The 72089-nt window shown below is 41.2% G+C and overlaps 2 pseudogenes; both read right to left on the bottom strand.

Annotated features, from left to right (window-relative positions):
- Nucleotides 1-7529: 7529 nt before the first annotated feature.
- On the bottom strand, nt 7530-8144 carry LOC148031657 (uncharacterized; annotated as a pseudogene).
- An 18665-nt stretch (nt 8145-26809) lies between these two features.
- Nucleotides 26810-47752, bottom strand: LOC148031656 (uncharacterized; annotated as a pseudogene).
- Between the last annotated feature and the right edge of the window lie 24337 nt (nt 47753-72089).

The raw sequence follows: 72089 nt of genomic DNA, 5'->3' as shown, positions 1-72089 counted from the left end.
GCGTGTCTCTCACCTTTGACTGTCCCTAATCATTTGAGAATCATGAATTCTTGGGATTAGGATACCTTCTATGTATTGCCCGTAGCACCTCTTGCCACAAACCACTTTTTTGGTGCTTGAAGGGAATCATAAAATCTTTGTATGTGGTATGCACGACACTCCTCAAGTAGGCTATCACTTCTCTTCCCTGAGGGTTATGCAAGATACCACCAACATCTGTGAGGACATAGTAGTACATTTGTGGAGGCTCACCTCTCTCATTTATGAGGGTGATCGAGAGCCACCTCCTAGGCAACCCCCACAAAGCCCTCGACCTCCTCGTCCTCCCGCACGACTCTTCCTTCTCCCTCGACGCGGGCACTACCCTCTACCTCACTCGATACACATGCTTTTGCAGATGCACGTGCTTCGGCCGATCCATGTACTTTAGTTGATCCCTGTGCATCAGGTGATCTATGTGTTTGCATAGTGCATGGAGTACCTGTTAGTAGAGGTGTACCAAGGTTTGGTATTTGTGCGACAGTGCTAGGCAAAGATGTGATAGGTGTCCTAGACATGACACTAAAATCCTCCTCTGTAGTGGGAGGGTGACCAAGATAACTGGTCATCTCCCCCATGAATTGCTCCTTGTTCGGAAAACCTCTAAAAAAACTACTAACACCTCTTGAAAACTCCGCTAATGTGTTATTCATGTGTTCCAACTTAGGATCAATGCTGGAAGATCCAGGATTCCACGTCTACACAAGCAAAAATCCATTACTACCCTGTGCAGATAAAACATATTACACGATGCGTGTATACCAGCGTGTATAACCGCGTTTGTTAGTGTGTCTATATACACGTCTAAAAATGCGTCTAGACTGTCAGCTAGACGCGCAAAGTCGGACCATATTTTCCAAATTTGTTATAAAAAACGTGCAAAAAACCTCCATAGATTATCTGAAGCATGTAAAGAGAGAGAAAGAGAGAGAGAGAGAAAGAGAGAGAATCAGACAAAGAGGAAGCAAAGAAGATTGAGAGAGAGAAGAAGAACTCACCTTCTTTGCTAGTTCTGATGGGTGGCGGCTAGGTTGCAAGCTCCTTGTCCTCCTTTTCCCTTCCCTTGATAGGTTGCTTGATTCTTCTTCTCTTCCTTGCTGTTTGGCTCTTGTTCTTTACTCTCTGGCTCTTCCTTCCTCCTATCCTCTTTTTACTCTTATTTCCTTCCCTCATTGTCTTCATGAAGTGATAGATAGACATGATTAGTGATGTTGAGCTCAAACTGCAGAAAATGCGCAAAAAATGTAGGAAAGCACTGGTTTGAAAAGAAAGCCACAATTTTTTTTAAAAAAAAATTATATTCGCATGGCATTCTGTAAGCACGTGTAATTGTGCGTCTATATGCACAGATAAAACATATTACACGCCCTGATAAATGCGCAATTATAATTAAACTTATTAAAATGCTAGTTTATGGTTGTTTTTGGATCAATATGAATTTCCTAGTCTTTCAATATCAAAATATTTGTCTCCATGTTGTAAGTATCAAAATATTTAGGGAATATGACATATATACCAAATGAAATCATATATGTCCTTATGATTCCCTGCTACCTGATCCATATTGCGACGATCCCATGGTTGCTATCTAGATACGTCGTGCCTCTGCAGGCTGGCGACTTGTCCTTTTCTCTGGTGCTCTCTTCTTGGCCTCTTTCCACTCCCTGTGGTGGCAACTGGGTGGTTGTCCGTATCTAGGGTGCCCTGCTCTTGTCTTCACAGTGACTCCTTGGCACGTGTCATAAGGTGAGACCTCTTGTTATGAAGCGCGTTTCTCAGCTTTGACCGTCCCCAATCATTTGAGAATCGTGAATTCTCGGGATTAGGATACCTTCTATGTATTGCCCGTAGCACGTCTTGCCACAAACCACTTTTTTGGTGCTTGAAGGGAATCATAAAATCTTTGTATGTGGTATGCACGACATTCCTCAAGTAGGCTATCACTTCTCTTCCCTGAGGGTTATGCAAGATACCATCAACATCTGTGAGGACAGAGTAGTACATTTGTGGAGGCTCACCTCTCTCATTTATGAGGGTGATCGAGAGCCACCTCCTAGGCAACCCCCACAAAGCCCTCGACCTCCTCGTCCTCCCGCACGACTCTCCCTTCTCCCTCGACGCGGGCACTACCCTCTACCTCACTCGATGCACATGCTTCTGCAGGTGCACGTGCTTCGGTCGATCCATATACTTTAGTTGATCCCTGTGCATTAGCTGATCTATGTGTATGCATAGTGCATGGAGTACCTGTTAGTAGAGGTGTACCAAGGTTTGGTGTTTGTGCGGCAGTGCTAGGCAAAGATGTGATAGGTGTCCTAGACATGACACTAAAATCCTCCTCTGCAGTGGGAGGGCGACCAAGATAACTGGTCATCTCCCCCATGAATTGCTCCTTGTTCGGAAAACCTCTAAAAAAACTACTAACACCTCTTGAAAACTCCGCTAATGTGTTATTCATGTGTTCCAACTTAGGATCAATGCTGGAAGATCCAGGATTCCACGTCTACACAAGCAAAAATCCATTACTACCCTGTGCAGATAAAACATATTACACGATGCGTGTATACCAATGTGTATAACCGCGTATGCTAGCGTGTCTATATACACGTTTAAAAATGCGTCTAGACTGTTAGCTAGACGTGCAAAGTCGGACCATATTTTTCAAATTTGTTATAAAAAACGTACAAAAAACCTCCATAGATTATCTGAAGCATGTAAAGAGAGAGAGAGAGAGAGAGAGAGAGAGAGAGAGAGAAACAGACAAAGAGGAAGCAAAGAAGATTGAGAGAGAGAAGAAGAACTCACCTTCTTTGCTTGTTCCAATGGGTGGCGGCTAGGTTGCAAGCTCCTTGTCCTCCTTCTCCCTTCCCTTGATAGGTTGCTTGATTCTTCTTCTCTTCCTTGCTATTTGGCTCTTGTTCTTTACTCTCTGGCTCTTCCTTCCTCCTATCCTCTTTTTACTCTTATTTCCTTCCCTCATTGTCTTCATGAAGTGATAGATAGACATGATTAGTGATGTTGAGCTCGAACTGCAGAAAATGCGCAAAAAATGTAGGAAAGCACTGGTTTGAAAAGAAAGCCACAAATTTTTTTAAAAAAAAAATTATATTCGCATGGCATTCTATAAGCACGTGTAATTGTGCGTCTATATGCACAGATAAAACATATTACACGCCCTGATAAATGCGCAATTATAATTAAACTTATTAAAATGCTAGTTTATGGTTGTTTTTGGATCAATATGAATTTCCTAGTCTTTCAATATCAAAATATTTGTCTCCATGTTGTAAGTATCAAAATATTTAGGGAATATGACATATATACCAAATGAAATCATATATGTCCTTATGATTCAAGTGTAATTATGTCGTCATCTTCTACTAGTATGGGACATGCTGAGTCAACAAACAGTACATCCTCCAGTGAGGATGAGACATTGCGTCTTCATAATCAAGATGCTTGGCTACGACAAAAAATCAAATGCATGTGTGATCATTGTCGAAGATGTTTTTTTCGAGCACGTCGAATCACAATGTCACACCTCAGCATGTACGGAGAGTGGGACCAAGAAAAAGACCCAATAAATTTTACTACTTTATTTGCACAAATATTATTGGTCTATGTTGCGTCTTCACCATTAAACAAAACCACATTTTTTTAATTGATCAGGATGCAGTACCATATCCTCAAATGGTCCCTCCAGGGCATCGAGAGGTTGCGAAGCGTCGACGCGAGGAGGCAGAGTCCTCAAGAAGAGTAGAGACTGATGACGACGATAGCAACCCTCTTCAAATGCCCTATCAAGTTTTGGAGGAAGAGATTTTGGACAACATGGTGCACGATTTATTTTTTCATGAGGTTCAGAGGGAGGGTGCGACTAGAGAGATAGATGACCCGCTACACATAGCATTGAGAATTCCATTGTACGAAGGTTGCACATATTCCATTCTACGTGCATCGCTCGAGATACTGAACTTACAAACCATTTATGGATGGAGCTAGCTTGAATGCATTATTGAAGTATGTATAATTTGATATTAATTCATAAATGCTTCTAGACAATATTCGCGGTTTGTTAACTCTGTTTGTCCAAGATTATTCCCGTAGACTAGTATGCGGGCCTTGAGATCAAATCCCGAGTCACGTTGGCCTCTTGTGTAGGGCTCGAAAGGCAAGGGATTTACGACCAGAGCCCCCCTGGCACCCAATCGTCCTCTTGCTCCAATTAGCATTCAACGGAGAGACCTCTTGTGGCGGGTTCGGTCCACATTCCCGGCGTGGTTAACAACCCGCTTGGTTAGGGTCAGGCAGGCAGTCGCGGGTAAGTGAGGCTGCCTCTCCCTTCAGGCCTTCAACCTGAAGCATTAGATATCTTTTCAACCTTCAGTTCCTTGAGCAAACAAAGCAAACAGTGCTCTTTAAAGTGTTACAAGCACAATCATTTCCAGTGCTCGTTATTTGGCCAACTGCTAAGGAGTGAATCCTTCTCTCCGAATGTGTCTAGCACTCGATCCAAGATCAATTGCGACTTGGCAAGATCCCCAAGGGTTTGTTTGTTAACCCTTATGTCCTTGGGTTAGGGTCGTACCCTATTAACCCAACTTAACCAATACCTTAAGTTCTATTAGTAGTAATTATGTTATTCCAAATTAGTGATTGGCCTTTTGCTTCCAAGAAATTTATCTAATCCCCTTATCTTGGTCACTTTTCCCAAGAAAGGTACTATATCAGAACGACTACTCATCCTCTTGTAAGACAAACTTGCGCAAGAATCTGCCAATCTCATTCCGAGGAATTGGCCATTCCCTTGTGATCAAATCACAAGATCATGCGACTCTGCAATTTGTTGTACAGGTGTCGCACCTAATCCATGGGACTATTTTACCCATCGAACGGCGTCTTCTAATCATGGAATCATGATTAGATAGGAAAGAGGGTTAGGGTGTCTTCATATCCATTCCTGATTGCACTAGGCCAACATTGTCGGTCCTAGGGTTCCAATTCAAACCGAGTTTCATCCTTTTAGCGAGCGATCCTTAAGGTAAAAGCCCTAGATCATCTCTCGCAAGTATCTCCTATTGTCCTTACATTTCGTGAATGTGGACAAGTCTTTAGGGTATGAGAGTTTCAGCTTGGAAATAAGAGCGACTAGGTCACATCCTCAATGTGCGAAACCCTAGTTAGCACTTGGGATATGTTGCATCCATTTAATCATTTCTAAGTGAATCCTTTGTGGTTTAGGTGTTTAGGGTAAAACCATTATGATACCATTCTCATAAGCACACGATTCATTGGCTATGAATGATTAGATTTACAAACCCTTGCTTTATCGGCTAAGCTCCAAGCACATGTTAAGTTATGATACAATTACTATTGATCCTTCTAGAACATGCATTCAAGATTCCAACTACTAAGCTTTAGGGTTTTATGTTAAAACGAACCATGCAACCTTTTCCTAATTTTCATTTATGAATGAATTATTCGTATGCTGAATGAGCATTACAAAACCTTTCGTAACTACTTATGTAATTGATTTGAGTTTTATGCCAACTGACTAAAGTTTAATCTACTTCATGCCGCCCTAGAATCATTTCCATGCCTTGCAAATTCCTACGATTGTTAGCAATATTCTTTAATGAATTTTTTTGCAAAGAAAGAGATGTCTAATAATGCAACATGCGATTTTATCTTTCCATGCATAATCTAAGTGTACAACAATAAATTCGGCTTTGTAAAGATGATCATTAGTTGATCTAATTTCGTTACTTTGCAATACATAAAAACAACTTGCTAAGAATGCATAGACGTCTTATGTCCTTCTTTCGCTTGTTTCTTTGAGAAATACAAATGACTGATTTATCAATTTGTGAGTTATTTCCCTGTAGATAGCCAATGTTTTTCAATCATAAAAGTGCATCTTACTTTCGTGAATTAACCATGCATAATTACAATATTACGACGTAAATCAAAAATAGGAAAAAAACCTGGACTTGTGGTGAAATGTCCACATGGATATTAGGAGATGATCCTCCTACGGTTGCGCCTTGTACCTTTTTAGGGGCCATCATGAATTCAACCTTCTTGCATTGGCCGTAGACTTATGATCTTGGCCCGTCTCCCTCGCACATGCAATTCCTTTTTGAGATTCGACTTTCTTGAGCAATACCACCGTCTTTCAGAACCAGGCTTTAGAAATGGAAACTTATGAACTCCCCTTCTTTTTGTAGAAGTTCCGGGAATACAATTGATCTTCACGGAAAGGGGCTTAACCGTCTAGTGTGGGAATCCATAGAAAGGAGAAAAATAGCTTTGTAATATGCAAGGGGGGAAAGGTTGCCTAAATTCTAGGAGTTATAAAGACCCCTTGGAAAGGGTTTATAAAAGTCCCCAGGAAGGGCTTTAAAAGAGCTTATGAGGGGGAAATCCACGGGAATGGCTTTGTGGAAATGCTAAGGGGAGGCTTTGAAAAACCCCGCTATGGTGTCTTTTGGGGAAACCAAGGGGGGGAAAAGGGTTTAATTTCCAGAGTAAGGTGAACTTTAAGGGACTTGGGTGGAACCCCATGGGAAGGGGTGCTTAAATCCTAGGGGTTGGGGGGGGGGGGGGAGGGTTATAAAAACCCGCTTGAGAGGGCAATAGGAAAGGGGGCTTAGAGAGGCCCCCCCCCTTAGAAGTTTCCAAGAAGCTTCTTGGAAGCTTCTGAACTTCTATAACATGGCGTGGGCTTGAGGATGGCGGCCAAACGAAGCAGGCGGTGGCGTTAAATGGCTTCGGACGTTGGCAGCGGCGTAGCACATCAATGCTCTTCAGCTCCTCACCTCCACGGCCTAGTGCAATCTATGATCAAGGAGAGAGAGAGGCGGCGCTCTGACTGGCAACGCCAGCTCTATGCGACAAATCCTCCCTGCTCACGACAGTTCGCAGCTCTCCTCTCTCAAGGTCTGTCACAATCAACACATGACTCTCTCCTTCAGCCCTCTCACTCTCCTTCCTCCACATGGGTTTATATAGGATAGAGACAGGATACCTCTCTCCCCTACGCGGCCAGTTGCATTGCCATTCTTCCTTGCATGAGTCTCACGCGAGTTAGTAATATTTTTCAATGGAAAAATTACATTCTCTCCCCCTTGGAGGAATTGAGATGTCCTCATCTTGAGATAAACTGGGGATATTGATGGTTGAGAGTGCTTTCATCCATCTAAATGGCATCCTCCTCAGGATAATCTTTCCACTGGATGAGGCATTCTCTCAAGCTTCGGGATCTACATATTTGAAGGTAAACAAGATTGTATCAATAGCATGCTTCTATATAAAAGGAAAGAGATATGTGCAGGGATTTCAATAATTATCACATATATAAAACATTTAGAGACAATAAAATATGATTATCAAATGAAATTAGAGACAGTAGAGAACGTGGTGCAAATTAAAGTGTAGAATTAGGGTACAAGAGGCCAAAATAACATCAGGAATCATAGACAATGAAGCTCTCAACCCTCATTTGTTAAGGGTGCTCGTGGAGGTCTACGTCATCCATAATTTACTAGCAATTCATCACCAGCCTGTAATGATCTAATACCATTGACAACTATGTATCTTTGTGCATCCCTACTCATATGTCCTGGTTCATGACTATTCTCACACTCCACAAATGTGCAATTGGTTCTTGCACTCATCCCTCAACTACTAATTAAACCTTGTATGTTTCCTTGAGAGTAAGCTCTTTCATCAACATAGAGTCATTGTCCTTCTGCATGTGTAATCCCTCTATCAGAAAGAGAGGCTGCACTGAGACATAGCCCATAAGTACTCATGCTCTAAATGTTGTGAGTAAGCTGATGCCATGGACCCCATCTATATATAGGTCCACAAAAAGACATAAGGGTGACCTCAGAATGAGGGGGCACATGCAAATCTTGTGCAATAAAGAATCCTCGTCCTGCTCCACTAATGGTAGATGAAGCAATCATGTAGCGATTGCCATAGAAGCTAAAAACCACTCCATCCAAAGGAAGTGATCCTCTCTGCCATCCTTCGTATCGTCTTCGATCATATGTCTGTACTAGAGAATGCAAACCAGTAGGCAACGGATGATCTCCATCCATCTTAGCCTCCAAAGCAAGAAGTAGAGGATGTTAAGAAACCTCGAGCTGCAACAACTGACAAATGACTTGTCTGTGCCATGTGTGAGGGACATGTACACCACTGATAGTGAATTCACCCTTGTCATAAAGTGAATATACCTACATATATAATATGGTTGCATTACATATGGACCTTTGATTTATAGAATAACCAATAATAAAACTAAGGGAGAATAGTCACATACCTTAGGTTGATGTCACTCCTCTGGTGGTGGAGCTTGCTCAAAAATACCATGGGTCATCTCATGTGAAAAGCAATCCCATTGTGGCCTCGGATATGTGCTACGACAATGAGTGCTCTATCATATAATAGACTCATCATGGTAGAAATAATCATAAACAGGTTCATGTGTAGTATTGGAACTTTGTGCACCCCAACCATCACCAATAGGAGGTGGTGGTGCACCCTCTTATTGGTCTGAATCTGATTTTCAAGTACCATAAAAACATGAGACATTTATCAAATGATCAAAGTTAAAAAATCAATTAAAGTTTCAAAACTTTGAAATCTAACAAGTTGTTTGGTATATTCTAACACTTATTGTAATATGAAAAATAAACAGATACTACTGTATGGTAGAGACAAATAAGAGGAGGACAAATACATGCATGGAGACATGGGAATACTTCCACAAGAAGAGACGCATATGCATCAAGTTTCCTTAGCAAAAGTGTGTGCCTTTGCTAACGTATATTAGTATTAATAAAAAACTTTGCTGGATTGATTCTAACTATTCTCTAATCTATGTTATTTTGTTTAGTCAAATTTACATAGGAGGTAGCACGAAAGAGAGTGCAAGCTGGTCAAACATCTAGACTAGGCATGATTAATTATAACTATTCTATAATCTATGTTATTTTTTTAAATCAAATTTACATAGGAGGCAACAGGAAAGAGAGTGATAGCTAGTCACACATCTAGACTAGGCCGGATGGGATGGGATAGATTTATGGCCACATTTGTAAGTATAGGTAGTTTAAATTTTAATTTTCAAAGGTAATACTATTGAATGAAGGAATCAATAAGTGTTTGGATTTATCTTGATGCAGACCAAAGACTATGGTTGTGCACCTACGATGCAGGAGAAGGAGTACGCTGCATACTACGACTACCGCGCTTTGGAGGGGACACTTATTGAATGGAAGAGCAGTATGGCAAGGAAGACATGACAAAGGTAGCTTGATAGGAGGCCTAGGGGTGATTCCGAGAGGCAAAGAGGGGCGGTGGCCAGATCAATGGCCATGGTGGTGACGATCTTGGAGATGGGGGCAATGGTGATGTTCTGAGTGGGGGCAAGGTTGGTGACACTGGTGATGGTGATCATGAGTCTGATACTAGTGACTCGTACAATGATGACTCATATAGTGATCATGCCTAGGGATTTGTTATGTATATTTGAGAATGGGACTTATATATTTGAGGATGTAAGGATGACACTTGTTTTGTATGCTAGCTGTATATAGTCTGTCTATATATAGCGCCCCAAGTCCCCTCTATATATTCCTATCATGTGTGCTCTGTTGACACACTTCTGGGGTTTCACTTCCGGTGTCTCATGTCTCTCTTCCTCCGTTCCTTGTCTCCCTCATGCACTGTTCAACATGGTATCAGAGCTGAAGCCCTGGGCTGCTGCCACTGCTATTGGAGGACGAGCTTTTTAAAGTGGCAAGAAGGTGTGAATCCACTCAAGCAACAGGAGTGTACGAGCCCCCCATGCCAGAAAGGATGCAGAATTTGCTGTTGAAACTGTGAGTCTCTATCTAGGGCTCACTATGCTGAGTAGTAAATCTAGCCAAGCCGCTGTTCAATCTGTGTCTGCAGCTCACTGTGCAGAACAACAAATCTGGCCAAGTTTTTGTTCAATCTGTGTCTATGGCTCACTGTGACAAATAGGAAGTCAGGCGAGTCTTCTAAAACTGACTCAACAGAATTGATTCTAGATCGAATCCTATGGGTAGGACAACCATGTGATGCCCCAAATCATGTGGACAGGGCAGAACACAGTTGCATGATGCCTTGGGCAAGAGCATGAAGTGGCCTAGGAGAGGCAAATGTCATCCAGAAGCTTCACAGTCAAACCATCTCCTCCTCTTTCTCCTGTTGCTGCTGCTTCCTGATGCTTCTTTCTCTTGGGCCAGTCGATGGGTTACCACTTCTGCATCGAGTTCTCAAAGGACCTTGCACGCTGCGCCGTGGCTTTCCTACGGCTCTGCGACCTCATCCATGTCAATGGCACCCTCAGCCTCTCCACTTCAAACATCCAAGCTCCTCGTTTGTCATTGATGACTTCAAATAAGCTTCACAGTCGAACCATCTCCTCCTCTTTCTCTTGGTGTTGTTACTTCCTGATGTTTCTTCCTCTTCGGCCATTCGATGGGTTAGCACATCTACGTCGAGTTCTCAAAGGACCTCGCACGCTCCGCCGTGGCTTTCCTGTGGCTCCGCGACCTCATCCATGTCAACGGCACCCTAAGCCTCTCCTCAGCCTCTCCACTTCAAACATCCCGGGCTCCTGTTTCAACTCCAACATCAAGGCACATGACTTCCACTTTGTGTGTGTCCACCACCGAGACAGAACATGATGATGACTGCTTTGCTAACCGGGAGGCTTGGCCCATAATGCCTGGCCTGTAGACCCTTCACAGAATGGGAGTAAATACGAGCGATGGGAGCAGTATTTCAAAGACCCTTCACAGTGGCTGGACTTGTGGCACCGCAAACGATGCTCCACGTCACCTGATTTTAAGCATAAGACAGAGGGCTATGGGTTGTGGCTAAGTCCAAGGATGTGCTCAGAGTGGGTAACAAAGAGGCTCCATGAAGTGGATGCAAGGAAGGCAGCCTCCATATCTAGTGATACCGATAAAAGAAGGGCCATAGGGCTATGGGTTGTGGCTGAGTCCAAGGATTTTGTTAGATTCAGGGTCAACATATCGTACGAGCATAAGCTCTATTATTACCCTACCTAATCCACTGCACAGGGATGCAGGTCCATGCTTATTTTGACAGCATCCTTATAGCCTTTGGTGGTAAAGGTTGCTAGAATTCTCATAACCAAACGTGGCATTGTAGCAAATGGTCGTGATGCTATAATGGATAGCGATGAGCTTAAAGATTTGGAAACTCTGGATAATACTCATCGGTCGTGAGATGGAGTAGAAAGATTTTGGCAATACCTTCATCTATAACAAATGGAAATTAGGAGGCACCATAAGGCCAACTACGGTTGTGTTAATCTTGAATGAAAGGAGCATATTGCAGCATTGTGGCATTCGGTTTTCAAAGCTCCATGGGAGTGGTGGGATCACACAGAGAGCAAGAAACATTGCAACTATCCAGATTACAAGCAGAAGATAACTGGAGAAGGTCTTTGGATTCATTCTTTCTTGCACCCACCATGGGTAGGAGGTCAGCTTGCAAACATGAGGGTCAAGCCTACACAAGCTGGGAAGTCTTTGAATAAAGGTACTTATAATTTGAACTTGAGTGAGGTGGTTAGCTATATATAGTCTGTCTATATATAGCGCCCCAGTTCCCCTCTATATATTACTATCATGTGTGCTCCGTTGACACACTTTTGGGGTTTCACTTTCGGTGTCTCGTGTCTCTCTTCGTCCGTTCCTTGTCTTCCTAACGCACTGTTCAACATTGTATATGTGAGAATTGATCACCACACACTCTAGACACATGTACATATTTTACTGATGATATATATTGAGGTATGTTCATTGCATCATTGAAGTTTTCTATTGTCAAACAATTAATGATTTGTCTATTGTCTATTTTCTATTGTCTTTTGGAAAGCTAGATAGAGACAAATCAAAATTTTTATCACAATTTAGTGTTTTTCTATGTTACGATCTAATATTAACAAGATTTTCATTTCCATAGTTTCTACAGACACTACAACAAAAAGGCTCCATAGACGCGCTTGTAGATGCAATATTTGAATTGTATTTAAAAATGTCATGTATATTTATTACCGCGTCTACTAGAGCATCTAAAATTTCACATCTACAAGTGCGCTTATAGTGAAAACTACATGCGGATATAGATGCAAAAACAGACACAAATATAGAGGCACCTATTGACACTCTCCGTAAATATATAATCATATTTATAAAAAAGTAGATATATTCATATTCTGTGTCTATAGGGGCGTGTAACTGGGCGTCTAAAAAGGCATGTACTCTGCAATTTTTTGACGATTATAGGCACACATTTTTCCTGCAATTTAGACGCCAAATTGTATGCTTAGGGAAAACAGAGAAAGATTATTATACTGAAAGCAAAAGAAAGTGGAGAGCCAAAGTCCATATATTGATAATAACACATGCTGAAACATTTGTACATATTTTGAAGATTTTTGTACTGAAAACAAAACAATGTAGAACGAAATTTCATATATAAAGATGAAACGTTTTTACATGACGAGTTCTAGTGCTTGTGACCTCAAGCATGGTCATGGTCGCAAGCACTAGTTGAAAGTAATACATATAAAAAATGAAAACTATAAGGCCAAGGGGAGGCATGCATGCATGGTGCTCCTCTACATCTCCTCAAAAGAGGCATCATGGTCGCTACCACCACCGCTGCCAGTGCCGGTGCCGGTGCCACCACCGCTACTGCTAGTCCCCCCTTTGCTATCCTTGACTGCATCAGGGTTCGCCTACACAAAGGATTAAGGTATATAAATACCATTATAAACATTAAATTAGAGTTATCTATACTTTTCATGGCACGATTATATTTCTCATCCGTGATTAGTCCCTCCTCGTAGATATGCTGCCAAGTGGATGCCCGGTTATGACATCGATGGTAGCCTACCTCTCTAGGAGTAGGCATCCTACCAACGATATGATACTACAAAACAATTTTAACATATAACGTATTAGAACACACTACATAATGAATTGAAATAAATTACAAAATTAAATTTAAAAAAATAAATCAAATAATACTTACAAACTCAGTCTCCCATGACTCCCTGCCACCCGATCCATAATGCGACGATCCCATGGTTGCTATCTAGATACGTCGTGCCTCTGCAGGCTGGCGACTTGTCCTTTTCTCTGGTTCTCTCTTCTTGGCCTCTTTCCACTCCCTGTGGTGGCAACTGGATGGTTGTCCGTATCCAGGGTGCCATGCTCTTGTCGTGAGATGGAGTAGAAAGATTTTGGCAATACCTTCATCTATAACAAATGGAAATTAGGAGGCACCATAAGGCCAACTACGGTTGTTTTAATCCTGAATGAAAGGAGCATATTGCAGCATTGTGGCATTCGGTTTTCAAAGCTCCATGGGAGTGGTGGAATCACACACAGAGCAAGAAACATTGCAACTATCCAGATTACAAGCACAAGATAACTGGAGAAGGTCTTTGGATTCATTCTTTCTTGCACCCACCATGGGTAGGAGGTCAGCTTGCAAACATGAGGGTCAAGCCTACACAAGCTGGGAAGTCTTTGAATAAAGGTACTTATAATTTGAACTTGAGCGAGGTGGTTAGCTATATATAGTATGTCTATATATAGCGCCCCAGTTCCCCTCTATATATTACTATCATGTGTGCTCCATTGACACACTTTTGGGGTTTCACTTTCGGTGTCTCGTGTCTCTCTTCCTCCGTTCCTTGTCTCCCTCACGCACTGTTCAACATTGTATATGTGAGAATTGATCACCACACACTCTAGACACATGTACATATTTTACTGATGATATATATTGACATATGTTCATTGCATCATTGAAGTTTTCTATTGTCAAACAATTAATGATTTGTCTATTGTCTATTTTCTATTGTCTTTTGGAAAGCTAGATAGAGACAAATCAAAATTTTTATCACAGTTTAGTGTTTTTCTATGTTAGGATCTAATATTAACAAGATTTTCATTTCCATAGTTTCTACAGACACTACAACAAAAAGGCTCCATAGACGCGCTTGTAGACGCAATATTTGAATTGTATTTAAAAATGTCATGTATATTTATTACCGCGTCTACTAGCGCATCTAAAATTTCACATCTACAAGCGCGCTTATAGTGAAAACTACATGCGGATATAGATGCGAAAACAGACACAAATATAGATGCACCTATTGACACGCTCCGTAAATATATAATCATATTTATAAAAAAGTAGATATATTCATATTCTGTGTCTATAGGGGCGTGTAACTGGGCGTCTAAAAAGGCGTGTACTCTGCAAATTTTTGACGATTATAGACACACATTTTTCTTGCAATTTAGACGCCAAATTGTATGCTTAGGGAAAACAGAGAAAGATTATTATACTGAAAGCAAAAGAAAGTGGAGAGCCAAAGTCCATATATTGATAATAACACATACTGAAACATTTGTACATATTTTGAAGATTTTTGTACTGAAAACAAAACAATGTAGAACGAAATTTCATATATAAAGATGAAACGTTTTTACATGACGAGTTCTAGTGCTTGTGACCTCAAGCATGGTCATGGTCGCAAGCACTAGTTGAAAGTAATACATATCAAAAATGAAAACTATAAGGCCAAGGGGAGGCATGCATGCATGGGGCTCCTCTACATCTCCTCAAAAGAGGCATCATGGTCGCTACCACCACCGCTACCAGTGCCGGTGCCGGTGCCGCCACCGCTACTGCTAGTCCCCCCTTTGCTATCCTTGACTGCATCAAGGTTCGCCTACACAAAGGATTAAGGTATATAAATACCATTATAAACATTAAATTAGAGTTACCTATACTTTTCATGGCACAATTATATTTCTCCTCCGTGATTAGTCCCTCCTCGTAGATATGCTGCCAAGTGGACGCCCGGTTATAACATCGATGGTAGCCTACCTCTCTAGGAGTAGGCATCCTACCAACGATATGATACTACAAAACAATTTTAACATATAACGTATTAGAACACACTACATAATGAATTGAAATAAATTACAAATTTTAATTTAAAAAAATAAATCAAATAATACTTACAAACTCAGTCTCCCATGACTCCCTGCTACCTGATCCATAATGCGACGATCCTATGGTTGCTATCTAGATACGTCGTGCCTCTGCAGGCTGGCGACTTGTCCTTTTCTCTGGTGCTCTCTTCTTGGCCTCTTTCCACTCCCTATGGTGGCAATTGGGTGGTTGTCCGTATCTAGGGTGCCCTGCTCTTGTCTTCACAGTGACTCCTTGGCACGTGTCATAAGGTGAGACCTCTTGTTATGAAGCGCGTTTCTCAGCTTTGACCGTCCCCAATCATTTGAGAATCGTGAATTCTCGGGATTAGGATACCTTCTATGTATTGCCCGTAGCACGTCTTGCCACAAACCACTTTTTTGGTGCTTGAAGGGAATCATAAAATCTTTGTATGTGGTATGCACGACATTCCTCAAGTAGGCTATCACTTCTCTTCCCTGAGGGTTATGCAAGATACCATCAACATCTGTGAGGACAGAGTAGTACATTTGTGGAGGCTCACCTCTCTCATTTATGAGGGTGATCGAGAGCCACCTCCTAGGCAACCCCCACAAAGCCCTCGACCTCCTCGTCCTCCCGCACGACTCTCCCTTCTCCCTCGACGCGGGCACTACTCTCTACCTCACTCGATGCACATGCTTCTGCAGGTGCACGTGCTTCAGTCGATCCATATACTTTAGTTGATCCCTGTGCATTAGCTGATCTATGTGTATGCATAGTGCATGGAGTACCTGTTAGTAGAGGTGTACCAAGGTTTGGTGTTTGTGCGGCAGTGCTAGGCAAAGATGTGATAGGTGTCCTAGACATGACACTAAAATCCTCCTCTGCAGTGGGAGGGCGACCAAGATAACTGGTCATCTCCCCCATGAATTGCTCCTTGTTCGGAAAACCTCTAAAAAAACTACTAACACCTCTTGAAAACTCCGCTAATGTGTTATTCATGTGTTCCAACTTAGGATCAATGCTGGAAGATCCAGGATTCCACGTCTACACAAGCAAAAATCCATTACTACCCTGTGCAGATAAAACATATTACACGATGCGTGTATACCAATGTGTATAACCGCGTATGTTAGCGTGTCTATATACACGTTTAAAAATGCGTCTAGACTGTTAGCTAGACGTGCAAAGTCGGACCATATTTTTCAAATTTGTTATAAAAAACGTGCAAAAAACCTCCATAGATTATCTGAAGCATGTAAAGAGAGAGAGAGAGAGAGAGAGAGAGAGAGAGAGAGAGAGAGAAACAGACAAAGAGGAAGCAAAGAAGATTGAGAGAGAGAAGAAGAACTCACCTTCTTTGCTTGTTCCGATGGGTGGCGGCTAGGTTGCAAGCTCCTTGTCCTCCTTCTCCCTTCCCTTGATAGGTTGCTTGATTCTTCTTCTCTTCCTTGCTGTTTGGCTCTTGTTCTTTACTCTCTGTCTCTTCCTTCCTCCTATCCTCTTTTTACTCTTATTTCCTTCCCTCATTGTCTTCATGAAGTGATAGATAGACATGATTAGTGATGTTGAGCTCGAATTGCAGAAAATGCGCAAAAAATGTAGGAAAGCACTGGTTTGAAAAGAAAGTCACAAAATTTTTTTAAAAAAATTATATTCACATGGCGTTCTGTAAGCACGTGTAATTGTGTGTCTATATGCACAGATAAAACATATTACACGCCCTGATAAATGTGCAATTATAATTAAATTTATTAAAATGCTAGCTTATGGTTGTTTTTGGATCAATATGACTTTCCTAGTCTTTCAATATCAAAATGTTTGTCTCCATGTTGTAAGTATCAAAATATTTAGGGAATATGACATATATACCAAATGAAATCATATATGTCCTTATGATTCAGGTGTAATTATGTCATCATCTTCTACTAGTATGGGACGTGCTGAGTCAACAAACAGTACATCCTCCAGTGAGGATGAGACATTGCGTCTTCATAATCAAGATACTTGGCTACGACAAAAAATCAAATGCATGTGTGATCATTGTCGAAGATGTTTTTTTCGAGCACGTCGAATCACAATGTCACACCTCAGCATGTATGGAGAGTGGGACCAAGAAAAAGACCCAATAAATTTTACTACTTTATTTGCACAAATATTATTGGTCTATATTGCGTCTTCACCATTAAACAAAACCACATTTTTTTAATTGAGCAGGATGCGGTACCACATCCTCAAATGGTCCCTCCAGGGCATCAAGAGGTTGCGAAGCGTCGACGCGAGGAGACAGAGTCCTCAAGTAGAGTAGATACTGATGACGACGATAGCAACCCTCTTCAAATGCCCCATCAAGTTTTGGAGGAAGAGATTTTGGACAACATGGTGCACGATTTATTTTTTCATGAGGTTCGAAGGGAGGGTGCGACTAGAGAGATAGATGACCCGCTACACATAGCATTGAGAATTCCATTGTACGAAGGTTGCACATATTCCATTCTACGTGCATCGCTCGAGATACTAAACTTACAAACCATTTATGGATGGAGCTAGCTTAAATGCATTATTGAAGTATGTATCATTTGATATTAATTCATAAATGCTTCTAGACAATATTCGCGGTTTGTTAACTCTGTTTGTACAATATATGCAGGTTATTGTCACAAATGCTTCCAAATGTAAATAAATCACCAACTAGAAGGAAGCAAGCAAGGCATTTCTTGACATCTCTTGGAGGTCTCGATTACGTTAAAATCCATACATGTGTTAATGATTGCATCTTATTTCATGGGGATCATGCATCTGCATGATAGTGCCCTTTTTGTGGTGAACCAAGATATAACCAGGACATAAAATCAATGGATGTGCCTCATAAGGTTTTGTGATATTTTCCTATTATTCTACGTATTCAACTTATGTTTAAGTGTGAATCTATTGTGAAACTCATGTCATGGCATGCTAGTCACCATTCAAGTGATGAAAAGTGGAGAATTCCTTCAGACACACCACCTTGGCAACACATAGACAATCTGTGGCCTACTTTCAAAGAAGAGCCCAGAAATTTGAGATTTGATCTAAGATTAGATGAAATAAATCCATTTGGCATCAAAAGCACCTCATATAGCGTATGGTCAGTGGTATTGGTGAACTATAATATCCCTCCGTCCATGGCAATAAAAAAAGGACATGTAATGTTGTCCCTTTTGATTCCTGGAAAACACAAAGTAAAAAACATGGACGTTTACTTAGAGCCTTTGATTGAGGAGCTAGAAATGCTATGGAGAGGTGTTGATGTGCAAGATGTGAGTGCATCATTGTTCTCTAGAGATTTCACTTTAAAGGGCATGTTGTTGTGGACCATGCATGACTTTCCAGGCTATGGAGAGTGTTCAGGTAGTTGCGTACTCTATTTTATTCATTCTTACCCTTAATCAAATATATGTCATCATTAACCCACTTGTTTCTACAAGTATAACTACATCACGATATCATGCATATCCAATTTGCGGTTCCTCTCTAGTTTTTTCTAAACCGACACGCTTGAACAAGGTTATCTATGACAATCATCATCATTTTCTTCCTATTGACCACCCCAAATATGCACCCCCCACTAATGGAAAAACTACACAATCTCTGACCATTCAAGATTAGAAGGACACTTGGACACATTCCAATGATCATCCTCCACTCGGCATGAGTCGATAACTAGTTTACTTCTTTTATTTGTCTTTAAAGTACACTCCATTATAAGAACGAGAAATAATATATTGTTTGTGCCTTAGATTCTCTATATTTTTTCGTCTCCCATATTGGACTGAACTCAAGATCAATCACCTGTTGGACCCCATGCATATATTCAAGAATGTTGCCTCTACATTATGGAATCACTTAATCGGGGCTCATGATTTTGTCAATGTAAGGGAGGATTTACGTAGCATTGGACGTATGAGATGAGCTTGGCCATGCATCAAACCCAGAGTAAAGATCGAGTTACCGTGTGCACCTTGGATGTTGTCGAAGACCGAAGAAAAGATGGTGAAGCAGCAGATATGTGGCTTTCGAACTCCCATAGGATATATGAGATGCCTCTGTCAAGATTGTGGGAGAGAAGGAAGGAGTCTCACTTGTAGCTTTCTCACTTACACAATGGGGGAATACACACAAAGCTGGAGGCTGAAAACAATTTTCCTCTTCTTAATGTGTAAGCCAAAAAGAACTCTAGTACAAAGAAATAGAAGAACCCTATATATGGGTCTCAAACCAGACTCAACTAACTAAGGTGGCATACTAACTGAGCCATGAACTAGAATAGATAAGGATAGTTGTCATCCAGCTATTATTCATGGCCGATGTACCAATCGCATCTGTAGCTAACAAGTCAGTGACATAAATGCACAACGGTCTCCCTGGCATATCACGAGTGGAGCTCGATATCTCAACACTCCCCCTCGAGCTCAATCCCAATTCGTGCACACCAAGCACGTCTCTAAACTTGCGCAGCTTCTCTGCGCCCAATGTCTTCGTAAATATGTCAGCTACCTGATCCTCTGTGCTAACATAAACTAGATCAATAAGACCTAGTAAAACCCTCTCCCGCACATAGTGATAATGCACCTCAATGTGCTTTGTTCTAGCATGATAGATTGGGTTATTTTCCAAGTGTATACTACTCATGTTGTCACAATAAATGACAACTGGCCCATTTGTAGGCTGATGCATATCATAAAGTAGCTTATGCAACCAAGCTACCTCACATGTAGCCATTGCTGCGCCCTTGTACTCGGCCTTTGTGCTCGACAAGGCAATTGTAGGCTATTTCTTGCTGCTCCAAGTGACTGCAGCACTCCCAAAAGAGAACACATATCCACTGGTTGAACCTCTATCAGAAATACTACTAGCCCAATCAGCATCAATGTATCCATGCAACTGTATCTGAACCCCAGTCTCATAAAGTAGTCCATACTGCAATGTGGACTTCACATACCTGAGTATGCGTCTAGCCGCATCCAAATGCGGTTTCCTTGGAGCCTGCATAAGCTGACTTACCAATCCAACAGCATAGCTCAAATCTGACCTGGTAATAGTTATATAAATCAAACTTCCTACTATGCGTCTGTACATAGTAGGGTCTTCCAGAAGCTCAGCTGCATCTGTGCTTAGCTTCACATTCTACTCCAAAGGAATTGAAATAGGCTTACAGCCTGTCATCCCATATTTGGATAGCATGTCCAATCCATACTGCCTCTGCAAAATCCGCATCCCACTTGGTGATCTAATCACCTCAATGCCCAAGAAATAATGCAGCTCTTCCAAATCCTTCATCTCAAACTTCTGCTTCAATAGCATTTTCACATGAAGGATATCTTCATCACTGTCACCTGTCATAATCAAATCATCAACATAAATGACAAGTAGCATAATACCTTTCTCTGTTTTTCTCACATAAAGTGAGAAATCTGCCTTGGAAATATGAAAGCCAATAGTGACAAGATACTGCCCTATCTTGTCACACCATGCTCTAGGTGCTTGCTTTAAGCCATACAAGGCTTTCTTCAACCTGCAAACAAACTCAGGATGAACATCATGCACATAATGTGGTGGCTGCTCCCTATAGACCTCTTCTTGCAAATCACCATGCAAGAAGGCATTATTTACATCCATCTGATGTAAAGACCATCCCTTTGATGCAGCCATAGCAATGCCTGCTCTTACAGTTGCCATCCTTGCAACCGAACTGAATGTTTCTTCATAATCAATGCCATATGTTTGTGCATACCCCTTGACTACTAATCTTGCCTTGTATCTATTCACAGAACCATCTGCATTGTGTTTCACCTTATAAACCCACTTACAACTAATTGCATTCTTATATTTAGGCAAAGGTGCCAATTCCCATGTATCATTTGCTTCCAAGGAATCCATTTCTTCATCCATGGCTTTCTCCCATTTTTCTTTTCCCATGGCTTGCTCAAAAGAAGTGGGTTCTAGTTCTTGTATCTCTTTGACCATATAGGCATAGTGAATGGCTGAAAATCCATCATATTTCAGCCTATCCATAGGATACCTAGCTCTGGTAGACCTGCGCAAAGTAGGTTCACTCCCAGGTGCTCTCAAAACATCCCTGGTCATCCTTACTCCAGGTGTAACAATAGAAGGAATACCCAACTCATCATCAATGCTCTGTTCTGAGCCACTGGATTCACCATCCACATAAGAGTGACCTGCATTCACATCAAACATGGGCTGATCTACCTTCTCTTTTCCTTTTCATGATACCTACATACCACTATCTGCATTGCTTTGAGAAGATTCTCCTGATCTCAATCTGCCTGTCCATGGCGAAGAATGTGAACCACTGCTAGAGAACACTCCAGGTCCACTAATATCTTGTGACTGCTGCTGTGAATTCTATGTAGCATTACCATTTTGTGCATCTACATTATCAATCACATTTACTGGTTTATACCAGCTACTCATCTCATCAAAAAAACATCTCTGCTCATTGTAAACTTATGAGTAGAAGGGTTATAGCATCTATACCCTTTTTGTTGCAGAGAGTAACTAATAAAGATGCACTTCTCAGCTTTTGGATCCAACTTGGATCTCAACTCATCTGGCACATGAACATAGGCAATGCAACAAAAAATTTTCAAATGAGAAATATCTGGTTTCCTACCAGTATACCTCTCCTCTGGAGTCATGCCATGTATTGCTGTAGTGGGAGTCCTGTTCATTATGTAGACTGCTGTAGCAACTGCCTCAGCCCAGTAAAAATCTGGCATGTATTTTTTATTGACAATGGCATGAGATACCTCTCTAATATGCATGTTTTTTCTTTCTGCAATTCTATTTTGCTATGGGGTATGACTACATGAATATTGTTGCTTTATGTCATGCTCCTGCAAGAACCTTGCAAACTCATTTGAGAGGTACTCTTCCCCTCCATCTGACCTTAGGCATTTTATTTGCAAGCCTCTTTCTTTTTCAACGATAGCTTTAAGAGTTTTGAAATGCCCAAAAGCTTCACTTTTCTTTTTCATAAAATACACCCAAACTTTTCTGCTATAGTCATCAATAAAAGTGACAAAATAATGATAGCCTCCAATAGATGTAGCTTTAGTAGTCCAGACATCAGAGTGGATTAATTCCAATGGCTTCTTACTCTCTTGAACATGTCTAGGAAATGGTTTCCTTGCCTGTTTTCCAAATTGACAGGCTTCACATACCTTATGCATTTCTGCAACCTTGAATTTAGGCAATCTTGCAACAATATTTTGGGCTTGTATTGATTTAAGTCGTTGTACATTAACATGACCAATGCGTTTATGCCAGATATCAATATCTGCAACTACACCGGTCCCATGTGCAAACATTGCTGCACTCAATTCAGGCATGTCTGCATCCAACGTAAACATTCTGCCCTTCTTCTTTCCTTTTGCTATCAAGCGACCTTTATTTTTCATATCCTCAACAAAGCATCCATGAGAATTAAATTTGACCTACAAGCCCTGCTCAACCATTTGACCAAACAAAAACCAGGTTCTTGGCGATATTCGGGATATGAAATACATCCGACAGGTATTTCTTTTTCCCATCCTGCACAGACAAAGGAATTTTTCCAATCTGCACAATAGGATGTGCAGTATCATCACCAGTCTCCACAAATCTTGGTTTTTCCATTTTCCTTGCATCCTGCATCCATTCTGTATGACCTGTCATGTGGTTTGATGCACCTGAGTCAACATACTACACATCGTTGGTTTCTTCTACACTTGTCACAGAATTGGTCAAATGCTGCATCATAAACAAATGCTCATTTCTATCATCACCTTGTCTACTAGAAGATGCATAATTACCTTGTTGCAATTTTCCATTCATGATGTCATTCTGCTTTTTATAGCAGTCTTTAGCCATATGACCCAATTTACCATAGTGATAGCATTCAACATTGCTGTTTGTATTTTGGCCTCTTTGCCATCCACCACGACCTCTTTGGCTCCCCCTACCTCTAGAGTTACTACATCCTCCTCCATAGGACTGGTATTCTTGAGTTTGCTGCATATTCTGATTTCTACCATGGCCCCCAGATCGGCCTCCTCTACCTCTGTCTCTACCTCTTCTAGCATTTGAGTAGAAGACAGCTTCTTTTGAAGTTCCACTTGAAGAAGATGCACCACCATTTCTCTGCTCCTCAGAAATTAGAAGAGCAATCAACTCCTCAAAATCAGGAAATCTTTCACGCACGAAAATGGATGTTCGGAACTTTGCATAATCCTTTCCTAGACCATTCAAGGTCACACAAACTAAATCATCATCTTCCACTGGCGACCCAATGGAAGCAAGTGCATCTGCAATCTTCTTCACCTTCATGTGGTAGTCATTGATGCTCATACTTTCTCTTTGCACATTGTGCAACTCTTGCTTGAGCTACATTTTCCTAGCTTGTGTATTTGTGCTATACATTTTTGACAAAGTATCCCATGCCTCTTTTGGTGTACTTACATCCTGAATATGCACAATCATAGAGTCTGAAATGCTGATAGACAGCCAGTACATAACTTTCTTGGCTCTCTCATGCCATCCTTTAAATTCCTGCATTTGCTGTTGATTAAGAACATCAGGAAGAACTGGTTCTTCTTCATTTTCTGCAGCGAATTCCCAATATCCTTTTCCATAAGGAAATTCGTCATTATAAACTTCCATGCTTGGAAGTTGTTCTTGTCAAGCTTTTCAGTGACAATCTGTAAAAGATAATCAGACGCCATTACAGAACACTGCAAAAAATTCTGTCACTGCAAAAAACACAACTTCAGCCTCACAAGGGCAAATCTGCAAAACTGACAGAAAGTGGTATTTGACCACACAGTCACTTCCTAGTGATGATTTTGGATCAACAGGCAACAAGGATGATTCTGTAACTCCCAATGTCTCTATGCACATGCATACTATGCAATTTCTACAATAACTTTTCACCGATCTGTAGAACAGGGGTCGCACAACAAAAAACAAGGCCTTTTCTTGAGTGCATGCGGAGAACTTCCGCCTCCAAAATAGGCATCGAAATGGCCTCGAATAAAAAAAAAATAGAGAATGCACTCTTGCACTTTCTGGCTGTGCTATCTGCAGAGACACAGAAAAATGAAAGCAACACTGGTCCTCTTACCAGAACACCGCGAACTTGGTTTGCTTTCTTAAGCTCCTTATCACAAACAAGGCTCTAATACCATGTCAAGATTGTGGGAGAGAAGGAAGGAGACTCACTTGTAGCTTTCTCACTTATACAATGGGGGAATACACACAAAGCTGGAGGCTGAAAACAGTTTTTCTCTTCTTAGTGTGTAAGCCAAAAAGAAATCTAGTACAAAGAAATAGAAGAACCCTATATATGGGTCTCAAACCAAACTCAACTAACTAAGGTGGCATACTAACTGAGCCACGAACTAGAGTAGATAAGGATAGCTGTCATCTAGCTATTATTCATGGCCGGTATACCAACCGCATCTGCAGCTAACAAGTCGGTGACATAAATGCACAACGATCACCCTGGCATATCACGAGTGGAGCTTGATATCTAAACAACCTCAAGGGAGCCTTCATAAAGAAAAAGAAAAGAGGTGTGGAGAAACTATTCGGCTTGACGTCTCACGATTGGCACAAAATGATTCAGGTAAGGATTTTCATAGCAATAAATATATTAATTAGTGGAGTAACTATGTAGACTAATTAACAATGTATGAGTATTTACATATAGTTCATCCTTCCTACTAGCGTATCCCATTGTGTTTCAAAAGATGTGCGTGATATCATTTACAAGATGGGTGATCTCGTGAGGTATGTATACATTATACTTATTTTTTAGTTTACATATTACGTACATCACGTAGTAAACCCACTTGAATTTATGGACAAAACTAATCATCGTTCTCAATTGCATGTTGGTAGATTTGTGACTTTGAAGGAAATCGATCCAAATACGTTGCAAGAGGATCGAGTATTATCCATTAAGGTGGTTTGTTTGGTGGAGGAAACTTTTCCTTGCTCCATTTTGACTGCTCAAGTACACTTACTCATACATCTGATTGATGAGATCGAAATTTTTGGGGTAGTTCATGCAAGGTGGATGTTTTGTCTAGAGTGCTTTATGAAAACCCTAAAAGATTTTGTAAGGCAAAATGTACGGCCCGAGGGAAGCATGGCTGAGGGTTGGTTAGTGCAATCATCCCTTGTACAAATCTTTGAATATATTACTAAAGTGGACCCCTCTTTACTACCGCTATAGAAAGATGATGAAGATTTGAGGATGACCTCTATAATACCTCAAGAAAAAGGAAGGAGCAAAGTGCTAATGAAAGAGGAACTTTGTAAGTTAAATGTATTTTGTGTACTTAACAACAAAGTAATGAGCAAATGGGGATGACACTATATAAAGAAGCAAGGGCAAGAAGAGTAAGCGAAAGGCAAGCATTTCGCGCTAGACATGGATGTAATGTCTCATATCCAAAACATTTAAGTGTGCTTCTATGTCATATTGATATAGATTGGCTACATGAAGAAATGGAGAAGATGGAAAAAGAGGAGGCGATGGATATATCCCAAGAGGAGTGGGAATACACATGAGGTTATGTATCAAAGATGAGACATACTTATAATTAAATTATCTTTAGTTATATATGATATAATAATTTCACATGTTTCATCTTTAACTAAATCATTAATATGATCTCAATAATGTACTACTAGTGCACATTGTTTAATGCTATTTGGTGTGAAGGAAAACATTTTCAAACTTAATGTATAGATGATAAGAGAAATATCTAGGATTGTGGTATCCTTGCAAACTTCCAGGATACCAATGACACCATGGAAGGTTATTGTGGCTTGATCCAAGATATTTTGAAGCTTGACTTTAGGCGATTTTTTATGTATGTACTAGATGTGAAGTGGTTTAAAGAAGTAGTAGCAACATGTGAGCATTGCACAATTAGATGTCATCCAAGTGGTTTTGTAGTGATTGAATCTACAAAATTTCACCAAGGCAAGAATAACACATTCGTACTACCTCAACAATGCGAGCAGGTATATTAGAAGCTATTTATTTTCATATATATTACTTCTTAATACATTGTCAAAATACAATAAATATATAAGTTACTTACTTTTTGTTTTTTAAATGGAGGTTGTGTATCACCCAATGGTAAACACTACAATATATAGGCCTTATACCGACATTTAAAGCGACGAAAATGCAAACAACAAAATTTGCCTCCGTTGTCACAAAAAGTGTCATTATTTCGACGCTAATAGCGACTCCAATACCGACGCTTATAGCGACGGTTTGCGACGTGCATAACGATGCTAATAGTGACGCGTGCAGTAAAATTTGCGATGTTAATAGCTACGATAACAGGGAAAAAAAAATTTGTGGCAGGGCAGATATAGCACTGTGTGCTTTATGAGAGCCATACAAAATAGTTTCTGCACTACTGTGTACAATGTGCTTGCAAACAAAAACAATGTATACTGAAATCATAAAACTGATACATAAAATAAATACATGATTGCATAAAAAGCGATTGGTACAATCATGACAGGATATCACTAATACATACAAAATGTCTACATAGATCAGGTGACTCAAAAATAAAGGTGTGTGAGCTCCGGGGATCCAAGGGCGAGCTATGCATCCTCATCCCCCGAAAGCTCGTCCCGCCGCAAAGGAGTATCAAACAAACTCTGCAGAAAAAGAAACAACACATCAGTCCATCATATAATAATGCATTCAAATATATCATGGTAACTATAGACAAGAAAGATGGGTGACTTACAGGGCCACCGCGTCTATACAATCGGTCGATCAATGCAGTGAGACCGTGCCTCTCTGCATATCGAGTCTCAAGGCTAGTTGGATCGTGATTTGTAATGGAGTGTTGCAAAGAAAACAAAATGCTAACTGTTAGAAACATGATTGTCAGTACAAAGAATATTTCAAAAAAGTAAACAAGCAAAACAAAAGAAAAACTTACAAAGTCCTCCAAATATGTCCTGCGGCCGCCACTCCCAAGATGATGGACCACTCCGGCCTCGAGTCGTGCCCTCGCTACCTCGCGTTGCTAACTCCAACGTCCTGGAGAATCTGTAGCCTCCTCCCTCAGTTGGCACCAGTCATCTGCATCTAACCATGCGGGCTTTACAGCCCCACTCTTGATTGCCTTGTGTGCGTCGGATCGTCTATGTGACATGTATGCATGCATGCAATCCATCATCTAGCTCGTAGAGAATCTATCTACTACGGCTGCCACCGGAAACTCCTCGTGCAAGGATGGTACTATGTAGTCCTTGCTCCCCTCCGGTATGTTCTTCCAATTATCCAAGATGTTGTGCCGAAAAACTTGTTGGCACAACTCTCTCATGCGAGCCATCACCCTCCTCCCCTCATCATTCATGATGATGGCTCCTGACCTACTATCGACCAGATATCCATAACTCCTAGGAGTCTGCCTAAGATGGGTCCTCTCCCATCTGCGTCTACGCTCATGGGCATATCCAAGAGACCCCTCTCTATCCGGTGTACCGACGGGGGTAATCTCTCTCGAAGTAGCACCCAAAGGGGGGCCACCTGCTCTGACGGCTGTGCAAAAGCCGGAGTAACTGGAGTAGACGTCCCCACAGATGTGACAAATCTTGGAGGTGACATAGCTCAGCTGAATGACGAGACGGAGACACTGCGTCCGTGTCTCCACAGCATCTATCTAAGCCACGAGAGTGAGGAGTTGCACCTATATCCCATGTCAACCGCGGGCTCACTGCCTCTGTATCTCTGCAGTATCCCCTTGATCCCGATGCACTTCCTCCCTCTGGCCCAAGTCGTGAGCGTCGAGATCGTCTACTCAAAGCCGAAGCATCTGATCGCACTGAAGCAAATCTAGTAGAGCGCCCTAGACCGAGACAGCTCCTGGTCTGCCATCTCTCTGAATCTGGCGATCTGGTCTGGAGACATGCGTGCGAAGATGTCCTGTAACTCCTCATCGCTCATCCCTCGACTCATCCTGAAAATGTCACCTGCACAGACAAAAAATGATATTAGAATAATCAATTTAAATCATACAAAGCACAGTAATATAAATCATTTAAAAAAAATCTCACTTAAAATGCATATCTTATGTACCCTTCTAAGCGATTGGTCAACGAATTGAGTAAGTGGATGCTCCAAGTATGAAGTATCCTATGGTCCCATGTTAATCTCCTAACACAACTCTGCATACACTCGAAGGTCGATAGACAAGTCACCACAAAAGAATGAGTCCGCCTCATTCTCAAAGAATTCTTGGACTCTTGTATTTCCATCATTGTTAGCGGATGCTGGCTCCAAGCTTTTGATGGCCTCACCCCTTGCAATATCGACCCCTCTATTTGCATATTATCTTCATCTATGCTCAAAACATCACTTTGATCATATACTCTCGCACTTCGGGGAGTTGAATGTATAACATACCACCATCGAGGTTGTCAGGGGTTTGGATAGAAGATTACCTATTCACAAACAAGTACAAGAGAGTTCAAACCATTGTGACATAAACCATGTGGTAATACAATTAGCAAACAAATGAGTCCATGCACCTGTTCACAATGAACCGGCAACACAAAGGTGTCGTGCAAATCCGTCCATTTTTTTTGGAATCTATTTCGAGAAATCCAGATGGACCTCGTCAAACTGTTGCTCCAGCTCCTCCAAGTACCACTTTGAACCACTACACATCGAATAGTATCATGGAGTAGCTACGGTGATCCACCATAATAATACTTTGCAAGTTCCCAAAATACTCCATCTCATCCACAATCATGTTTGGATCCGTTGCTCATCATCAGCTCTCTTGCTCGAACATTGTCATGATACCATAGTCCATTGTGGAGCGCATTTTGTCAATACGCTCCACGCGAAAATGCCATCCGCGCGACCACGCTGCACTGTATATTTTGTACTGTACATTGAAACACTCAAATTAGATGACGCATATAAAATCTAGATATGACAAATTTTAAACCCCTCATCACCTTTGGACTACATCCCCTCGAGAATTCCCACTCCTCCATTGAGATCTCTGTCCCTTCGCGAGACGTTGTGGTCAAGGATCCACGTAACCATCGTGTTGACATAAACCGCGGCATCTCCTCCATGCCTTCCGGATATCGAATCGGTCGATGACGCGTACTATGTCGGAATTCAGCTCGCGCTTTCTCTCGATCTTGCCTAGCGATCTCACTACAACATATACATGCTATAGCGACATTTATAACGACGTTTTCTTCATATATAAAAAATGTCCCCATCGTCGGTATTAGCCTCGGTAGTAGCATCGCTAGAAAACCGTCGGTATGTGCGTCGCTATTTAGCAACGCACATACCGATGCTAATACCGACGAAAATAGCGACGGTTATAGTAAATTTTCGACGCTAATACCAACGATTGCAGAATACTTTTCAGATGCTGATACCGACGGTTACAGAGAATAATTTTTTTTTGTGGCAAAGCTGCAGATGCAGCCTTGCCATAGTTAGAGCCACATAGGGCTAAGAGACAATTCCTGCTGTCAAAGAAGTTAGACAATCGATCCCAAATAATTACAAGACTTTGCAAAAAAGTACTTTCATGACATTAATTAACAGAAATGTGCACTGGATTGATAAAGAAAATAACAGAACTTAAATTGAGAAGTGCTACTGCGACAAAGCAAATATGGAGTCATGCTACAAGATAGAAGTCAAAATCATATATAATTTGCTATTACATATGGAGGATAGAGGCCATAATGCCATACATAATACAAGATGGAGAGTAATCCTATGTAGCCTAATCTGCTCTCTACGACTCATCCGCATCAGAAAACTCGTATCGCTGTAGTGGCATATCGAAGGGAGTTTGCAACAGCAAATGCATATATAATTGTGAGTACCAAATACAAACTGACATATAATGACAGATTTCTCAAATTAGGAATGATATTTATTACTACTTACCGGTCCTCCGCGAGCATAGAGCTTCTCGATTAGGGCACTCAAACCATGCTTCTTCCCATATGTCACCTCCAGTGCAGTCAGGTTGCGATTCGTAAAACCTTGCTATGGCACACAAACATTGAAAAAAAACGTACTTGAGATTCATGTTCGAAATACATACATCAACATGGATGTCATTAAATTAGATACTCTACCCTATTAATACTTACAAAATCTGCCACGAATGTTGTGTGGCCGTTGCTACCAAGGTGATGCACCGAACCTGCATCCAAGCACGCCTTTGCTGCGTCCTTCTACTGCTTCCACTTGTTTGGAGTGGATGTCACCTCATCCTGGAGATTACTCCAGTCCTCTGTATCCAGCCACTCCGGCTTCGATTTGCCCTGCTTGACTGCTTCGCGTGCATCAGATCGCCTATGCGACTGATAGTCACGCATGCGCGTCACCATCCACCCTCTCGAAAATCTATCATTGCTAGAGGGTTGAGGGAACTCTCGATACAATGTATCGATTATGTACTCCTTGCTGGCATCTGGGATCTCCTTCCACTTGTCTGTAATGGTGTGCCAAAATACTTGTTGGCACAACTCATGCATCCTAGAGATGACAGCTTTTCCATCATCATTCATGTATAAATGGCCAGAGGCCTTATCTATGAGATATGAGTAACCTGCAAGATTTTGCAAACGGGTACTTTCAGGACATTAATACAAATGTGTCAAACACAATTTGAATTGATAAGTGCTACTGCGAAAATCTTCATGTGAAAATACATACCTGGAGGAGTGGGTTTCGTGTACTTCTTGTCAGCCCTGGGAGTGATCAGTGGGGTGCGTGAAGGAGTGGGAGTGATCGGTGGGATGCTTGAAGGAGTGGGAGCAGTAGACGTCTGCCCACCACCGCCAGTGAAAGACGGTGTCGACTCCCTGGTGGCAGTGCGAGTGGGGGAGACTGCATCCGCGTCCCCACAATAGGAGCTACTTCCTCCTCCACCACGTGACTCTGAAGCAAAGCGAGACCTGCGAGTGCGTCTATTGGAGACCGACACATCGGACCATCTAGAGTCTGCCGATCGTACTGAGGTGTAACGGGAAAGCTGTGCATTGGCTCTATCTTTGACCCGTGCTAGCTGGTCCGGTGAGAAATGTGCTAGCATCGCGTCGATGTCGTCATCTGTAAAATCCCGGCTCATCCTGCCGTGCGTGCCCAAATCCTAAACCTGCACATACAAGGAAAAATAATTCAATCTGATAATGAATTGCAAGACATAATAAAACTAAGACTTAATTTGCAAGATTTCATTTTAAAATAATAATAAAAATTAGATAATACAAAATATGATACTCCAAAAATATACAAACTATCCTAATGGATTTGCAAAAAGTGGACATGATGTAGTGGGAGGAACGTTTTGATCGAGTCACTTTTGTTTAGGGTTCCACAATCTCATCTTGACATAGCTCAGTATACACCGGAAGGTCTATACAAAATTCTCCACAAAATGAGGACTCTGCTTCATTTTCAAAAAACCCCTCCTCTATCTCCTCTATCTCCATAGGTGAGATGTCTTGGTCCTCTAGGCATTTCATCCTGGTTTCTTGTATGCCTTCTGTCATTGCCGCTATTAAAGGTGTCTCTTCTACGATCGGTACGGGGGTTCTGGCAAACACTGGGATACTCCTAGATGTCATGGGAATGACATATCACCATTGAGGTTGTTGCGGATTAGGGAAAAAAACGACCTGATCCATATTACGATTAGTATAAAAGCCCACTTTGAGATTGCTAAAGTGCATCAAGTATTAGGGACTCTTACCTACTCACAATGATTTGGAAAAACAAATGTATCACTCAAATCAGTCCACTTCTTCGTTGAGTCAATCTCAACAAAGCCACTCGGCCCTCACCGAACAGTTGCACCTGCTCCTTCGAGAGTAACCTTGAACCATTGCACATCAAATATGGTAACGGAGAAACTTCGATAGTCCACTGCAAGGATACTCTGTAAACATCCAAAATACTCCATCTTTGCAACTACATGGTTTGGATATGTGGCACGTCGTTGGCTTTCCTGCTCAAACATTGCCATCACTCCACAGTCCATTGTCGAGCGTAACTTGTCGATGTGCTCTACTCTGAAATGTCGTCCACGTGACCATGCTGCACTATGGACCTTATATTGGGAGAAGAACAAATATATTAGTTGCGATTTGCAGTATGGATTGTAATTTCTTGGGATTGCATACCTTGGGATTGCATCCATACCTTGGGATTGCATCCACGTGAGAAGTCCCGCTCTTCTTCAGTAACTGTTTCTCCATCTTGATATGCTTTGGTTAGGGCCTCATGTAGCCATCTAGTGGACATGAGTAGAGGCATCTCCTCTAAGCCCTTCGGATATCGAATGGGCCATTGCCGTGTACTCCACCGTCGAAAGTCAGATCTTGCAGACTCTCGTTCAGGGCGAGCATCCTCATACCGTTGCAGCCACTTCTCCATCATAGTGCTATGCAGCATACAAAATCGGTTCACCTTGGACTCCATGGATGCGTCCATCTTCTTCTCTATTCCACTTTCCACTAGGACATCTCCATTCAGACAACCATCCTCCTTAAGTGACCATATCAAGCCTTTGTCCCGGTCCACAGTGGATAACCACTCAGAAATGTACACCAAGGCCTCCGACACTAACCAACCTTCAGCCATGCTACCCTCAGGACGAGCCCGTTGTTGCACAAATCCCTTTAAGGTCTTCATGAACCGTTCAAGGAAAAACATCCGTCGAGTATGGACTGGACCTGCCACCTACAATTCATCTACAATATGCACTAGAAGATGGGTTTGTATCGTGAGCATACTAGTGGGAAGATACTTCTCCAAAAGACAAGCAGTCTCTACTGCCATGCATTTCGCGGATTCAATCGATGGTGTGTGAGACTCTTTTTGGGAGACAAATTGAACCAACTCGGACAATTTGTAAATGGCTATCCGTACCTCCCATGTCAGAGACCCCGTGATTGCGATCGGCAATACGAACTGTGAAAACCATGATCTTAACATTGTGTATAAACAAACGAAGATTCTCAAATCTAATATGCAGAATCATGCCATACGTAGCCTCATACCGTACATACCTGACACATCTTATGCCAATCATGGGATTTGAGTCCTGTCAGTTGGTCATCCTTTGTGAATGCTGTCTTGAGAGAATGCATTAGGCCAGTCGGTGTGCGAAAGGACTTGATGCTTTTCTTTACTCGTCGCACTTTGAAAACCCAAGAAGTGTGCGGCAATTGCACTTGACCGTCGATGCCACTTACAGGCCAATAAGGTTCCATCTTTCCCACTGCTTTCAAATCCATCCTCGCTCCTAGTGTGTCTCGTTGCCCAGTGAGGTGGTCCCATAGCAAGCTACCCACATTCTTAAAAATGTGCATGGGATCTAAAAGGTGGTTAATCTTCAGTTTTTTCCAATAAGTCAGCTTATAGAAAATTGAGAAGCGTCGCATTCCACTGGGAAGCGAGTCTTGGTCCACCATCCTGCAATCAAACCAGCTCAGTGCGTTCATTCTCGCAGGAGGGCGACCAAGAAATCCTTCTCTCATGACATGACCCTCTGGCAAAAAAGCCCAATGTCCCTCAAATACCATATTCTTCATAGATTTTGACATACGAGAATCCAACCTTGGTCCACACAGAGGACATGCATGGTAACGTGATGTGACTAGCCCTGTAGAATACACATGTACAATGAGGCATGTCATAATACCAACATAGCTCAAAGAAAACTAGAAAAATAAGAAAACACGCTTTACCATAGCATTCTCCATAACCTGGAAAGTCATGCATGGTCCACATAAGAATTGCCCTTATAGTTGCGGATCACCTACCAATATGTTTGCTCATGTTCTCCACTACAATTCCCTCCCATAACTCCTTTAGCTCATCAATCAATGGAGAGAGGTAGACATCCATATTCTTGACTTTGTATCGTCCAGGCACAAGCAAGCTGAGCAAAAGGTGTCGTTTCTTGGTGGAAAGCCATGGCGGTATATTGTAGTTAACAAGAACCACAGGCCATACACTATAGAAGGTGGAACGTAAACCAAAAGGATTTACCCCATCCATGGCAAGACTGAATCGTAGATTCCTCGCCTCCTTTGCAAAGTTAGGGAAAGTCTCATCAATGTGATGACATGCTTCTGAGTCAGCTGGTGTACGCTGTATACCATCAGTGGATCAATTTTCCACATGCCATGTAGTCAAATTTTGCAAAAGTCTTGGTCCGAAAAATGTGACGAACACGCGGTATCAGTGAAAAGTGCCTCAAAACCTTCTGCGGAACAGTCTGTCTTTGCAAGTCATTTCGATACCTTTCCGCACCGCGCTTGGGACATGTAGCCAACAATTCAAACTCTCCTCGGAAGAGAACACAATCATTGGGGCAAGCATGATTGCAATTATAATCCATGCCTAGCTTTCGCAGCACTTGTCTTGCATCGTCACGAGACTCAGGCATCGTGTTTTGGATAGGCAAAATATAAGATTTCAATGTTCTATAAATTGCAATGAAGCACGTTGTCAAAGAGTTTACTGTTCATGATATAAATCATGGGATTCTTATGAACACAAGAAGAGTTTCACTAGGAATTATATGAGATATTTGCATACAAAATTCAGGCATTGTTATCCAATATCTACCTTAGTTATATAAGTTCTTTTGTATTTAACATAAAATTTACAGTTATACCATGAACATTTATGAGAAATAAGTCTATGGGAACCTACAACTTGGATATCTGGAAGTAATTGACAGTCTTCTGGATAAATCACATTAATTCAGGTACAAAACTATGGTCAGAACCCAAAAATGATGCCAAAAACTGTCAAAAGTCCACTAGGTCCACATGGGACCAGAAGTTACTGACTTAAGTGAGCAACAAGTGACCTAGGCTGGTCAAAAAGTGAACAGGGACTGAGCAGAGAGCAGCCCACATTTTTCGGCACAAAACGCGGGCTGCTCTGTCTGAGGGAAACTGGAAGAAAGCCGAAGCTGAGATGCATGAAATGCAGCATGCAAACTGAAGATTAACAGGCCCAACTACTGAAGATGTAAACTTGGTGAGTGCTCCACTTTTCTACCTCTTTGGTCTGATGAAAATGCATGCTAAAACTATCTATAAAAGAGGGAAAATATGGGAGAAGAGTATTCAGCCTGCTCTTATGCACGACTTCTCTCATCTTCTCTACCTTATTCTTGGTCCAATGAAGCCCAACTTGTGCCCAACTACTTGAGTGACTTTGGGGCAAGCAAAGGGTGAGGATATTGAAGACTTATGGACTGTTATGGGCTGTAATAACCAGTCACAAACATGGCAGCCCACTGTTATGATCTATTTTTATGAGCAAACATGGGTTTTTTATGGTTGTAATGGAGGAAAATGACCTATTTTCTTCTAGACATTGTTCATAGATGATCAAGAGTGCTTCTTCTTGAGTATATGCACTCATTTTGAACTTGATTATGGGCTGGAATTTTTTGTTTTAAAACAGGGCTGAAGCTAAAATTATTCTTTTGCAATCCATTTCATGTATCTCTGGCCCGAATCTTGGATGCATTTGATTCTAGCAACAATATACTTGACCCAAAGGATTGAAATCCATCTTTGTACATGAAATAAATGCCATTAGAGCTTGCATTTGACATTCATAAATGAATTGAAAATATGAAAATATCCTTTGTGAAATGATGTATGTATCCTGAAGCATTTGATGTATTCAAGTTAGTCTTAATCCTTCTGTTCATGTATGCTAAGTACAAAGTGAGAAGGCTTGAATTCCCCTTCCGTACCTAAATCATTTCTAAACCCCGAATCTTATTAATACCCAATCCATTTTTCCTTTCTAAATCTTGAATCCTAAACTCTTCTTCTGCACTAAAAGCCTCGGTGGTAGACCTTCAACTCTTAACGCGACGACAGTGGTGAACCCGACGTAAGGTCCGCTGCAGAAGAAGAAGTCCAATGGGAGAATCATCAAGCTCAAGAGGAGATGCTTTGCAACAGTTGGTTCGTCTAATGCAAGAGAGCCAACAACAACAGCTGCAATTTCAATTGCAATTGCAACAACAACGGAGACAAGAAGAAGAGCGGATTGATGCTGCTGCCATTAAGGCCTTAGAAGCAGTTGGGCATGAGCTCAAGCAATTTAATGGGCAAAATGTGTCCTCTTTTATCCGCCTCTACACTGACAAGATGGTCTTCTTTGGAGTTCCTCAACATGCATGGAGCCGTTACTTTGCCCGCCTGGCTGTGCATGGTCTCTAGGGCCGAATTCATGGTCTTTCCCAAAAAGATGCAGGATGGTCTGTGTTCAAGAAGGCTCTTTGAGAAGAATTTTTCCTTGAAGATTCTGGCCTTATGACAAAGAAAATCTTCATCGAATGGGTCGAAAGGCCCAATAAGGTCTAACTGCTACTACTCTTCATCGAGAATTTGAAAGCAAATTTTCCCAACTAGATCTTGATGATGACCAACAAGGTATGGAAAGTCAAAATATTGAATTATTTTTAAAAGCTGCACATTCTTCTCTTCAGGAGAAATTGACTGACCGACTTGAAGACCCTGACTCTGAGTCGGGATTAAAGACTGCTTGGAGTGATGTCACTAAAGCAGTTAATATGATTGCTCAAAGAGAGCGATTGCGCCTAAGATGGGGATCAACCCCTGAAACAACTGATTCTATGAAGGAGCCTGTTCCAACTTCTCGACCTCCTGTCTCTATGGCCGAGCAATCAAGAAATTCTGTTGTTCCTTCTCCAAAGAAGGATGCCATGGATGAGTTAATTAAAAGCATGCGGGATCTCCATCTTAATTTAATAGAAATTAATTCTAAAGTAGAAAAGCTTGATGTTAAAGTAGAAGAAAGGGGTCAGTCAACCACCCAAAGACCTGCACGAGAAGGCTTCAAAAGACGCTGCATTTGGTGTGATAGCCTTCAGCATGACAAGAGAGAGTGCGGTGCATTCCGTGAAGCTGAAGCACAAAAATTAGTCTTTTGGAAGGATGGTAAAATTCATGCAACTAAAACCGGGCTTCCTCTTGAGCCAAACTTCGGCAACGGTGGCATGAAGAAAAGATTGGAGGACTTTGGCAACAAGGACAGCCTATGCAGCTATTGATGCTGCAACTTATGGGTTGCAAATTGAGCCGACTAATGAAATTGTTAAAACATGTAAAACTAATGCAAAATCTAAAGTGTGGACACAGGCCTTGGAACGCATGGAGCAAGGCAAGGCAACTAAGTATGATTTAACCACTGCCAGCCAATGTATTCGAGGAAGAACCGGATGGTCTGAGCCTATGGATTCATTTTCAGCTTTTGCCTGGCTAGCTGAAATTAATAATCAAGAAGCCATGATAGAAGAAAAGAGAAGAAGAGATGAAGATGTTGTCGGTCCTTCCTCTTCAGGACCGACTAAACATATAACAAGAAGTAAACCAGATCAACAGAAGGCTGCTGAAAATCCGCCACCACCAAAATTTGACATGGGTGAAGCCCCTCAAGCAAAGAAAATGGAAGAAAAAAGAAAAAGCAAACATCCCAGCTACAAGTTGTAGTCCGACATAGAGACCGCAATGGATCTTAAACGGATCCTAGAAGAAAGGATTCTTGGAAGTAGAATTGAATTTACATTAGGTGAAATTCTTGGTATTGCAAAACGAGGATTTCATGATGTAATAATTCATGTAATTAAACAAAAAAGACAATATGTTGGTGAGGAAACTGAAGAATCTGTTCATGCTTTTTGCAAGTACTTCATGTGTATTTGCAGGATGAAGAGAAGTTGAAAACTCAAGGAATTCGATTGGAGGCAATCAAAGAATTGATTGCAGCCATAGAAGCCAAAGATGAAGACATTTATGAAGCAGAAGCTGAAGAAGCTATAATGGTGGAGACTTCTCAATCCAAAGCTCAGCCCATCTGTAAGAAAGAGACTCTTCTTCACAACATGTAAGAAGAAAGTGAAACTCACTTTATTTCTAGTAGTCACTATTTGCGTACCCATTGGGCAAGGGCGACTACTGAAACTGTTGTTAAAATTGGTAAAAAAGAAACTCCATGCATTGCCCTCCAACTCCCATCATACAATGGAATGGCAGCCTCTGCAATTAAAGGATCCTGGGATTCCGAGTCCATCGGAAGCAATGATTCGATCATGTCCTCTAACTCGGGCTCCAAAAAAGCAGGAGGATCGTCCTTGTCTCCAGCATTCTCACCCATAGAAGGGGGTTGAGAGTTATCACCTTCTATGAGACAGTTAGTTATCTCGGACGGCATTTGTATAGAGCGCGGATGAACCCATCTTACTGGACGCAAGAGATCTACGGAGGGCAATGTATCGACATGGCCCTGACCCTGTAAAGGACGTTAAGGAGCTAACTTCTAAGATAACCCCAAACTGTTATACTTAAATCAATTACATGTCATATAGTAATGAGAGAGAACTTACTGCAATCTCATAATTCAAGACTGCTTGGTCAATTATCTCAACTCGAAACTCTCCATACCGTTGCACATGCTTTATGGACAAACGACGTTTCCGACGAATGGCCAATTTGCATTGCGTGCATGGACAGGGGACACGTTGATTGAGCCAAGCCTCACGATCACCACCATGTTGGTCATGAGTGCTAGACATCTTGACTGCGATGTAATGGAATGATAATTTAATAACGATTCTATATTGTATATTGGGACCACTCCACTATATATATTTCAGGTCTTTTTTTTTAAATTTTCGTACCTATCTCTTTGAGTTCGGCTGTAAACTTATCTATCTTTGAGGTCAGCTCTAAACTTATCTATCTTTGAGGTCGGCTCTAAACTATGCTCACGCACATACATTTTCGTACCTACATTGCAAAGAATAAAAACCAACACAAGAAAAAATTTGAAAACACTCGCTTCCTTTTCTCTCTCTTTCAATACTTCCTAACCTACATTGCAAAGCATCACAAAGTAACACAAATATCAAAGACAAACCAACACTTTCTAACCTACATTGCAAAGCAAAACAAAGATTGCAAAGAAACCAAAACAGGGCATACTGTCGTGCTCTCTTCTTCCTCCACGACCCCTTTGTGTGGGCGACGCTACTCTCCTCGTGTGTGGCTCGTGGCTTGCTTCCTTGCTCACCTCCCTTGCTCACATCTCTTGCTCACCTCCCTCTCTTGCTCACAATCCTTTTTTTCTCTCTACCTTCGCACGCTCAAATGATACAAACGTTTGGGTTTCGGTAAAATTTTGCCACAGTAAGTCATCGGTATTAGCGTCGGTATCTGCGTCTTTAAAAACATCGGTATTTGCGTCATACCGATGCAAATACCGACGTTTTTAAAGACGCAGATACCGAGTACGACGCAAATACTGACGTTTTTAAAGACGCAGATACCGACGCTAATACCAAGGCTAATACCGACGCCGAAAAAAAATATCGCAACTTAGCGTCGCACTGCTCCTTGCCTCGCGAATTCAATAGAGGATGTCTTAATCTCCTTCTGTGAGATCCATTGCACCAAAGTCGACAACTTGTAAATGGGCCCGCGTATTTCTGGAGTAAGACATCCTGCGATCGCGATCGGTAGTACAAACTGCCACAAATGAGAAAACATTATGAATAATGGCTACATTCCAAATAGAAAAATCCCCACGCTAATTACAATCCATTCATAGTACAAACCTGACATATCTTATGCCAGTCATGGGATTTTAGCCGCCCTGATAATTGGTCATCTTTAGAAAATGCGGACCTGAGAGAATGCATCATACCCGTCGGAGTGCAGATAGACTTGATTACTTGCTTCACAATACGCTCTTCTTTAGTGGACAAAACCCAAGGAGCGCGAGGAAGCTGCACGCGACCATCAGCACTCAGCTGCGGCCAAAACGCCTCCATCTTACCTACCTCCTTCAAATCCATTCGTGCCCCTATAGTGTCTCTTTTTACTGTGATGTGGTCCCATAACAAGCTGCCCACATTCTTGAAAATATGCATGGGATCCAACAAGTGGTTGACCTGTAAGTGGGTCCAATATGGGAACTCATAGAAAACTGAGAACCGCCGCATTCCATTTGGATGTGATTCCGCATGGACCATTTTTAGCTCGTACCAGCTTGTGGCGTTCATACATATTGGAGGTTGTCCAAGGAAACCTTCCCTGAGTTCATGATCCTCCGGCAAGAAAGCAGCATGTCCTTGATATACCATCTTCTTCATGGCTTGTGACCTTGCGGAGTCTAACTGTGGCCCGCACAATGGACTGCATGATAACCTGCGGTAACCAGACCTATTCCAACACCACGACCTAGTGAGTACTTGATTAAACGAGATAAAATATATATATTACCAGCGAGAACGGAGGCCTGCTCACCTGAGCACTCTCCTAATCCGGAAAGTCATGCATCGTCCGCATGAGAATGGCTTGAATATTGGCTGATCGCCGACCATCGCGCCTGCTCATATCTTGCACAGTGACCCCCTCCTCCCACAAAATCTTAAGCTCATCGACTAATAGATGAAGATACACGTCCATATTTTTTACTTTGTAGCGGCCTGGGACGAGCAAGCTAAGGATGAGATGTCCTTTCTTCATAGAAAGCCATGGATGGATGTTGTAGTTGACAAGGACTATAGGCCACACACTATAAAAAGTTGAGCGCAGACCAAATGGGTTCATGCCATCCATTGCGAGACCGAGCCGAAGATTCCTTGGCTCTCGGGCAAAGCCTGGGAAGGTAGAGTCAAAGTGGCTCCATGCGCGCAAATTCGCTGATATTCTTTGAACTCCATTCGTGGACCTATTTTGCGCATGCCACGTTATCAAGCTCGCCATGCCGGATATACAAAACTATGGTTTATGCGGGGGATGAGCGGAAAGTGTTTGAGAACTTTTTGAGGGATGGTTTGCCCTTGCAAGTCCTGTCGATACCTGTGGGCACCACACTTTGGACATGTCTCCATAGTCTCGTATTCTCCTTGAAACAGACAGTAATCGTTGATACATGCATGGATGTTATTGTAGTCCATGCTAAGCTTCCGTAAAACATGTCGTGCATCATCACGAGACTCAGGCATGGTATTTGCAGGTGGTAATATATGATATTTCAATAACCTGAAAAAAATCATAAAACACCTTGAAAAAGCACAAATGTTTGTAATAATAGTGCCGAAAAAAAAAATCAATGAAGCGTATGTACAAGATACCTGAACAACTTGGTCACACTCGTATCGCTCCACCTGTATTTTGCTTGCACACTTAAGAGTGCAAGCAGTGTCTTCAGTCGAGATACGCGGCACCCATCATATAATGGTATGGATGCTTCCTCTCTAAGCGGATAAGAAGCCTCGAAATCCATGGGAATCAATGCATCGATCATTGCCTCCATCTCAGGCTCCAAGATTGTAGGTAGGTCTAGAAGGTTGCCTATCTTCTCTGGAATTCACGGTATAGATTGGCCTTGCGAGTGGTGGATTGATTCCTGTACTCCGTCCATCGCACGCCCACGTACTCTTCTAATTGGCCGCAAAGGGTGCACTCCCCCTTGGGACGAGACATCACCTCCCTGGATAGAAAATTTGCCAGCAAGACCCAATCTTATTGTATATGGTATTCAATTAGCTTGCGAGTACAATGCATGATTGATATTAACTTCAAATTACCGTTTTCTGAAAATCTGTAATCACCTGATCAATGATCTCAGATTGAAACTTGCCAAATCATCGTACGTGTTCTATAGATAATCGTTTTCGTCTAATTGCCAACTTGCATTGAGAGCAAGGACATGGGACACGCTGATTAAGATACGCCTCGCGATCTTGAACAACATGACCTTCTTTTTTTTCCATCTTGTATATGTTACAACAAACAATTTAATGACTTGTAATACAATTTGGGAAAACCCTTCACTCATTGTTTATTGGAGGTCACTTATGCTTCTCGAGATTTCTATTTGATGTGAGATCACTTGGGATGCTATGTCAATGTCTTGGCATGCTATTAGACTAATTTGAGCACTCATTTACTCAATTTTATAGAGGTTTTCACTTCTGTAATAAGTAGGATTGACTGCTATTTTGTCAGAGATACTTCATGCTTATTGCTTGTTGATTCTTATTGATTACTTTGCATGCTACACTAATATATGGTTGATGCCATATACTTGGCCATGCTTCTAGAATGCACTTGGATTGAGATTGAAGCTTAGTCTCATTGCGTTTGACTGTCACTTCTCACATCAAGCATTAATTTAAGACACTTCATGCCTCTTATCATTGGATGATACATGAGCCATTTGTTAGATATATTATAGTGAGACAATAGGACTAATTGTGACATGTACATGCTCTTTTGATACTCATTGGATGCAGTACCCCTATCGTAGGATGGTTTGATGTTTTGTCTTGGATCTAGTACTTATATCTATCATAGTGTTGTCAGTGGTATTTATATGCTTCTAGGACGACCTCTCTTCCTGCTAGCTTTCACTCAAAAGGTCCTTCCATTTAAATGCTCCTAACACTCTCCAATGAGTTGCATTTAGATGAGTTACATTGTGAGTTCAATTTGAATGCATTTAGATGAGTTACATTGTGAGTTGCATTTAGATGTCATAAGCAAAAAAATTTCACTAATTTCTTTCCTAATAAAATTGATAAAAATTAGACATAACTAATCCTCCATAGCAATCATTAGACATAACAGTAGACATAACTAATTTCTTTCCTAATGCAATTGATAAACATTGGACATAACTAATCCTCCATAGCAATCATCAATCAATGCAATTCGAATCTCTACTACAAATTATTAGAGAGTTTTTTTATAAAAAATTGAGTTGTTGATTTCTATCTACTCTAATATACTCAACCAATCAAATCATCATCTCAAATCAATTTAGCCTCACAATCCAAGCATGGCTCCCTCAATTGGTTATGCCACTCCATTTTGTAATCCATCCATTCCTCAAGTACTCCAACAAAGAGAGGAAGCATAGAAAAGAAAGAGGGATATTCCAACCTCATCTCAACTCCAGCTCTCACCCTCCAAATTGTAGAAGAAGAAGAGGTAGAAGAGAAGAATGCAAGATAGGAGAGAAGCTTCACTCTTCTAGTTCCTCACTTAATTCCTCTCTCACTCACCCTCACCCTCACCCTCACCCTCAATGTGAAGCATAAGAAGATAGGATACAAGGAGAGAGAAGAGAGCTCTCAAGTTTGCACACACAAGAATGATCTATGCATGCATCCTATGTTAATTTGAACACTTCAAAAAAGTGAATAGAGAGTTTTGCCCACAACCTCTTCTATTTCCTCCCTCTCCCTCCCTCTCCCTCTCCCTCTCTCCCCCTCCCCCTCCCTCTCTTTCTCTCTCATTTCCTCTCCCTCTCACAATATATCCTAACACTCTCCAAAAGTAAAAGGGAGAGGGTGAGAGAGGAAGCACTCTCCCTCCCTCTCCCTCTCCCCCTCTCTCTCCCTCTCTTTCTCTTTCTCTTTCTCTCCCTCTCTCATTTCCTCCCCCTCCCTCTCCCTCTCTCTTTCTCTCCCTCTCTCTTTCTCTCCCTCTCTCTTTCTCTTTCTCTCCCTCCCTCTCCCTCTCCCTCTCTTTCTCTCTCATTTCCTCTCCTAAACAAGCAAAAGAGAAAGTGATTCAAACCATAAACAAGCAAATGAAGGAGAGAATAGACTCATCGATGAGATATGGCGACTGCGGGGCTGCTCCTCTTCGCGATGAAGGCTCCTCTCCTTCGCGAAAAACTGTGGCGGCAAGCCTTCTTCCTCTCCTTCTCTCACGATGGTCGCTCTCTCTCTCGCTCTCGCTCTCAAAACAGTAGACGCAAAAACGCAAAATAAACCCGCGCTCGATTTTGGCCTGTTTTTTTTCCCTGTGAAGTGTCGCTATTTTTTGTGTCGCTAATAGCAACGCCACGACGCACTACCCACCGTCGCTATAGGCTTAAATCCTTGTAGCAAAACAATAACCGATGGTGGCACGTCATCCCCATATCTAATCGTTCAAAACCAATATATGGCAATGCTACCAACATAGAGATAGTTGATGACAATCCAACCAATCAATGATGATGTACATGACGATGCCATGATTGATGATATACATGATGCAGTGCAAGATGATCCCCACGAGGATGTTAAAGGAAGCGCAAAAGAGGATAACAATATGGTTGCAGATGATGATGAAGAAATTGAGCATAGCAATACATCTGACAGTGGGATTGACTTATTTGTTTCATTACCTATTGGTAATATAGACCTAGAGGTAGATAGTCTAGCAAGGGCCGATCTCATTGAAGATGAGATTGATCATTCATTGTAGCATATAATTAGCTTTGAATGATTGGATGTATATTTGTAATACTCAGAAACAACTAAAATATCAATTAAGAGCCGTTTACTTTTATGATACATATAACATTTGTTGTGTTATAGTATTAGAATTGAATGTACACATCCAAAGAACAATGCACCAAGATGCACAAAGAAGTACAATTGGGTAAGCTATATTAGACCACAAAGAAGTAAAGTTGGTAATTTATTCTAAAAAATACTAGCTATTAAGATGTTTGATCATATTTAGGGACTTTATGAGAAATGAAAAATATGTGTTTTTATTTTTGCATCTATAAACGAGTTTTAAAACACGGGTATATAGACGTGTTTTTCGCGTCTATGTACTAGTGCCAATAGACGTGCTGATAAATGCACCCGCTATTTCGCATGTACAGTGCGCGTCTATAGGGTCTTTCTCTTGTAGTGAGAGTTCCCAAATTCTACTCTATGTATCAACTCAAGCTAACTTTCAAGCTCAAAGGTCCGAACTATGAAGTTTCAGAGGCACGTGATTTTAAAGTATCAAGCTCACCATAAGCTATTACGGTTACAATAATCGCCATGTACCATGTACCAATTGCAAGTACGAGGTATCATTATGAAACCTGATACCAAATCAAGTACCAAGTACCAACAAGTACCAAATCTAACACTAAAAAGGTTTCTTTGTTTCCATGTTTATTGGTTAAGGTACCACAAAGTTAGATTGATCAATTAAGTACCAAGCACTGAATCAAGTACCAAGCCGGATCTATGCTAAGTACCAAATCAAGTACCAAGCATTGAATCAAGCACCAAAGTACTGAATCTAGTACCAAGTACCAGGTTATGCCAAATCAAGTACCAAGCACCAAATCTAGTACCATATCTTCCATGTGATGATTGGGGCAATTGAATTTTTTGAAACCAACATATATGTCATGCAACTGTTGCAAAGTTATAGGTGGAACCATGGAGGAACAAGCTATGGCATTAATGGAGAACTTATGAAATAGAGTTTGTCCTCTCTTTATTCCACCACAAAGGGATGGTATACTCTTCAATTATTGTTATAATACAAGGTGTGACCCTACGAGTTTTTTTCTTATGCACAACACCTACCGCATTATATAATGAGTCAAATTAGCAACACATTATTTAGATTTCATATCAATAACGTGTGAATTTGCTAGTTGTCTAGACACAAGGAGCACTTCCAAGGAGATGTTGATTCTATCTTGCAATAATTCCCCATGTTTCTATTGAAGCCCCCTTTGCCCTTGTGATAATGCAAAGTTAAGCTATCTTATATGTGAAGATCAGGGTGATTGAGTTTTTTGAAACCAACATATGTCATGCAACCCTTGCAAAGTCATATGTGGAGCCATGGCAAAACAAGCTTCAACATTAATAGAGAACTTATGTAATAGAATTTATCCTTTCTTTGTTCCACCACCAAGTGGTGATAATACAAGGTGTGGTTAATAGAGCCTACTGCTTTTTCTATTATGCACAACGCCTACTACACTATATCATCAATCAAGTTAGTAACATGTTCTTTAGATGTTCATATCAATAACATGAACATTTGCTAGTTGTGTAGTCACAAGGAGCTCGTTCCACGGAGATGTTGATTCTTTCCTAAGAGTTTTTGAAACATTCTATACCTTGCACAACGATGGTGAGAGAAATGACACGACTCGAAGTTTTTCTTGCATCTTTGTCCTAAACAATCTACACATTCTCTGGTTACAGTGCTCCGAGTAACTGAACCAGCAAGATCGCTCGCGCTCTAAGTTTTGCGCCTCTGTCGAGTTGTTACTCCAGGTCTCTCTAGTTCTTCGGCGCCCACCTCCCGTTGGCATCTTTGTACAGGCCCTTGTTAGCCTCTGGTGGAAGGAGGGAATCCCATACTCATCGAGGAGGAGAGAAGTGTGCTTGTTCACGAGAGCCAGGTCCCGGCCGTGGGGTATAAAACCTTGGTTTGGTCTGGGGCCAGAATAGCCGTCGATGAGGTGCAGGTACACCTCCAGGTTATGGAGGAAGTACAAGTTGTGGGTAGGCTTGAGGAAGGACGACCGTTGGTTGTCAAGGAGGACCTGGGTGCTGACGTGGAAGTAAGGGTGGGTTCAGACCCAGCAGACAAACAGGCATCCCAAATACAGATGGCCAATCAAATTTCAGCATGGAAAACTGTATGTTCACACACATGGTGGAAGACCAAAAAAATTAGGGGCCTTTTTTGACACGTCATGGCCAAGTTTTTGCTCCTCTCTTCCGGCCTGCCCAGCATGGATACTTCTCCTCCATGCCATGTCTTTTCTTTGGCTCCTTTCCTTGTCCACCACTAATGTGGATGAGATGGCGGACAACTCTTGGAAAATCCTTGTAAAATGGTGGAAAAAGGGATTTTTCACCCTTTTGTCCACCGGGCAAGTGTGAACCCACCCTAAGTCCAGGGCAAGGTATGGAGGACGGGGAGGCAGCCTGCCACATCATAGTCTGATATTGAAGATGAGGATCTGGACATGGTACGCTTGATGTTGCGAGGCGTGCTGATGTGGCTACGACCGCGCGGCGCGCAGCTGGTGTGGTTGACGATGTCGCGGTGGTTGACGAAGCGGAGCATCTTGAGGTTGTTGAGCCTGTCGCAGTGGCGCTTAAAGACAGAGTTGCCCACGCGAGGGACTGCCGAATGTAAAGGCGGTGATGGGAATCATGGTTGCTGTATAAACATTGGCTCCTTCTGGTGACTTCTCTTGCGCTGTAGCAGCAGCTGCTCCAGCTACGTCCAGCTGAACTGGTCGGCCATGTGCGAGGCCGGTGAGAGCTGCTCCAGCTATGTCCAGCTGATCTGGTCGGCCGCGTGCGAGGCCGGTGAGAGCCAGGTCGTAGGCGCTGACGGTGGCGAGAGGCCCCCGAGGCTGTGGCCGTTGATGGTGATGCTCAGCTCCTCCGGCTCGTTCTTGTACTCCTCCAGTAGCCGCTGGATCTCTGCTCTCAATTGATTACTTAGGCAGGGAATTCCGTAAACTGAAAGGGTGATTCTCGGAGACGGCCAACAGGTAACGAATTTACGCTACAGACGTGTGATTCTCTCTCGATACCTGCCCGGTCTCCCTTTTTATAGGCTGCTTGGCAGTTCTCGGCCTTGAGGAATTCGATGCCGTCTGTAGACTGTCAGTCAACAATGGATTATGGCCACTGTGCACATTCTCCAGAGCATGAACAGACGTAAGCTGCTGACCTCCTCTGGACATGGCGCCTCTATTTGCACAGTATATGAGCGGCTGACCTGGTCTCCTCATGGAGCGCACCTCTATTTGCAAGGTAACATTCGATAGCTCGCAGCCACCTGAAAAATGAGCGACGCTGACGAACAAACCTAACTATAGCAGAAGGTCGTGGTGAACCCCACTTGCTTGTATGCGGTGGTAGTAAATATGGCGACCGATCTGGCGGTTCACCTGGCTGTTTTTAACTTGCGTCTCCTTTCCTCGCTTTTCGGTCAGCTCCAGACTTTAGCTTTCTTCGGATCAAATTTATGGCTTTCGTCATGTCGACTGGATAAAGCGTAGAGCCTTCAGGGTTACGTGTTCATGCCGGGCTTTTATGACTTATTATTTGACATAATTTATGGTAGTAAGCAGACTTAAGTCATCACGAATGACTTTTACAATGTTGAAAAGCTTGCTATTGTTTAACCACCCTAGAGAGTCTACTCCTAAGAATTTGACGAGAGCTTATTATTTGATCTCATGGCTATAAAAACCTCAACATTTTTCGCATGTTCCAAATTATACATGATCATGCTTAGGTGAAGTCAAAAGAGGAAGTTATCATCATCAAAAGCACTTATACTATGAATTATTAAACTCGTAATATTCTAGTTGACACACAATATGATGTAGTTGTTCTTTGGACTCAACCTTGCAATGACAATGCCTCTTACAATACATAGGCAATTCATAGCACATGTTAGATCAAATTAAAGTCATGCTAGGGAATGGTTTCTGCCTTAAGAATCTTGGGTTTCTAGTTAAAGTTAGAGTAGTGTTGAAGAAGAGCTACTCATGAGTGCAATGAACCCATTACAAGCCATGTGGAAACGGGCATTTATGCCATAACACCTATATTATACATATGAGCAATGTGAACATTCCATTAATTATGAAGCATGTAGAATTCTCGAGAATGGTGACTCCAACTTTATGTTTTCAACTTTATGGTAAATCTTTCTAAGCACAATACTTACGAAGGGGATACTTCAAACTATGATAACTATAGGAATGTAAAAAGAATCAAGTGGAAAGATTAAGATAACAATAGTAAAAGTATCTTGATCTTGGCAAGGGAGGGTGGTATAAATTACAAGTACCAATTTTGTCTATATAAGAGAGATAGACATGTGCTTTTCAATGAAATAACCTAGAGATGATCTACAAATCTCATGTATGACACTTCATGGTAGCATTAATATCTCTCATGCAAGCCACCATCATAGGAGGGTTTTTAAAACCAAACTTTAAAAGTGCAATCATCATAGGAGAAAAAGAGATCTTTGTATTCACAAAAACATGGAATTCCACTAATTTTTCTAATACCTCTTGAGCATAGGAAAACAAAGTATAAAGTATATTGATGGAACTTTTTAACTTCACAATGAACATTCACTAGAGTACAATTAAAGCTAAGTATTTCCCTTTTAAAAAAACTATTTAGAATTCTATCTCTATAAGGTCATGGGCAAATAGTGACACCCATTTTTGACGTAAAATGGCGGCATCTCTAACGCAAATTTGCATTGCAAATAGCGATGGTATTTTGAAAAAAAAGAAGCGTTGAAAACTCGAGTGTGGCATTCCTACAAACCAATTGTGAAAGAGAACAAATGAGAGAGCGAGAGAGCTCAAAGCTTTGAAAGAGAGAGAGACAAAGAGACAAAGAAAGAGGGAGAGCTCATTACTGCCTCCGCTATCACCATCACTGTATGTGAAACAAGAAGAGGGGTGCAAAGGAGAATGGAGGAAAGTCACAAAGGTGAGGTAGAACGAGAAAGGTGCAAGGGGTTTCATCTTTGAGCCTTTGAGGTAGGTATTTTGCCTCTCCTTTATTTGTTTTTGTGTTTTCTTTATTTTTTTCCTTATTTTTGTTTGTGGAGAGATGCATTGAGAGAGAGGGAGAGAGGGAGGGTTGAAGAGAAATAGAGAGAAGAAGGGAGGGAGAGAAAGAAAAAGAAGAGAGGGAATTTGATGAAAAATAGAGAGAGGGAAGGAGAGAAAGATAAGGAGGAGAAGGGAAACAAATAAGGGGAGAGGAGGAGGGAGAGAGAAACAAAGAGAGAGAGAGAGAGAGAGAGAGAGAGAGAGAGAGAGAGAGAGAGAGAGAGAGAGAGAGAGAGAGAGAGAGAGAGAGAGAGAGAGAGAGGGAGGGGAAGAGAGAAATAGAGGGAGGGGAAGAGAGAAATAGAGGGTGGGGAGAGAAATAGAGACGGAGGAGAGATAAAAATAGAGGGGGAGAGAGAATAGAGAGAGAGAAAGAAGAGTGAAAAGAAGAGAGAGGGAGGGAGAGACAAATAGAGAGATGGAGCAAAGGAGAAAAATAGAGAGAGACGGGGAGAGAGGGAGGGAGAAATAGAGAAACAATGAGAGAATAAGATAGGGAGAAAAAGAGAAAAGTAGAGAGAGATGGAGGAAGAGAGCGATAAAGAGAGGAAAGGAGAGGAGAGAGAAATAGAGAGAGAAGAGAGAGATAAAGAGAGAAAGAAGAGTGAAAAATAGAGAAAGGGAGCGAGAGACAAATCGGGAGATGGAAGGAGAGATAAAAAAAGAGAGGGAGAGAGATATAGAGTGAGAGGAGAAATAAATAGAGAGGGAGAGAGATAAATAGAGAGCTGGAGTGAAATAGAAAAATAGAGAGTGAGAGAGGGAGGGAGACAGATATAGAGAGATGGCAGGAAAGACAAAAATAAAGAGAAATAGAGAGAGAGAGATTATAAAAATAGGACTATTACTATAAAGTTTGATAAGCTAGAATCATCAAAATATTTTGAAAAGTATTCTCCACCATTATCACTATAAAGTTTCTTGATGTGATGACCAGTATGAAGTTGTGCAACTTTTTGATATTGCTTAAAATATAATAAAGCTCTTGATTTGTGTTGCAAGAGAAAAACAATGGTGTATCTTGAGAAGTCATTAGTAAAAGTCATGAAATATCGATATTGAGATTTCGATGGAGGAAAAGGTCCACAAATATTAGTGTGAATAAGATCAAGTAAATCTTTAGAATGATTTGTGGTGGAAATGGAAAAGGGTCTATGAAAACACTTTTCATGTACACAATATTTACAAACCTCAATATGAGGACAAGCTTTAAATTCCATACCTTGAACAAGGTCATACTGATAAAGATTGACAGGCTTAGAAAAATCAGAGTGAACAAAGTGATGAGGCCACATTTTGCTATTAAGATCATTATAACAACATTTGCAACATCTTCACTTAAAGATAACTCAAAAAGATTACCAAGGTCATACTGATAAAGATTGACAAGCTTAGAAAAATCAGAGTGAACAAAGTGATGAGGCCACATTTTGCTATTAAGATCATCAGGAGCTATAACAACATTTGCAACATCTTCACTTAAAGATAACTCAAAAAGATTACCATTTTGAGGAGAAACAACTATGGTTTTGTCCTCTTTCTCAATGCAACACTTCGTATGGTCAAAACTGACAAAGAGACCAAGATCCAAATGTCTTGCAACTGAAAGAAGATTCCTTTGTAGATGTGGGACATGTAAAACTCCACGCACAATTTTTGTTGAAGAAAGAGTACGAAGATATACATCACCTATACATTTGCCTTGATAGGTTATGTCATTAGCAAGATAAATCAGTTTCTTGACAAGAATAGATGATAATTATGTAACCATTGGGATTGATATGTCATGTTTCCCATAGCACCAAAATCAATAATAAAAATAGATCCATCGCATGAACATGAAGATTTGCTCCTTCATTAGTGTTGTCATGTGTAGCAGTATATGCTTTATTATGATCTAAATCAAAATGCTTCTTGAAGCATAGATGGGTTGGATGATCAATGTTTTTGCAGTTGTCACAAGGAGAATAATCTCTAGATAAACGTGGTTGCTTATTTGTAAAACTATGTTCTTCATCATGTTGTTTTGGCTATCAATCATTTGTAGTGTGACCATGTTTAGTGCAATGAGAACAATGTCTATTAGGAAACTTGTGACACGAGAGGTTAGCACCACAACAACTCCTCCTTGGCCGATTTATTCAGGTTGTGCATCCTCTTGTGAGATCATAATTGTATCTTGATTTGTGTGCTATCGTTCATGTGACATTGTGAATATTCAATCAAAGATATAGAAGCTTGATCAAAATTGATCTTATCTTTGTTAGATAATATGGTAACAATATTATCATAAGTAGGTTCCTTTAAAGTGTTAAGAGCTTGTGTTACCAATTGCTTTCAATGAATGGCATCACCAACAACAACAAACTGATTGATAATGTTCTTGAATGAGTCAATATGTGTTGTCATAGAAGTTTCGATATTGTATTGTAACTTAGTGAGTTGACTACAAAGATAAAGTATTTTTGTAATAGATTTCTTCTCAAAATTTACTATCAAATACTTCCATATAGCTTGTGAGGTTGAAAGATTATATACATCAAGCATAAGAGATTCTTGAAAAGCAGAAATAATACATCCACAAGCTATTTTGTCACGTTTGACCCACTTATTATAAACAATTTGCCATTCTCAAAGATAGGTCCTTCAATTATTACAAGACTATTATCATGAGCCTCATCAATTGGTCGAGACAGACATTTATTTGGAAAAAAATGAGCTCACAAATGGGCCCTTAAAAATAATATAGTTTTCAAATAGAGAGACTAGATATTTATTGGTCAATATCTAGTCTCTCTATTGGACTAGATATTGACATTCATGGAGGGTGAATCTTCACTCTCCTAATCTTGGGTTGTTTATTGAAGAAAGGGGTAGTGAGGATTTAAAAAAAGGGAGAATGAATAGTACACAAAATTCGAGTTTCTCTCACCTCATACTTCCCCCTCTTTTTTGGAGAATTTTCAAATTTGGTTTTTTTCCCTCTTACGAAATCAGTTTGACCCAAAAGTAGAGCAACATAACACTTTTTCTCTCTTCTCTATACTGGTGAATTTTCATCTCCATTGAAGCTCCCTAATTAAGGTTTTGAGCGTTCTGCTTACCTCTGCAGCTTCTTCTCCATGCAGCTCCATATTTTGGGCAAAACACAAGTGCCCATCTCTCCTTGCATTTTCTCTTGTTTGTTATTTTTTCAATAGGGTTTGATGTTGTTTCTTACTATTATTGTGGGTTCATTGTAGAGGTTGTTTTGGGCAAGAGGTAGAGGTGCTCATCTCTCTCTCTCACACACACACACACACACACACACACATTTCTTTCCCCCCTCTCTCTATGTGTAGTTTTTCTTTTATGTTGTGTTTTCAATAGAACTTGATGTTGGTTCTAATTGTTGTTTTCTTGTAGAGTTTATTTGGAGCAAGAGACAAAGGTGTTAATCTCTCTCTCTGTTTGGTTTTTTTATGTTGCTACTATCTTTTCAATACAACATGATGTTAGTTCTAACCTTTGTTGTTGTTTTATTGCAGAGATAATTTTGGGTGACATTTCATAAGTGGTCATCTCTCGCCCCCTCTCTCTTTCTCTCTCTATGTTTCCTCTTTTCTATTGTTTTTTTAGTATACCTTCATGTAAATACTAACTCTTGCTATTGTCTATTGCAAAGATCAATTTGGGAAAGATTGGGTAGGTGCTTATTTCTTTCTCTCTCTGGTGTACTCACTTACTCTCTCTTTCTTCCTCTCTGCATTTTTCCTTTTCTACTATCTTTACAATAGGGTTTGATGCTAGTTCTAACTTAAGGATCAATTTTTGTTACAACACTTAACACAAGGTAGAGCAAAGATTCTGTAGCTCAATTTACGGGTAAATCTACCATATTTTGTGGTGCCAATATTTATTCACTTAATTAGTGACTTTTATATTTGATGGGATTGATGTTTTCTTTTGTCCATCATTTGCAATGGGTTTTGATCACCAATGATTCAATCTTATCTTCAGCAGATTAGCTTATAGGTAAATTGGCCCTATTTTGTGTTGCTTCTATTCATGTAGTTATCTAGATTTTTTTGTTAAAAGGAATTCATGTAAGTATTTTTGTTAAAAGGGATTCGTACATGTATGTTCTTGTACATATAGGTATTGTACAAGGTTTAGGTGAAGCAGATAATTTTGGATCAACTGTTTTGATGTGGTGAGTGATTCCTAAAGTTCCATTTTTTAATGCAACAAAGCTTTGTGCTGGATGATATGGATTTGCTGGAAGTCGATGGTTCAAAAATCCTCTACTTTATTGGTCCTGTGTGTCCATTCGGATCTCCATGCAATTTGGCAATGATCCATGAAACTCTTATATCATATCATCCATATAGTGCACAATGTGTTGAGTCATACAATATCTCAGGTGTCAATACAATGTGCCTATTAAGATTTGCATGCTATGTGGCTGTCATCCTCATAACAACTACTCTATAATACCCACGTTTCAGACAATGTATTTAGACAATGTATTGTAAATGCTATACTTTTTATTATATTTCATGTAAATGTATGATTGAAGTGATGCCTTGAAATTGAATCTATACTTTGTGTCGATGTACATATCCACATGCGTGTTGATATTGATGTTTGCGTCTATTTACAAAAGTGTAAACATCTCTTAATGCCATGTTGATTTGAATGGCATATTGGTGATTACTAGATAGACTTAAAATGCTTATTATTTAGGGGTTAATACATACTTCTTTACATCTAATCCCTGGGTTATAATGCCTAAGAGAAGAACAAGCATTCTCTCAATAAAAGTACCTAACATAAAAGATGAAGAAGGGAATTGGATCACTGATACGTATCATTGCTCATCTTGGGTACATATGCATCGAAGTATGAAGGGAGTTTTCAGGGTGTGACATGCCCATCTATTGGTTGTCCAAGCACATTTTGGTAGTCCATCGAGAAACGAATCTAAGTGATGCCACCTAGCACTCCCATGGAATGTCACAAGGTTTGCCACCTAGGGTTTTCCAAGACCGCCTCGCAATGGAATGTTTGTGGCCGACGAACCCACTAGGATTGACCTGAAACTTGAGTCCCTAGTGGTCGAGGTTTCCTAGTCATTCTACTTTATGTGGAGCTACCGAGTGCAAAGCAAGTCCATTCCCCACTTGGTTCAAGGGGAAGTAGGAACAAGAGGGATGCATCACTCCACCTCTCTGCTTGTAGAACATAATCCCATTTCGATCCCCGAAAATGGTATGAAACAACATTAATCTGTGTTGCTTAAAGGTCGAATGATGGTAAAATCTTGTGAGAAGCCTCCCAGTTCTCTAGGACCACCTTGCCGTAGGACATATCCATTGGGGATTCCGCCCACCCGCTTCCGTCAATAGGTGTATTTTAGTTACCGAATTAGACCTATCACATTTATGTGTGACATGTAAAAGAAGCTTTCTTAACTAAGCCTCTTAGGAAATAGGGTTCATTCATGTAACCTTGTGGCACTGACACAAAAATGAATTCAAACAAGTTTCTTGGAAGTAAACTTAATATTAGCATTTTATTGGAGATATAAGTCTTGTTCAAAGGAACACTATTCGCAATTTGTGAGGATGCGCTTTATTTCCTCCAAGAGTCTGCCTTGCACTAGTAACAAAGGCCCTCGAGAATCTATCTCGAGTCACGTAGATCGTTTAAGTAGGACCCTGAGGCAGGGAATTTATGGCCAGAGCCCCCCTTGGCATCCAAGCGTCCTCCTAGATTCAAACCAACTCGCGGAGAGGCCTCTTGTGGCGGGTTTGGTCCACGTTTCCATCACGGCTATTTAGAATCCCCTTGGCTAGGATTGGTAGCCAACTGGGGGTGGTTTGGCGCACCTTTCAACCTAATTCATTATTCCCATTTCTTTTATGATTCTGGGGTTATATAATATTTTATAAGAGGTATTCCTAAACTTACAAGCACAACCAATGGTGCAAGTGAGTGCTCGAGACATATACTAAGGTGGGGTCCCTATCTTTGATGCTTAGCATTTTTCCTTTTTGCCTTGGTGGCAATTTCCAATATCCTCCGAGGGCTAGGGAATACCTTCTTTCCGACCCTGCTCCTATTTGTGATAGGAGCAAGCAATTATGCAATTGGATCTATATCTTATAGTTTTTGGATGGTAGCTATCCTGGCTTGCTAGCCTTTAATCCAAGGTTCTTGTCTTGGAAAAATGACACTCGAATTTTTCTTGTATTAACATTGAGCTATGTCATGGTTAAGGGTGATATCATCAAGGTTGTTTTGACTTTATCAAGACCAAATGTAGGGCCGAGACTAATGAGTATTTTACTTGTTTCAAGGTCCGCCTAGTAGTTTGGCTCACTTACTTTTAAACCCTAAATAAGTCGAGTTAAGCCATATCCTTACGTGTATAGGGTTCATTTTATTGAACGGCCCTGAGAAATTTTAGCATTTCATATGCGTGACTTACAGCTATCTTTAGGATGAATCCCTAGCAGCACAACTCAAAACCTTCCATGATACCATGCAATGCAGAGTTCTACTCTTGGGAATTCATTTCAAGGCACATATGCTAATATTTAAATAGTGACTTGTATTTTTATTTTGTGCGAGGAACATGAAATATTCAGCCCTAATGCAAGTGCGGGCTACTTCCCTCTTAAAGGTTTATAAGAGCCTAATATTTGGCTTAGTATTGCAATGACCTAAACATACTTAATTGTTATTGTAGCAACTCATGATCCTCATGGACTTGATTCAAGCCTTTACTCCTATCCTTCTAATTTCACAAATTTCGCGATGTAAAAAGTACAATTTCCGCTTAATGATGACTATGCTTTATCGTCCTAATAACCCTTTTTTTTCAGTTTCTTTTACCTATCAAGGATGCCAATACTAGTGCATAATCTAAAGCACTACAAACACAATCAACAAAGTCCTTGATTTCTAGTGTGCATGAATGCAAAATCTTTTATGCAAGCTATTCATTTAAAACATGTCAAATACAATAAAACACAATTTCCAACATGATTGAAATAATGCAACCTAAATGGTGGTTAATTATCATAAATTTTTACCCGTGAATACTTCTCCCTTCCCAATAAACTCAATCTACGTTTTAAAGAGCTCCCATCGAGGTAGGATTTATGGGATGCACCCGGTTACCAGGTGATGCGGTTTCTTGACCCACAGCTCCATCGGTTGAAGCGGGACTCACACTCGATTGGACCTTACTTCACTTGGGAGGTATCTTATAATTTGGGTTTTGCTTCACGACTACACACCCAAGCTTCAGGAGAGTTGATTCCTTGTGAGAGGAAATTGTCCGTGGGATTCCTCTCAGAGGGGGAAAAAAGAAGGGTAATCTTGGAGGCCTTCAAAGGGGGAAAATTTCCCTCTCTCTCTCTCACCCTCTCTCTCTATCTTTTCTCTTACTCTCTCCTGCTCTCTCTTTTCTCTCACACACACACACTCTTTTTTTTCTCTTACTCTCTCTCTTTCTCTCTCTCTCTCTCTTTTCTCTCACACACTCTCTCTCCCTTTTCTCTTACTCTCTCACCAGTTAAACAACAACAATCCTCCTTCTCTCCCTTCAATGCCCAAGGGCCCTTTTATAGAGTATTGGGGGGGGGACATTGGTAAGGTATGGAGCCCCCTCCCCCCTATTCCAAACACAACGGCCATGCAGAGTATGGGGGTGGGAAAAAGGGACTAATCGTTACCCCCTACCCACATCATCCTCCTACTAGCCCCAGGCCTACTTGTCATCCACGACAGCCCCCCTCCCTCGACGACACACGATAGCCCCCCTCCCATCCACCAATTGGCAGCATGAGTAGGGGGTTTAATTCTTCTTTTCTTTTTAAAAAAATTCATTTAATCAGGGGGAATTATACGGGAGGGAAATGTTGCATTCTTCCCCTCTTAAGGAATTGAGATGTCCTCATCTCAAAAGGATTTGGGGGTATTGTTGGTTGAGGGTACTCTCGTCAATCCATGTGGCATCTTCTTCTTGAAAGTCCTTCCATTGGATGAGGTACTCCTTGAGGGTTCTACTCCTCAATCTCTATCCCGAATGTCTAGGATTCTAGTTGGCCAGAGCTCAATGACTCCTTAGCCTGGCATTACAATTTGTTGATTAGTGAGTACATGGTTAGGATTGGATATATATTTCTTTAGTAAGCTAATTGAAATACATTGTGAACCTTTACATTCTTAGGGAGTTGGAGCTTGTAGGCATTGGGCCCTAGGCATTTGAGGATCTTGTAGGGTCCACAATACCTTAGACTCAGTTTTTTAAATTCTCCCAATAATAAGGAACTCTTTGTAAAAATTATGCAGCATAGCGAACAAAATCTGAGAAAGAGATAGAGAGTACACAAAAGATAAGAGGAGAATCAATAAATTCTTTAGCTCCAAATAACTGATACAAAGATGGCTCTGTCCACCCGTGTGCTTCCATTGTGTGAAACTTAGATGGCGATCTAGATAGAAGATAGGTGAAGAGCTTAAGGCTAGCCGGAACATCAACTCTGACTGAGTGAAAGATGAATGATAGATGGTTGTGAAGGGGTTTAGCATTTATAGCCCGCGAAGGCTGTTAGGTCGGCCTAACCGACCTACCATATGAACCTCCACTAGTCGACCAGGGAATATTCCAGAGAATATTCCCTTTACCATCGGGCCGGGGGCATCGCCCTTGGACCCCCGCCAGGGGGGCCACTGGCCCCCTTGGGACCCCCCAGCCAGGGGCCGCTTTCGTGGCGCCCGGACCCCAAAATAGGGGCCCCTTTTAACTCCCTTACCCCCCAACTCGATGTAATGCGCCTCAAGTTGCTACCAGCTTAACCACTCCATCTAGCCCAAAGATTAGATCCACAACGGTCACCTTTGTGCCATCCGGTCACATAGACCTCATCTGATATACAAGTCAGGACTCAACCAATATCCGGGCTCACATTTCGCTTCTCCTCATAATGGGGGCCTTACAAATTTGAGCACCATGGATCATTGGTGGCACCTAATGAGGGTGGGGCATTGATCATATCTAACACTATTCTTGGGTCGTACACGAATAAAAACCATGTCTCCCTCATTGAAGAGTGGGTCTTTTCTATCTAGATCTGCATAGGCTTTCTGCCTATCCTTGGCAGCTCTAATGTCTTGTCTGATGGCCTTAACTTGCTCATCCATTTCCTCGAGCATTTCCTTAGAAGCTTCTACCCTTAAAGTAGGATCTAAACATTTCAATGGAGTAAAATAATCATGCCCATAAAATTCTTGAAAAGGTGTCATTTAAATGATTTGTTGGTAGGAAGCATTATGGCCAAACTCAACAAATGGTAGATACTGGATCCATTTCCTAGGTTCACGATAGCAATAAGCTCTAAGGATATCTTCAATGACTTGATTGACACTCTCTATTTGACCATCAGTTTGGGGGTGATAGACTGTGTTGAAACAGAGTTGAGTCCCAATGGCCCAAAATATCCCCCTCTAGAAGTGAGAAGTGAAGAGGGAGTCGCGGTCACTAACGATCCTTCTAGGCAACCCATGGAGTCTGAATATCTCCTTGATGAACCAGTCTAGCAATATCTAAACCTTTATAAATTGTCTTGACTGGAATGAGGTATGCAACCTTGGTGAGCATGTTTACTATAACCATAATTGAGTTGTAGCCTCCCTGCAATGAGGGTAACCCAACAACAAAGTCAATGCTAATAAATTTCCACTTCATTTCGGGGATGTCAAGAGGTTGTATCTTCCTAGGCATCTTGACATGTTCTGCCTTAATATGCTGGCATGACAAACATTCCGTGACATATTTGAGCACATCTCCCTTAAGCCTTCCCCAATGATAGCTCTTCTTGACCGTGTTGAGGGTCTTGACATATCCAGGATGGCCTGAAAATAGGGAATCATGTGCTTCCCAAAGCATTCTCTGTTTGAGTTTCTTGCTTGAGGGTATGCATAATCTTGTCCTAAAATAGACAAGTCCCTCATTGACGGAGAATTCTTGCTATTTTAACTTGAGTCTGGGATTTTGATCCTTTTTTCAAATTTCCTTTATCATCTCCAAATATTTTGGATCACAGCTAGCTTCTTCTTTGGCTAGTTCAAGGATAGGGTTGCTAGGCATTGACACCATAGTTGCCAATGATTCAGCCATTGAGGGTTCCTCCATGATAAGGGATTTGAGGAACGCCTTGTGACTTAGGGCATCAATGACCACATTCTCTTTGTTGGGTCGATATCTGCTCTCAAAATCATACTCCTTCAGAACTTCTTTTCGACGATATTGCATGATATTGAGGTCGGTCTGGGTGAAGATCCATTTCAATCTCTTATGGTCCATGAGCAAAGAAAAATTGTTACCAAGCAAGTAATGTCGCCAAAGTTTGAGAGTATGAATCATTGCTACCAATTCCAAGTCATGGATGGCATAATTCCTTTCATTTGTTTTTAACTTCCGTGAGGAATAGGCTATAGGATGAACTTCTTGCATCAGTACACAGCCTAGTGCAAGTGAGCTAGCATCCGTGACAACTTCAAATTCCTTGCTTAAGTCAAGGAGCTTCAGAATTGTTGTTGTCACCAAGCTATGCTTGAGTTCATCAAAACTTGCTTGTTCAGAAGGTGTACCTTCTATGGCAACTTACTTTTTCAGCAAATTTTTTAGAGGTGCTGTGATTAAAGAATAGTCCTTAATGAAGATCCTGTACCAACCTGTTAATACAAGAAAGCTACACACTTCTTTAATAGTAGCGGGTGGAGACCAATCTTGGACATCCTTAACCTTGGTAGGGTCAAAAGAGATCCCTTCATTTGACACAATAAATCCAAGATATTCAATCTACCTTTTGAGAAAGGCACACTTTTTCTTCTTAGCATAGAGCTTATGAGTCCTCATGGTCTCAAGGATAATGCAAACTTGGGACTCATGATCTGTCTTCTCCTTGGAATCAACGAAGGTGTCATTAAAGAAGACGAGGAAAAAATCTTCGAGGTATGGTGAAAAAATATCTTGCATTAGCCTATTAAAGGTGGCAGGGACATTAGTCAATCCAAAATACATTACTGTGAATTCAAAATGACCATATCTGGTATTAAATACCGTCTTTGGAATATCCTCATCCTTGATGTCGATCGAATAATACCTTGACCTCAAATCAATCTTGGAGAAGATTTTTGCTCCCTACAATCCATTGAGTAACTCGTCTAATATTGGAATGGGGTATTTATTTTTCATGGTTACTTGGTTCTGGCCTTTATAATCAATGCAAAGGTGAAGTGTACCATCCTTCTTCCTTTGGAACAAGACTGTTCCTCCCCAAGGAGAACTGTTGGGGTCCTACTCTTATCAATGCATCTTGTAAATCCAAAGGATGTATTGATTCCAACCGAGTGTTTATTGGTGGATTCAACCCATCACAAAACTTAAAGACATGTTGGGGGATACTCATTGTTGCGGCTTATTTTAGCAAGGAAACAAATTTTGAGTAGTATGCCTCTAGAGAGAGGCCCAACTACCTCAACTTAAAAAACTCATTCATCTTCCGAGTTCTATACGCAGGTGGCATTGCTCCACCTCTCTGCACTCGGCATTCAGCTAGGGATTTCTGCACCTGGCATTGCGTATCTAGCCAAATAGTATTTTCATGGGCAACCATGATACCTCGCTTGAGAGATTATAGTCAAGGTTGAGAAGCAATAGAAGTGTATCACTCTATGGTTCATGGTGTTGTGCCAAAAAAATATACTTATGCTAGTATGTTCAAAGCATGTTCAACTCTTTTGGACTTGAAAGAAGCCTAGCATCTATTTGCTTATGTAGAGATGAAGGACCTTTCAGGTAATGTTTTTATTGGAAGTAGCTTAATGATTGTTTATGCCAAATGTGGAAGCCTTGTGGAAGCTGAGGTACTGTTTGTGACTATTTAGTGGAATAGAATGTGTTATCATGGAATGCAAGGATATTAGCATATTTTGAACATGATGAAGAAGTGAAGGCTTTTCGATTATTTATACAAATGTTTGGCGAGGTGATGGATTCAGATCAGCAAACCTTTTCGATGACAATTCAAGCATGTGGTACTCTTATAAAGCAGGCTCAAAGTTCCATCCATGAGGACCAATTGCACTTTTCATGTGTGTTGAAATTAGAAAGGCTTTACATAGTGATGCCCAAAAGAGGGAATTTACTTCAAATGTCTTTGTTTATACTGCACTTTTAAACATGTATAGCAAGTGAAAAAACATTCTAGAAGCAGAGAATATGTTTGATAGGTTGTGAGAATGCAGTGCTATGTCATGGAATATGTTTGATAGGTTGTGGGAATGCAGTGCTATGTCATGGAATATAATGCTCTATTCATATAATAAGCAAGGGAAAGAGGAAAAGGCTTTGTAACTTTATAGACAAATACAATAGAAAGGGGTGATCATAACTCAAGAGACACATACAATAACTTTCAGTTCTTTAGTCATTATAGTATTGTGCAAGGACAATAAAGAAATTTGAAGTTTCTTGACATTAATAAAGCTCTACATGATAATGCTAGGAGACTTGGCTTTCTAACAATTTTGAGCATCTATGATGTGATCCAGTGGAATGCAATGCTAGCTATTTATTTGGAGCAACTGTAGGGAGAGTAGGCTCTATAGTTGTATCGACAAATGCAAGAGGAAGGGTCAAGTTCAAATTAGTAGACACTTCTCATCTCACTTCAAGCATGTGGCATTGTTTTGGAGAATGAGGAAGCTATGTATATGAAGGGGCAACAAGTCAAATTGTCAATTTTACATATAGGGAGAGCATTGCATGATGATTGTATAAGGAAGGGCTTTGTATAAAGACATGTTTGTGAAAAACACTCTCATAAGTCTATACAGGAAGTATGGAAGTATTGTGAAAGCAGAGCATAAATTTGATGGGTTTTTTTATCATGCTTTGGTGTCATGGAATGCGATGCTATCGGCTTATGTTGATCAAGGTCAAGGATGCAAGGCCTAGAAAATGTAAACACAAATCCAAAGTGAATTAGTGAGTCTAAGGCAATAGACTTATGCAATTATTATTTGAGCATGTGGTTTTCTTGTAGACATGGAAGAAAGAAGTAGTTTCATTTGAACAAACGAGAGGGATAAGAGTAGTGTCTTTGAAAATTTTAAAAGCATTACACACACATTTGGAGGTAAAAAAGCTCATGACAAACACTATTTTTATTTTAATATCCTTTTGACCATGTATTGGAAGTGTGGAAGCATTTTGAAAATGGAAGGTGTGTTTGGTACATTTACTTATGTTGAAGCAAGACCATGGACCTAAGGCAGTATAGTTGTATCATCAGGAGATGCAAGAAGAGGGGTGCAGTCCAAATCATAACACTTGTAGTTACTCTCCAGGCTTGTAGTTCTCTTGTACACAAAGGTCCTGCTACAAACAATAGACAATTGACCACAAGCATGCCTTTGGATATTGTAGGGGGCTTGCATCTTGATGCTCAGTAGAAGAGTTTGTCATCCAATCCATTTGTTGGTAGTATCCTTGTTTCCATTTTTGGAAAATGTGGTAGTATAGTAGAAGCAGACACTATATTTGATGGGTTGTTTGATCGAATTTGTGTGTGTTGCATGTATTGACCAAAGGTGAGCTGGGAAAAGCCTTGAAATTATACATGCAAATGCGACATGAGGGGGTTATTTTGGATGTTATTGATGTAGTTTCCATGACTTGATCTTGATCTTCTTATGGTGAACACACAAATTCGTGCATTTGCTAGTTGTGCAAAAAGGAAAAATGCACAAGCAATCATGCCAGCCTTGTGAAGACAAGAATTTGATAGTGGACTGGTTCTAAATCCTAAAGATAGTCTGCTAACATGAGGAGGGAAAGGGGAGGGGTGAAAATGACATCCAAAATAATCAAGGGGAAAAAAAGGGGGGCAGAGCCCCCCCATCGTCTGCATGGATGCAAACCTCTACCCTCCCTTTTTTCTTGTACAAATGTTTGCACTTTGATTCTTGCATTTTGTAGTTATGCCACAATGAAAGATTCATAGGCAATCATGCTAGCCTTGTAAAGCTTGCTAACACGAAGAGGGAAAGGGGAGGGGAGAGAATGACATCAAAATTAACCAAATTTTTGGTAAAAAAGGGGAGGTACAGCCTCCCCATTGTCTGCGTGGACAATGGGGGGGCTCTACCCCCCCTTGTTTGAAGGAAAGGGAAGGGGAGAGAATTACATAAAAATTAACCAAATTTGGGGGAAAAAAAGGGAGGGTAGAGTCCCGCATTGTCTATGCAGACATTTTTGGGAAAAAAAGGAGGGGTAGAGTGCCATTGTCTGCACACAAACATTTTTGGGAATTAAAAGGGAGGGTAGACATCAAAATTAACCAAACTTTTGGGGAAAAATGGGGGGTAGAGCCCCCCATTGTCCATGTAGACGTTCATTGGGAATAAAAAGGGGAGGTAGATTCCCCCATTGTACACAGGCTCTACCCCCCATTTTTTTACAAAATTTTGGTTGATTTTGATGTCATTGTCTCCCCTTCCCTTTCATTTGCACAGATGAAGACAATGGGGGGCTCTACCTGACCCACGAGATCAGACACCTACTAGGGATGGCACACTCCCTCATTGTGGATGCCATCATGTACCCCAGCATCGCCCCCAACCAGATCAAGCTACTCCTACGTGAGGACATCTAGGACACCCAAGCCCTCTACGGTGTAAAACCCACCTAGGACCCAAACGCCCCCTACCAGGTGTCCCCCTCACATTGGCTGACGCCAACAACCCTACCCCCCAACCCTCTCCCCCTTCTCTCCTCGTCGTATGGTTTCTACTGTTCTTACTTGTACTCCTCTAGTGAGCTCACTGTTCACACGCTCGGCCCCCCAACGTGCCTAGTGTTCCCTCGACTCCTCTTGTGACCCCGCTGTTCACACACTCCGCCCCTTAACCCATCTGGCCACATGATGTGGGTAATCAATCACTCCCATTCACATTGTATTATTGCATACATTTTTGGCCTCCCCCATTTGCATTGTATACTTTTATATACATTTTATTAGCTTGCTCTATCTTCATGCCAAGAGTTCCATCAATATTTTTCCTCCGCACATAAATTAAATAGATGTAATCCTTTTGGAATATGAAACTAGACCTTTTGTGTGTTTAATTAACCCTTTAGAAATCTATGTCAATGCATGTGATCGACTATATTTGTATTATAATTAACCATCCCACCTTGTTTTGTAGAAAAGTCAAGAGAGAGTGTGGTCGGGGTCATAGCTTGAGGTGGAGTAAGGGGTGTAACAGTGTCATTGGAATCATGGAATGGGAATTTACTACTTGTCTAACCATAATGTGGTGTCCCCACTTTTTGTATGCAATGAGACTCTAATAGACAAGTCCTATATACTTGAGTATGGTAGTTCTAATAACTCTAGTGCTTAAAGTTAATAGTCTTAGAAAATGCTCTACATACCATGTACATGAGGTTCTTAGGTGCAATAGTTTGCCTATGGTTACCTAAGGTATGTAGCAAAATGAGAGCTTCGTGGTCTAAGTTCTAGTGTGATAGGGGTTAAATACAAGAGATAGTAAAATGACATTGGCAAGTGTTGGATTCAAATGGGAGCTACAAAGACTTAAAGTTGAGACGATCTACCCTTATATCAAATGCCCATAAATTATATTATGTTGGGCAACTAAAAATGATAATTCAAAGGATGAATTAGTGCTTGCACTTGATCATTGGAATGTGATTATCTCGGCCAAAATAGGAAATATTATCATGTTTAATAATCATGACCAAAATTAGGCAAATCATTGAGTACCAAGGGTAGTAAAATGAAGGTGCACACACCTATTAATAAGTCACATTCTTTTGGATTTCGTGGACATAACCAAAGATCATGTGTGTGTGTGTGTGTGCACGTGCGCGCCTCTACTTGAGAGGGGTGGAAAGAGTCTAGTCTAGGCAGAACTCTCAAAAAGCAAGAAAGCATGCTTGCATTTCAAATGCGATCATTATTACCTTGCTCTTCATCGTCTTCTTCTTATTATTCTTGTAAGAAACTGTCATGCTCTTTTACTAGATGATCAAGTTTGAAAAGAATAACCCATTCTATGGAACAACCATCAATTCATCACTACAAGTATATGAGTGTATAGCGATGGCCATTTGCGACGAGAAATAGCGGCATCGCTATTAGCATTGAATAGCGGTGGTACCCAGATTAAAAAAACACGGGCCGAAACCCGAGCGCGTCATTTTGCGCACATTCACGAAAGAGAGAGCAAGAGGGAGAGCAAACATGTTGCATTTGAGAGGGAGAGAAAAAGACAAAGAGGGAGAAAGAAGGCTTCTCACCGTCGCCGCCGTTCGCGAAGAAGAGGAGGAGGTGTACGGAGGGTGAAGAGGAGCTGTCATCGTGAAGAGGAGTTTCCAAACCCTTCTTTGAGCCTTTACAGTGAGTGCATTGTCCATTCTTGCTTTGCTTTTGTGTTTTCTCTCTCTCTTTTACTTGTTTTTGGTGTAATTCGTGTGTATTGAGAGACGGAGAGGAAATGAGAGAGAAAGAGAGGGAGAGGGAAAGGGATGGAGAGGAAATGAGAGAGGGAGAGGGAGAGGGAGAGGGGGAGGGAGAGAAAATGAGAGGAGAGGGATTTTTTTCTCTCTCTTTTACTTGTTTTTGCTATAATTCATGTGTATTGAGAGAGGAGAGGAAATGAGAGAGAAAGAGAGGGAGAGGGAGACAGAGGGAGAGGAAATGAGGTATAATTCGTGTGTATTGAGAGAGGGAGAGGAAATGAGAGAGAAAGAGAGGGAGATAGAGATGGAGGGAGAGGAAAAGAGAAAGAGAGGGAGACAAAGATGGAGGGAGAGGAAATGAGGTATAATTCATGTGTATTGAGAGAGGGAGAGGAAATGAGAGAGAAAGAGAGGGAGAGGGAGAGGGAGAGGGAGGGAGAGGAAATGAGAGAGGGATAGGGAGAGCAAGAGGGAGAGCAAGAGGGCAAGGAGAGGAAATGAGAGAGGGAGAGGAAGAGAGAAAAGGAAATGAGAGAGGGAGAGGAGAGACAAAAAACATTAAACATAATAAGGAAAGAGAGAAAGAGAGAGAGAGGGTGAGGGAGGGAGAGGAGAGAGAAAAAGAGAGAAACAACATTAAACCTGATAGGGAAAGAGAGAAAGAGAGGGAGAGGGTGAGGGAGGGAGAGGAAATGAGAGAGGGATAGAGGAAGAGAGAAAAGGAAATTAATTGTTGTTGTTTGTTTTAATAGTAGTAGTAGTAGTTTTTTTTCTTTTATTGTTTATTGTTGTTTAGTTTTCTTGTTTTGTAGTAGTAGTAGTAGTAGTAGTAGTAGTAGTTTTTTATTTTCTTGTTTATTGTTATTGTAGTAGTAGTAGTAGTTGTTTTTTTGTTTTTTTTCTTCTTTTCTTGTTTATTATAGTGGTCGTAGTCGTGGTAGTGGTAGTGGTCGTGGTAGATGTGGTGGTCGTAGTCGTGTTAGTGGTAGTGGTAGTGGTAGTGGTAGTGGTGGTTGTGGTTGTTATCGTGGTGGTGGTGGTGGTGGTGGTCGTGGTTGTGGTGGTAGTCATAGTCGTAGTCGTAGTCCTAGTCATGGTCATGGTCCTGTTCGTAGTCATAGTCATAGTCGTGGTCGTGGTTTTCGTCGTAGTCATAGTCGTGATCGTTAAAGAAAATGAGAGAGGAGGAGGAAGAGAAAAAAGAAGAAGGAACAAGAGAGAGGGAATAAACATACAGCATAATAAAGAAAGATAAAGAGAGAGAGAGAGAGATGGAAGGAGAGGAGATAATGAATGGATAAAAAACAAAGAGAGAGTGGTGGCGAGATCCGGTGCAACACCACGAGATGGGAAACACTCCAACATATATATGTTAATTTGTGGGGGGTGGGTGGGTGGAGACTTTACATACGTTAATTTTTGCTGACTTACAAGAGAAGAAATCCCTTCTCTAACAATTTAAGAAAGAAAAAAAGAATGATAACAAAAACAAATTGTTTGTCGTAACATAGACAAAATGAAAAATGATGAAGATCTTGTTGTTCAAGATCATGAGGCATATCTTAATCAGTGTGTCCCATGTCCTTGCTCTCAATGCAAGCTGGCAATTAGACAAAAACATCGATTGTCTATAGAACATGTACAATGCTTCAGCGAGTTTCAATCTGAGATCATTGATCGGTCGATCTTGGATTTTTAGCAAACGGTAAGAAAAGTTAATATCAATCATGCATTGTACTCACAAGCTAATTGAATATCATATACAATAAGATTGGGTGTGGCTGGTAAATTTTCTATCCAAGGAGGTGACGTCTCGTCCCAAGGAGGAGTGTATCCTTTGTAGCAGCCAATAGAAGAGTTCCTGGGCATGCGATGGATGGAGTGCTTGTGCCAATCCACCACTTGGAAGGTACTATCCAATCTATACCGTCAATACCAGACAAGACAGGAAACCTTCCAGACCTACCCACAATCTTGGAGCCTGAGATGGAGGCAATGATCGATGCATTGATTCCCATGGATGTCGAGACTTCTGATCCACTTAGAGAGGAAGCATCCATACCATTATATGATAGGTGCCGAGTATCTCGCCTAAAGACACTTCTTGCACTCCTAAGTATGCAAGCAAAATATGGGTGGAGTGATGCGAATGTGACCGAGTTGTTCAGGCACCTTGTACATATGCTTCATTGATTTCTTTTCGGCACTATCATTAAAAACATTTGTGCTTTTTCAAGGTGTTTTATGATATTTTTTCAAGTTATTGAAATATCATATATTACCACCTGCAAATACCATGTTTGAGTCTCATGATGATGCACGACATGTTTTACAAAAGCTTGGCATGGACTACAACAGCATCCATGCATATATCAACGATTGCATACTGTTTCAAGGAGAATACGAGACTATGGAGACATGTCCAAAGTGTGGTGCTCACAGGTATCGACAGGACTTATAAGGAAAAACCATCCCTCAAAAAGTTCTTAGAGACTCTCCGCTTATCCCCCGCATAAACTACATGTTTCGTACGTCCAGTATGGCGAACTTGACAACATGGCATGCGTAGAATAGGTCCACATATGGAGTTCAATGAATATCAGCGGATTCACGGGCATGGAGCCACATTGACTCTACCTTCCCAGGCTTTTCCTGAGAGCCAAGAAATCTTCAGCTCGGTCTTGCAATGCATGGCATGAACCCATTCGATCTGCGCTCAACTTCTTATAGTGTATGGACTATAGTCCTTGTCAACTATAATATCCCTCCATAACTTTCTACGAAGAAAGGACATCTCAAAAATATGGACGTGTATCTTTTTTCATTAGTCGATGAGCTTAATATTTTGTGGGAGGAGGGGGTCACCATGCAAGATATGAGCAAGCACGATGGTCGAACGGTCCGCCAATGAGCCATTCTCATGTGGATGATGCATGACTTTCCAGGATTCGGAGAGTGCTCAGGTAAATAAGCTTCTGTTCTCGTTGGTAATATCTATATTTTATCTTGTTCAAGTTTGTATTCACTGGATATAGGTGTTGGAACAGGTCTATTACCTCAGATTATCATGTATGTCCATTCTGTAGGCCACAGTTAGACTCCCGAAGGTCACAAACCATGAAGAAGATGGCATATCAAGGACACACTGCTTTCTTGCCAGAGGGTCATGAGCTCAGGGAAGGTTTTCTTGGATGACCTCCAACACATATGAATGCTGCAAGCTGGTACGAGCTGAAAATGGTCCACGCGGAGCCACATCCAAATGGAATGCGACAATTCTCAGTTTTCTAAGAGTTGCCATATTGGACGCACTTACAGATCAACCACTTGTTGGATCCCATGCATATTTTCAAGAATGTGGGCAACTTTCTATGGGACCACATCACAGGAAAGAGAGACACTATAGGGGCACGAATGGATTTGAAGGAGGTAGGCAAGATGGAGGCGCTTTGGCCACAGTCGAGTGCTGATGGTCACGTGCAGTTAACTCACTCCCCTTGGGTTTGTCCACTAAAGAAGAGCGCATTGTGAAGCAAGTAGTCAAGTCTATCCGCACTCTGACGGGTATGATGCATTATCTAAAGACGACTAATTATCAAGGCTAAAATCCCATGACTGGGATAAGATATATCAGGTTGGTACTACGAATAGATTGTAATTAGCGTGCGGAATTTACTATTTGGAGTGTAGCCATTGTTCATAATGCTTTCTCATTTGTGGCAATTTGTACTACCGATCGCGATCGCATGATGCCTTACTCTAGAAATACGTGGGGCCATTTATACGTTGTCGAATTTAGTGCAATGGATCTCACAGAAGGAGATTAAGACATCCTCTATTGAATCTACGAGGTGGGGAGCAGTGGAGACGGTCTATCTCTTTGAGAAATACCAGCCTACCAGCATGCTCACGATACAAATCCACCTTCTTGTGCATCTTGTAGATGAAGTGGAGATTGCTAGACCTATCCATACACGATGGATGTTCTTCTTGGAGCGCTTCATGAAAACCTTGAAAGGCTTTGTGGGACAACAAGCTCGGCCAGAAGGTAGCATGGCTGAAGGTTGGTTGGTGTTTGAGGCGCTAGTGCATATTTCACAATGGCTACCAACAGTCGATCCAGACAACAAAATGCTATGGTCGCTGAAGGACGATGATAGACTGACCGTAGATGTGGTGGTTGAAAATGGGGTAGAAAAAAGAATGGATGCTTCCATGGAGGAGAAGGTGAATTGCTTTTGTATGTTACACCATGCCTCTAGGGAGACGTGGCTCGCCAGGTATCAGATCGCTAGGCAAGATCGAGAGGAAGCGTGATCTGAATTTTCGCGTACTATGCGCCATCGACTAATTTGATATCTCAAGGGCATGGAGGAGATGCTGGGGTTCATGTCAACGCGATGGTTGCATGGAGCTTTGACCGCAGCAACTCGCGAAGGGACGGAGGTCTCAATTGAGGAGTCGTTATTCTCGAGGGGATGTAGTCCAAAGATGATGACGTGTTTAGGATTTTTCGTATCTATATTTTATATGCGACAACTAATTTAAGAGTTTCAATGTACAATACAAAATATACAGTGCAGTGTGGAGCGTATTGACAAAATGTGCTCCATAATGAACTGTGGCATCATGGCAAGGTTCGAGCAGGAGAGCCGACGACGAGCAATAGATCCAAACACGGTTATAGATGAGATGGAGTATTTTGGGAACTTGCAAATTAGTGTTACGGTGGATTACCGTAGCTTCTCCATGATACTATTCAATGTGCAGTGGTTCAAAATGGTACTTGAAGGAGCTCAAGCAACACTTCGACGAGGTCCATCTGGATTTCTCAAAATAGATTCTGAAAAAAAATGGACGGAGTTGCGGGACACCTTTGTGTTGCTAGCCCATTGTGAACAGGTGCATGAACTCATTTCTTTGTTAATTATATTACGACATGGTACATGTCACAATAGTTTAATCTCTCTTATACGTGTTTGTGAATAGGTAATCTTCTATCCATTTCCTAGGTTCACGATAGTAATAAGCTCTAAGGATATCTTTAATGATTTGGTTGACCCTCTCTATCAGCCTATCAGTTTGGGGGTGATAGGCTGTGTTGAAACAGAGTTGAGTCCCAATGGCCCAAAATATCCCCCTCCAGAAGTGAGATGTGAAGAGGGAGTCACGGTCACTAACGATCCTTCTAGGCAACCCATGGAGTCTGAATATCTCCTTGATGAACAATCTAGCAATATCTGAACCTTTATAATTTGTCTTGACTAGAATGAGATATGCAACCTTGGTGAGCATGTCTACTATAACCATAATTGAGTTGTAGCCTCCTTGCAATGAGGGTAACCCAACAACAAAGTCCATGCTAATAAATTTTCATTTCATTTGGGGGATGTCGAGAGGTTGCAACTTCCGAGGCATCTTGACATGTTCTACCTTAATATGCTGGCAAGACAAACATTCCATGACATATTTGAGCACATCTCCCTTAAGCCTTCCCCAATGATAGCTCTTCTTGACCGTGTTGAGGGTCTTGACATATCTGAGATGGCCTAAAAAGGGGGAATCATGTGCTTCCCAAAGCATTCTCTGTTTGAGTTTCTTGCTTGAGGGTATGCATAATCTTGTCCTAAAATAGACAAGTCCCTCATTGACGGAGAATTCTTGCTATTTTAACTTGAGTCTGGGATTTTGATCCTTTTTCCAAATTTTCTTTATCATCTCCAGATATTTTGGATCACAGCTAGCTTCTTCCTAATTGGCTAGTTCGAGGATAGGGTTGCTAGGCATTAACACCATAGTTGCCAATGATTTGGCCATTGAGGGTTCCTCCATGATAAGGGATTTGAGGAATGCCTTGTGACTTAGGGCATCAATGACCACATTCTC

Source organism: Lygodium microphyllum, chromosome 9 (genome assembly GCF_053477565.2).
Source record: "Lygodium microphyllum isolate KBCC chromosome 9, Lygodium_microphyllum_v1.1.10, whole genome shotgun sequence".
Lineage (NCBI taxonomy): Eukaryota > Viridiplantae > Streptophyta > Polypodiopsida > Schizaeales > Lygodiaceae > Lygodium > Lygodium microphyllum.
This window is presented reverse-complemented; position numbering and strand designations above follow the sequence as displayed.